At 31.8% G+C, this 72,089-nt stretch overlaps 5 protein-coding genes and 3 long non-coding RNA genes across 10 annotated transcripts in view; 3 read left to right on the top strand and 5 right to left on the bottom strand.

Annotated features, from left to right (window-relative positions):
- Window positions 1–334: 334 nt before the first annotated feature.
- Window positions 335–1,285, bottom strand: LOC108451711 (TIR-only protein-like). Its single transcript, XM_017749371.2, has 2 exons — window positions 686–1,285; window positions 335–576 (listed from the first exon to the last, which is right to left on the bottom strand). The coding sequence occupies exons 1-2, from the start codon at window positions 1,201–1,203 to the stop codon at window positions 462–464; spliced, it is 633 nt and encodes a 210-aa protein (XP_017604860.1). The 5' UTR covers window positions 1,204–1,285; the 3' UTR covers window positions 335–461.
- A 3,879-nt stretch (window positions 1,286–5,164) lies between these two features.
- On the bottom strand, window positions 5,165–12,015 carry LOC128292943 (uncharacterized). The gene is made up of 2 exons (XR_008282937.1): window positions 11,896–12,015; window positions 5,165–5,454 (listed from the first exon to the last, which is right to left on the bottom strand). It is a non-coding gene; the product is annotated as an uncharacterized LOC128292943 (long non-coding RNA).
- Window positions 12,016–20,748: 8,733 nt separating this feature from the next.
- Window positions 20,749–22,489, bottom strand: LOC128293298 (uncharacterized). The gene is made up of 2 exons (XR_008283467.1): window positions 22,189–22,489; window positions 20,749–20,970 (listed from the first exon to the last, which is right to left on the bottom strand). It is a non-coding gene; the product is annotated as an uncharacterized LOC128293298 (long non-coding RNA).
- A 2,139-nt stretch (window positions 22,490–24,628) lies between these two features.
- LOC108450021 (uncharacterized) lies at window positions 24,629–27,015 on the top strand. The gene is made up of 3 exons (XM_017747445.2): window positions 24,629–24,874; window positions 26,212–26,417; window positions 26,503–27,015. The coding sequence occupies exons 1-3, from the start codon at window positions 24,785–24,787 to the stop codon at window positions 26,768–26,770; spliced, it is 564 nt and encodes a 187-aa protein (XP_017602934.1). The 5' UTR covers window positions 24,629–24,784; the 3' UTR covers window positions 26,771–27,015.
- A 4,978-nt stretch (window positions 27,016–31,993) lies between these two features.
- On the top strand, window positions 31,994–33,781 carry LOC108450311 (protochlorophyllide reductase, chloroplastic). The gene is made up of 5 exons (XM_017747875.2): window positions 31,994–32,152; window positions 32,243–32,341; window positions 32,426–32,957; window positions 33,041–33,399; window positions 33,491–33,781. The coding sequence occupies exons 1-5, from the start codon at window positions 32,099–32,101 to the stop codon at window positions 33,644–33,646; spliced, it is 1,200 nt and encodes a 399-aa protein (XP_017603364.1). The 5' UTR covers window positions 31,994–32,098; the 3' UTR covers window positions 33,647–33,781.
- Window positions 33,782–34,391: 610 nt separating this feature from the next.
- LOC108451712 (norbelladine synthase-like) lies at window positions 34,392–35,123 on the bottom strand. Its single transcript, XM_017749372.2, has 2 exons — window positions 34,837–35,123; window positions 34,392–34,755 (listed from the first exon to the last, which is right to left on the bottom strand). Exons 1-2 carry the CDS (start codon window positions 35,087–35,089, stop codon window positions 34,481–34,483), a joined length of 528 nt encoding a protein of 175 aa, XP_017604861.2. The 5' UTR covers window positions 35,090–35,123; the 3' UTR covers window positions 34,392–34,480.
- Window positions 35,124–65,834: 30,711 nt separating this feature from the next.
- LOC108452598 (S-norcoclaurine synthase 2-like) lies at window positions 65,835–67,082 on the bottom strand. Its single transcript, XM_017750399.2, has 2 exons — window positions 66,715–67,082; window positions 65,835–66,332 (listed from the first exon to the last, which is right to left on the bottom strand). Exons 1-2 carry the CDS (start codon window positions 66,959–66,961, stop codon window positions 66,061–66,063), a joined length of 519 nt encoding a protein of 172 aa, XP_017605888.1. The 5' UTR covers window positions 66,962–67,082; the 3' UTR covers window positions 65,835–66,060.
- Window positions 67,083–68,315: 1,233 nt separating this feature from the next.
- LOC108452305 (uncharacterized) overlaps window positions 68,316–72,089 on the top strand; it is a 3,819-nt gene continuing 45 nt past the window's right edge. Inside the window, exons 1-5 of one of the 3 annotated variants that reach the window (XR_001866369.2) lie at window positions 68,316–68,644; window positions 68,829–69,254; window positions 69,349–69,713; window positions 69,823–69,934; window positions 70,985–72,089. The exon at window positions 70,985–72,089 is cut by the window's right edge and continues 45 nt beyond it. This is a non-coding gene — a long non-coding RNA (uncharacterized LOC108452305). Of the gene's footprint in view, window positions 68,645–68,828; window positions 69,714–69,822; window positions 69,935–70,912 lie in introns of all 3 variants that reach the window. The other 2 variants (XR_008283497.1, XR_008283498.1) reach the window with 2 other exon arrangements.

Genomic DNA, 72,089 nt, shown 5'->3' with positions numbered 1-72,089 from the left:
GTAAAATAGAACCATTAATGTATATTTATTACGAAATAAAACCAAAACAATTTGTATTCTGAAAGGAAGAGGTTTGAACTTTGAATATGATATTACTAAAAGGATAATCACGAACTCTAAATATGAAAAATAAAATGGACATGAAAGTACTAAAAAACCAAAATCAAATTGAAATTTTACCAAAAAAATGGATTCATTATGCATTGGAGTAATTGCTAAAACAAATGCCAATTTTCTAATCATCAAAATTATTAGGAAATTGAAAAAAAAAATCTTATTAACCTCAATCTTATTGCAATTAGGTTGATATATGATTCTACAAAAGAACCAAAATTTAACATCAATGCTTGTTATTTCAATTACAAAGTATACAAGTAAAATAAAAAAATTAACAAAAGAAAGAATCTTTAGGCTTATGCAAGGACTAATGCAGATGTAAATAATGAATAAAAAGATTAATATCAAAGAGCCATTGGAGTATTCCTTGAGCTCTTAACCAGCTTTTGCTCGCTTTCCATCTCAATCAAGCTTTCGATCACAATTTCGGAAGCATTTTTCACGACATCAGACAAATTCCTACATAAAATTGAGACCAAAAAAAAAAGTTAGTAATAAGATTTCAGAAGGTTTATGAAATTAATCAAGGAAAAAAGATTAAATTTGATTATAAATTGAAGAGTCTCACCCTTTTGAAGAGTCGAACGTGAGTCCTACGGTATATTTAGCTTCCTCAAGAGCCAAATTGAACCTTTCTAAATCTTTCGAAGGAACACTGCCATTGTTCACAATACGGAGTTCCGAAGGTTTAATGTCGCAAAAGATTGGAATAACCTTCTTCTTGGACTCCATGAATAGAGCCAATTCATGAAGACAAAAGTAGGATTTGCAATAATTAGGCGAGAAAACCGTGACCCCGATCTTACAATTCCGTATCGCGTTGTCGATGTTGTCGAACAACTTATCTCCGGGTTTCATGTTCTTGTTGTCCAAGAAAGGTTGTAGGTTTAGCCATGAAAGGTGGTCGTAGAGTAAGGTGGCTATAGTTCTCTTGGTGTCGATCCCTCTATGGTTAATGAAAACATCACAAGCATTTTTGCTTTCCATAAAGGGATTCACCATCTTGGTCTTCATCGGTGTTTGGCGAGCAAGAAAATTTCGGTGGAGATTCATTATGGCAGCGGAGGAATAACGTTGCATATGCATGGTTTTGGATGAAGAAGGAAAATGGAAAACCCTGAACTTTTTTTTTTTCTTTTGTATATCAACTTTCGTTTTCGGAGGCTTCTCTCTTAAGAATGTTGATCTCTATGATGCTCTATATATAAGGAGTCTCTAAGTGAATGATTTTGGCCCCACTATTTTAGAATATTGTTTTCAAGCTTTATTTTTAATCAAAACTAATTTTGAAAAAGAAAATGTTGATGTTGAAATTTAAAAGTTAAAGTTATTGAATTCTCTTTACAAGTATTTCTTTTATAGAATAAATATTTTTATCAATAATTTTTCTTAATTTTAAATTAAAAAAAAGTTTAAACTTACATCTTTCTAAATTTTAATTTAAAATATAAGATAAAAATCTAAATTCAAATTTATTTTCAAGTTTCTCTACAGTTGAATTGAAAGGAGAATATACAGGAGGAGGAAATGGGTATCAACCTTGACCAAATCTAAGCTGAAAGATCTTGGAAATTTTCATGTACCTTCAAACAAGTTACGTTGCACTTCTTTTTGGGCATATTTTATGCTTTACATACCAAAAAAAGGGCGACGATTTGACGACAAACAGTCTACTTTTTTTACCATATCTTGAAAAAGAAAGTCCAAAAAAACACATGTGAAATCAGTACTAGTCTGCTTTGACTATTTGGTCAAACAAAGGTATTTATCTAATATACTATAAAAATAAATATTTAATATTTGGTGTTTTAATTTGATTTTTTTCTAATGTAATCTTTTATGATATTTTTAATATTTGTATTAAACAAAAGTTATATGTTTTGGTGTCTAAAGATAATTGTGTTAATATTTTAGTGTTTAATTCGGGTTTTAAGGTTGATTTTGATGAAAATTAATTGATAATATTTTAGATTTGAATTTTCATGATTTTGTTAATTAAATTAGTGTTAATTGTGAATTTGTTTAATTTAATGTTTAATTTTCAAATACAATCTAGTGGATGGAATTTAATTCGAGTTTTAGAGTTAACTAGAAGAAAATTAATTACAAATATTATTAGCTAATTATAAATTTTCAAAAATCAACTCTAAAATCCGAATTAAACATTAAAAAGGTAACACTATTATCTTCAAGTACCAAAATGTATAACTTTTGTCAAATACAAGTACCACATTAGACAAAAAAAACTATGGGAGAAAAACCCAGATAATACATTAAAAAAAAGTGTCAAATTCAAGTACCAGCTTATGTATTAAGCCAACATGATATGATATAAATATTAAATAAATAGTGAATATTTCTTTTGGGAGGGACATTATGTCTAAAGAGAGACACATAAATAAAGGCTTACCATTCACTCCCCATAGATTTAAACCTGGGTAAATTCTATAACCACCAAATCACAGATCGAATATGAAAAGTTTATAAATATGTGAATATCAAAATTCATTTAATATAAATTATTTATATATAAATATAAAATACTTTAAATACAATTAAAAGTATATAAATATATAGAAGGAATTTCATAGTAGGAAAAGGGTAGCTTCACTCATATTTGAGGACTTGGGTTTTGACAAGCACCGATCAAAACTAAGAAGAAGAATCATTATTTAAATAGAAAGAAAATGGAAGGAAAAGGAATAAGGAGGACTTGTATTTTCTTTATTTCAGAAAAGAACAAATAGTATGGTCGACGAACATTAGGCCGCCCCGCCCTTAATTTGACTACATATATTTTTTGTTGTTAACTATCAAATTATATTTTTTGTTGTTAACTATCAAATTATAAATTAGGGGTGTTTAATCGGTTAATCGATCGGTTAATCGACCTTAACTAGCATTAATCGAATCAATCGAACTTTTTAAACATTTAACTATTAATCGAATCAAAATTTTTTCAAAAAAATTAACCGAACCGAATTTTTTTATTATTTCCGTCAATTAACCTAATTAATCAGATTTATATTTTTTGTTAAAATAAGTATAAAATATATAAAAATTAAACGAATAAACCGAATATAATATATGTAAAATGTATATAAAATATAAATTTTCGTTAATTAGGTTAATTAACTGATTTTAAACTGAATTAACCGTTAACCGAACTTCTAAAAAATTATTTCGATTAACCAACTAATTAACCGAATTAATTCAATCCGATTGGTTAAATCGGTTTTACCCGAAATTTGCACACCTATTATAAATCATAATTTAAATATATATTTTCTATTTTTATTTATTTGCTAACTATTTCTTTTTCAAAATAATTAATTACTTTATTTTCTTCATTTTTTTCCTCTTTTATTATTGCTGAGATTCTTTTTCTCTTATCAAAGCTAATTAAGTAACTTTCAATATTTTTAATCTTATAGTAATGTTTAAGATTTTTATGTATTGTTTTTTTTATGTTAATAATTTATGTTATATAGATTTTTACACATTTATATATTCCTTTTGTCTTTGTTCATTTTATATCACACACATATATATATATATATATATATTAAGATTTAATATTTTTGAGTCCAACACTATAGTTAAATTATCACTTTGATACCTATAAAATATTTTATCAATTTAGCCCTGTGTTATTATTTTGTCATACCCTTACCCCACTCCAATTCTAGTTAAAAATTTGTTAGAAGTTTTGTTTTTATCATTTTGTAACCAATGACATGCTGCCATGTGTCAAGAAAAATTAAAAATAATACTTACTTTTTTTATAAAAAATTTAGAAAAATTAAAAATCATTAAAAATAAAAAAGACCCCAAAATATCTCAAAGAAAATTATAAAAACTAAAAAAGGGTTAATAGCACACATCCCCTAAACTATGGATCTCATTCTAAATTGGTCCCTAAACTTCAAAACATTCTAATTACATCCTCAAACTATGATATTATATCAACCAGATCCTTCCATTATTGAAACAATTTAATTAACCTTTAAATGACATATAAAATCTTATGTGATATGATTTAATATGATTTTTTTAAAGTAAAATGTTGCCACATAACTTTTAAAATTAAAAACTAAAATAAAGTAAAATAAAAAGAAAGAAAGAGAGATTGAATGGTAGTTTCTATAAAAGCTTGAAAACCTCAAAACCAATATTCTTTACAACTCTATTTTTACAATATTCATTTTTCTTTAAATTTTCATTTTAAATTATGTCACATTAGACCAAATGTCTCATTTTATGTCAAATTAACAATTTTAGTAACGGAAGGACCTTATTGATATAACATCGATAATTTGAAGATGTAATTACAATGCTTTAAGTTTGAGGACCACTTTAGAATGAGAAATATATTTTGGGATGTTTCATGCAATTATCACTAAAAATCATAATTTATTTTTGAAAATTATAAAAATATTTTAAATTAACAGATAAATCAGAGAATAATTATTTTTAAATTCCTAAAAATTACTTCATCCAATCAAATGTTGCCACATGTAAAAACTCAAAATTCCTTAAATATATATAATTCATAAAAATTGCAAAAGCTTTCTTTTAAAAATTAAAATTTAAAACAAACAATTATTTTATAAAAGCTTTTCTTGATACGTGACAACCTTTCATTGGTTACAAAATGATAAAATGGACTTTAACAGTTTTTTAATGAAAAATCAAATTTGGGTAATAGAATGATAATACAGGACTAAACTAATTAAAATTTTGTACAAATGTCAAAGTGATAATTTAACTATAGTACAAAAGCCAAAAAAGTATTTAATCATTTTTCTAAGATGTTATTTCATCATTTCATATCCAAAATTATCAAATAAATAGAGCTAATAGTTAATCTCTAGGAGTATCTCATACAAAATCTTAATTGATTCATTCTACTTTTATTAAAGGCTTAATATAGCAAAAAGTTCTCTTCACCTCCACCTTTCTCACCCTTGACCCTAACACCCCATACCCGACCCGATCGTTGGGTGTGAGCTACAGGATGCTACATTCGTTGCCGAAGCAACTACAATTAAATACAATTCAATTTAACCATATATACACACTACTAATTATATTACTCATTTACAATATATTATACAATCATTTTTAAGCCTTATATAAGTTTACGAAAGCTTTTAAGATGATTCGAGGTCGAATAAGGACCAATTTGTAAAGTTTTCAAATTATCAGGACATCGCCACTTTGGGGTTCCTCGTCGAACGTAACTCACTGACTTGATCTTGTCGTGACGTTGAGAGTACGTCGTCACGACTTAACTCACTATTTCCAAAAGGGCCATATGGTACCAAGTTAAAACACCTGAAACAATTGTGTAAAAGCCTCAATTCAACCATTTCAAATGACATACCAATTCCATACATGCCAAAGTATACCAAAATCTTGATTCAAGTTAATGTTAATTGACCAAACTTACACTTTAACCATTTTTATACAAAATCGGCTAAAAACCTAGGTACATACTATTTCTCGAAACGAAAGGAACTATAACCAAAGTAAACATCTGAAGTATATAAATTGCGCCCAATGCTCATCGATATAACCAAAGTAAACGGTATGCCCAACACTCATGGGAACATCTAAAGAAATATAACGCTATCGACTTATAATCGAAATATAACCTGCACACAATCTATCCAACAACGTGCCAACTATATTTGACTCTGCCCAAACAGTTAATAAAGTATCAATGTTCCAACTGCATTATACAATGCAATTCATATATCATTTCACATTCAATAGCATAGTCTCATTTCAATTAATTATCAATTCATAAATATCTCATATCACATAGCATGTTTCATTCCATTTTCATATCACATATAATGTATTATTTATATCATAATATTTTCTATTTCATTCAATCTAGTCCAATCTCCCAATATTCAACATCATTCAATACAAATCAATTCATACGACAAGCATAAGTTTGCCTCGATAGTCAACCACGCATTCAATATGTATATGCATATAAATATAATGATCTCGAATCATAAAATTACAACTCAAATTCTCTTGTCACTTGTCAAAAACTCTCAATTTTTCTTTGCCTCTTGACAACCCGACATCTTCTTTAGCTACATTCAAAAATTCAATAAATAAAATAATATCATATTTCATTCAATTCACATTCAAATACAATATCATATTTCGAACTCTCTGGAGAAGAAGAGGATGTAGATGAAGAAAGCTCTGCATGTTGCAGTCGTTGAGCAAATTGAAGTCTGGAAATAGTGAAATTGGGAAATTTTTAAGCTTTTCAACCATTTTGTGCTAGAGATTTTGAGAAAATGAGAACTAGAACTCCTAATAAGTTTCTATAAATTTAGTTCTGGATTTAAGGTTGAATACCTTCAAATTAATTGATGAATGATTGTCATGTTTAACTGTCAGGACGAAAGAGGCTCTAGTAGCTGAACAAGCTAAGTTGACCAGTTTAAGGAAGTAAGATGAGTCTCTGCACTTGACTTTTGGGTGGTTGTTGGTGTTGTGTTGTTAGCTTAAACCACATTCTTGATTGCTTTAAGCTGTGTTTTAAAGCATGGTTGTGTATGAATATAGAGGTTAAGTAAGTTGTACATGCATAGGTTTGCAAGCATATTTGTTGAATGTAATATGATTGCGAATAGACAATTAGATACATGACGAATCATAGGTGATAGTCACTAGCTCATTGAATCGTATGTAATATGCGATTATATTATATGTGGAGCATGGAGGTAATTTATTTTGACGAGGTAGAGGAAGTTAGGAAGAATCAGCGGAGTTGGAGGAATTAGCAGATGGATGGGGGAAATGGAATTTTCGTTAAATTTCACAATCTGGTGTTGTTAGGTGCAAACTGTGATGTACGAAGATCCGGGACTTGTGAATGGACACCGCGGTGTTTGATCATCAAGGTTAAATGTGAGATGGAATGATGTTAACTGGCTTGCTAGAATAAAATCGTGACGACAGTTATTGAATGATCCTTCAAAGCCACTACAGTCAGTAGGCTCTATAGAGTGACACCACAATGGTGGTAAGGTCCTACAAGGCGACACCTCAAAAAAGGTTTAATGAGCAAGACCATAGCTTGACTATGACAACCAGTGTAGTCCGCTAAGACAGTAGACACGTGGTAATCTGTTAGGACAGTAAACATGTGGTAATTTGTCAGGACAGTAAACACGGAATAGTCCGTCGGGACAGTAAACACAGGGTAGCCCTCTACAACAGTAAACACGAGGTAATTTGTCAGGACAGTAAACTCGGAGTAGTCTTCCATAACAGTAAACTTAGGGTAGTCCACTAGGACATTAAACATGGGGTACACTGTGTGAGACCATAGCTGGGTTATGGCGTCAAATAAAGTAAGGTAGGAGGGTGAATCAGGAAACATACAAGGCAAAGAAAGAAGGGTCGTTCTAAGGCTAGTGTGGAAAACAACATAGTTGAATAGTTATAAAACATCTAAAATTGTGAGTAAACGGATTAGTAAGAGAATTTGCCATATTATAAAGAGGAGAATAGCTGGTAGAAATACCTGAAGATGCGGGTAAAGTTGCTAGGATATCCGCCAAATTGTGACGGAAAAAGTCGTAGCTCTCTAGTAGTTAAGCATGTAATATAACGTCAAGTATGATAGGTGAGACAATAAAGTAGGACCTAAGCTAATGGTTTTGGAGCAGTAAGTCCACTAGTGACTTATTGAGAAAGAAAGGGATAGGGTAAGACCTTATGGGTCTACCATTGGTGTGGACCGCCAGGAATACTTGGATGGAAAAGTCTATTAGAAGGACTAGAAATAAATGGGGCAATTACAAGAAGTCTGGACCCAAGAGAGTAAACACTCTAGGGGTTTCCTTTTTGGATATGAGTCCACCAGGAAAGGTGGGGGTTCTAACCCATTCAGTCAACTGACTTCTTGAGTCCACAACTAAGATGGGGTTCCGATCAAAAAGTTAAGAGGGTCACTCGACCCGTGTTAGCATCTACGAGAAATTTGTGATAAGGCATATTCTATTGAGCTCAATGGAGCTTGAGATGACGTCAGACAGAATTAAGACCTATAAGGAAGAAATGTTTGAAAATGGTTTAGCGAGCAGTAATGCCTCAAACAGTATGTTCGGAGGAAAACAAGTCAATGGCTATGATAAAGGAGATGTGGGATCCTTTTACGGATTTCAGGGAGTTTATCGTTTGTCTCTTAAATTTTATAACCCTAAATTTTCTAATAAAATATTCCATAAAAATAAAAGCGTAGGATCTCACTAAGTTCTCTTGAACTTATAAAGTTCACTGCTGGTATGCAGGGTAAATGATGACTCAGGGATCGAGTGCAGGGCCTAAGCTAGACACTGCTAGATTCCAGTAATGGCACACTAGTTGTTTCATGTATACAAAGGGGCACCCTTAGAGGTCACGCCTCGAGGATTAAGTCAAATAAGTCTGTGTTAGAATCTAAGCTTTAAATCTGTAAACATCTATTAAAAGTATTAAAGGAATAAAGTTGTAAGAATTTGTTACTCGCATGATATGAAGCTTAGTAGAAATAAAATTTTGAGATTTGTCTGAGTACGTATTTAAATCAGATTAGAAACATGTTTAGATATTTGGGTTGAATTGTGGCATTTGGTACCTAGACCTAGCGATCGGGTCGGGTATTGGGTGTTATAGCCATAGTCGTCGCTGTAACACCCCCTACTCGTATCCATTGTCGGAATAGGGTACAAGGCATTACCGGAGTTTACTGAACATTTTCAGATAATTCTGAGTCATTTATTATTCATATTTTAGAAATAATCATAACGTCTCTCTATTGGGCCTTCGAAGCCCCAAACATACATTAGAAAACAACCGGAATTAAATCGAGATTATAAAAAAAAAATTCGCAAAATCTTAAATTTTATTTTCATCTAAGTACTTACTATTTCAATGCTCCTTATAATTAAACATGTTACCGTTCAATCAATAGTTTGGCACTTGTCTAAGCGTCAAACAACATCATTGTTAGTATACTTGCACAGATTTCATCTAAATTCAACATTGATATACTTATTTTCTCTACATATCGCACTTGAGTTTAATAATAGTCTCAACTTACATAATTTCCTTGTATCAACATATCAAAGATAATCATATATGTACATGTCATGAAACATATCATGCTCTTCTTGTTTCTTCATAAGCATATATCATTCATTTCATTATATTAATATTTCATGCTCCATCATTTCCATATATTTTATGTATATTTATTAGGTAATAGTTTATATCAAACTTGACATAAATTATATTCCATGTACTTATACTTATTTCGTTTATTTATCTTCATAATTATTTCATACAACTATTTTGTACATATATTTCCATATGACCAGTTCTTGTAAACATTTCACACAACCATTTCATATAACCATTCGTCATCTGATAAGTATTACCTGAATATCAATTGTTCAATAGATGTCATAGCGTCTCCCATCCACGGTCTTATTTATCTTTGACATGATGCCATAGTGTCTTTCAACTATGGTCTTACTCATTCATTTTCTGTCACGTTGCCATAGTATCTTTCAACCATGGTCTTACACATTTCATATCATGTTGCCATAGTGTCTTTCAACTATGGTCTTACACATTTCATATCACGTTGCCATGGTATCTTTCAACCATGGTCTTACATATTTCATATCAGGTTGCCATGATATCTTTCAACCATGGTCTTACACATTTCATATCAGGTTGTCATGGTATCTTTCAACCATGGTCTTACACATTTCATATCAGAGAGCACACTCCCATGAACCTCATCCTTACAGATGGGATTACGGTCCAGGCTAAATCCCGCAATGACAATTACTCTAATGAGCTTGGATCGAATTACCGGTCAAAGCTAAATTGAACCTAATTTGGATTACCCGTCGGGCTAAATCCATTTTACACGTATTCTTCGGGAGGGTCAGATCGAATAGGATCACCCGTCAAGCTAGATCCTTTTACCGTCAATTCCTTTTTAGAGATCCATCGAATTTTCCTTTCATTCAACCGGCTTTATTTTCAATTTATATCGAGTATTAGCAATATTTCATCAATTATCATGAATTGAACATTCAAATCATATTTTCATCACATAACCACATATTTCAAGTATTTAAAATACAATTCAAGTTACACAAACTTACCTCATTGCTTGTTGTGTTTATAATTTCATTAATCCGATATCTTTTATTTTCCACGATCAAGTCTCATTTTTGAGTCGTCCGGATCTTTATAAATAAATTTGATCATCATTTTCATTCATTTCATATTCTAATGCATTTAATTAATGCTCTAGAAAAATTACCATTTTGCCCCTAAACTTTTAATTAATGACGATTTCATCCTTAGAATCAGGAAAATAAAATTCTTGCAATTTAATCCTTATTTCTAGATATTATTCTCATACATATTGATAACAATCCATGAATTCAATAAAATATCAGAATTTTTCATAATTTCAACACTTTTCAATTTAATCCCTAAAACATGTTTTCCCCCGATCTTGAACTAAATTAATAATTTCATTCAATTTTGTAATTTAAATAATAAAATAATCCATTTCATGCAATTTGGTCATTTCTGACATTTTACAAAATTACCCATAAAGTTTTACTTTTATTCAATTTAGTCCCGAGCCTAAAACATGCAAATTAGCCATGCTAGATGAATATTCATACATATTTTTCCTCCTCCTCCTCTCCATTCCACATCCTTAGTGTATATAACACACTTGTAAGTAACATTATCTATAATTTTTATTATTTACTTTTATGAATATTCAAGCTGTCCATCTGTGTCATAGTCACTAAATTATTTATAACTCGAGCTACGGAACTCCAAATTAAGATCCGTTAATTTTACATGAAACTATACTCATATATATTCTTACCATAAAATTTTCAGAATTTTTAGTTTATCCATTAGGTACAGTTTATTCTTTAAATTCACCCCTATTCTGCTGTCTGACAGTTCCGACCCTTCTTCACTAAAAATGAATTATCTCACAGTACAGAACTCGGATAATATTCCCATTGATTGCTTATGAAAATAGACTCATTATGAATTCTAAAAATATAACTTTAAGCCTCTAATTATTTTTATTCAATTTTTGGTGATTTTTCAAAGTCAGAACAGGGGAACCCGAATTCATTCTGACCTTGTCTCACAAAATTTATTATATCTCATAATTTACAATTCAATTGCTTACACCGTTTCTTTTATAAGAAACTAGACTCAATAAGCTTTAATTCCATATTTTATTAATTCTCTAATTCAATTTATACAATTTTTGATGATTTTTCAAACTTATACTACTGCTGCTATCCAAAATAGTCTTAGTGCAAAATGTTGATTTTCTACTTTTAATTTCAATTTAATCCTAACTAAATTCACTTACTTTTCTATCTTAATTCATACTTTATTTCTACTCAATTTTAACTAAACTCATACTTAACTATTAAATTTCCAGCATATTTTCCTAATTTCGAAATTTCATCAATTTAGTCCCTACAACATAAAACTTTTGAATTAATTTACAATTCAATCCTTATTTCATTTCTAACTTGAATTCCTATCAATCTAACCCCTAATTCATCTTTTATTTCAACATGAACAATATTTAAAAATCTAATAACTTTCAAAATATTCACTTAATTTCATCAAAACCTTGTCCCAAGGCTTCCAAAACATCAAAATTAAGTAAAAAGGGCTAAATTGACTTACCTATTTAACTTTCAAGCCTTGAAATCCCAATTTTTCCCTTTTTCCTTCTTTCCTTTTTTTTCCTTCTTTCTTTCCCCTACTCTCTGTTTCGTTTCATCCTTTCTTTCTTTTTCTATTCTTTTTTTATTTCTTTTACTATATATATATATATATATATTATAATAACTTAATAATAGCTATAATAAAATATCTATTTAATATCCAATATCTATTTTACATTTGTATACACATATATTATTACATTTGTCTTTCTTTAATCTATTTATTATATAAATATCTTTTACTTAATAATAATATATAATTTAATAATATACTTATATAATAAGTAAATATACATGTATTTTACAAATATATGTATATTAGTATCACACATGACACTATACATACCATACATTTGTCAACTTTTATTTATTTATCATATAATATTAATTTAATAATAATAAATACATTAATATTTACTTAAATAATAAGCAAATAAATATATGTATTACAAATGTGTGTATTATATTTATTATACTTGTATTTTATTTTTGCCATACACTTGGCACTCTTTTTGGTTTATTTCTTATTTAGTCCTTTTAATTTTCTTTATTCTATAATTAAACTTTCACACTTCATTCAATTTAATCCTTTTATCTAATTATCCTTTATTTAAGCTAATTTGCTTCATTAAACTTTAATTAATCACTCTCTTAACTTCGTAAATATTTTTAATAAATATTTATAAATTTATTTTTCCGAAACGGAGACCCGAAAATGCACTTTTTTGATAACTGTAAAAATTCGGGTCATTACAGTGGTCGTGGGGTTGTCGTTGTTGTCACTACTGGATTGTTGCCAGCCTCCACCGACCACCGCCATTGACCACCATTATCGATTAATCCTAGATGCATCTCGGTTCTTCGGGATTTGTCAAAAAATTTGGTTACATAATACTTATGTTCGCTTCCGGCTCACATGAATTACCAAAAATATATATATAATTCCTCTGGATATGATAGTCCATGATCTAATTACAAATCTTGAAAAAGTATTAAAATAATAATTACAACCACTTTAATTTCTAGGAATCACAACTTTGATAAAATTACTTTATCATATAAATAATAATAAAAAATAGATCCACTTACACCCAAAACAAGTTAATATTTATAAGAATGTCACATCTCATAAAAAAATAATCAAACATGAAGAAGAGAGAAAATTACAATACCGATTTGTATTATAAACATAATACAACCTGGCTTAGATACCAATTTTTGGAAAAGAAATTTGTTTAAAAATGGTTTTCTATCACAATGAAAAAAATGAAAACTTAAAAATTGAGTTAGTTTGTGATATTTATAACAATAATTTTTTTCTAAAAAGTACTTGTGTTTTGAGCGAGATGGATCCTAGAGTTCTCAGGTTTCAACCGAGTGACATTCTACATTATTCTCGTACCACGAATCGTTTTGAGTGTGGGCTCGAACAATTACGAATCAAATACAGAACCAAAAATAATTTTTTTACTTTTAGTAGGAAAGCAAATCTCTCTCTTATGGAAACCGGTAGAATTGTTATTCCGAGAAAATAAAATTTATATTTAGAAAATAAATTATCACTATTTTGGGATAGAATGACAATATCTTACAGTGTGTTTTTATCCCTACCAGTGCCATCTATTTATAGGGATAGATAGAAGAACCCTAGTTGAATTAGTAAAATACAAATAATACTTATCTAATAGAAAAACTAGTGCATTAGTTCAACTAGGAGAGAGAGGGTAATATTAGGCCTCTTATGTATTGGGTCCAATTATATATGTTTCGTGGGCTTTTAACTCAACACTTTATAATTTAATCCAACCCAATACAAGTTTTTCTATTTCCCAAAATAATAATTATTTTTAATTTAATTTAAACAAATTAATTTACCAATTAAATAATTTTTAACCGTTATAGTCATGATAACTTTACCATAAAAATTTATGAGAATTGAATTTTCATATTCAATGGATTCACAATGACCAATTAATTTAATTCTATTTTTAACTTCAATTATTTAATTAAATATTAATTGTAAAACTTAAATTAAATCTCAAGTCATTTCCATACTTAGTGAGAAATCATATTAATTTCTGAATGTAACTCATGACTCTAACTTTATCATTTCTATCCATTTTTGTTCATTTGATTCAACATACAATTCATTTTTGGTTCCAACAAGCTAGTGAAGGGACCGATTGTGTAATATCCTGATTTTGGGCCTAGTCGGAATAGCGGTTTCGTGACCACAAAATTCGAGACCTGGCTATGATACCAGCAAATGTAACGCCCCGTACCCGAGACCATCGCCGGAGTCGAACACGAGGTGTTAACAGACTTAATTCATTACTTAAACAGCTCAAACAATTTATTTTTAAAATTTTCAGTCAAGCTAGCAATCTGCATCACAGTCGCTTAAAAATTCATATCTCGAGTTCCAAAACTCTAAATCCAATTCCATAAATTTTCCCTGAAACTAGACTCATATATCTATTTACTAAATTTTTTCTAGAATTTTTGGTCAAGCAAATTAGTACAGTTTATTAGTTAAAGTCTCCCCTGTTTCAGGGTTCGACTGCTCTGACCTCTGTGTATTACAAATTAGATATCTCCCTGTACAGAGTTTCAATGACTATGCCGTTTGTTTCTAATAAAACTAGACTCAATAAGGAATCTGTACATATAAATAATGACTTATAATTATCTTTGAACAATTTATGGTGAATTTACAAAGTCAGAAAAGGGGATCCAGAAATCGCTCTGGATCTGTTTCACAAAAATTTAAACATCTCATAAAATATAACTCATATACCTATTTTGTTCCATCCATATGAAAATAGACTCATAATTCTTAAATTCCATATTTTATGCACCATCTAATTGTATCTATACTATTTTTAATGATTTTTCAAACTCACGTCACTGCTGCTGTCTGAATCTATTTTATGGTAAATTTTACCTATTTCATGGTTTCCATGAATTAGCTAGCAATTTAGCATACATAACACCAAATATGATCATGATTAGCCATTCCAATGGCTAATCATTACCAAGCATTTCCATACCACTCAATAACCATATCATAAGACCATATATACAAAATGATTATAATGCTATACATGCCATACTCAAAATATGCAAGCCATTATGCCAAGATGGTATACGGATATAGTGTGAGCATGCCTCCGACCGTTCCCGATTTCCGAGCTGGCTTGTCAACGCTACAAGGAATGAAAAGGAGGGAGTAAGCATAAATGCTTAGTAAGCTCACATGCAAATAGCAAGTAACACAACTATATACGCAAACATAAAACATCATTTGCATAATCATCACCGAGACATTCATATCACATTTTCATTTATCATCTTACCATATTGTTGTTATATCGAGTTTTCAACCCGAGGTTAAGTACATACCTGTTCAAAGTATTCATTTCACAAAACTTACCAATACGTCCCTTTCATCTCGAGTATTCCTCCATTTGAGTAGAATTTTACCCGTTGAACACATCGGAATATAATTCGGATACATGGAAAGTTTGCACATAAGTGCCACATATGTAGCCAAGCTACTATGTAACCCGCCCATAAGCGAACTCGGACTCAACTCAACGAGCCCGGGCGTTCGCATCCATGAGTGAACTCGGACTCAACTCAACGAGTTCGGATGCCTAGTTACATCTCACGAACTCGGACTCAACTCAACGAGTTCGGACATTTGCATCCATAAGTGAACTCGGACTCAACTCAACGAGTTCGGATGCTCAACCATCCTAGTGACATGTCACTTGTATCCTAATCTATTCCTAAGGTTCAAACGGGCGTATTCCTCCATCACACATCTTTGCCATCTTCCACGGAATATCGAAATTGATACTTCGGTGATAGTTCATACTCATCAAGTAATTCACATAATTACATATTATTCAACAATAACCACAAAGCATAATACTTCATGATAATAATCAGCATCATATCATATAAACAACATTAAATTGCTTAAAATGACAATTATGTTACTACATTTACACATGAACTTACCTCGTATGCTAAAATGGCTACTTTTACCATTTCGTCCACAACTTGGTATTTTCCCCATTTTAGCCCAATTTTAGTTTTCCTTGCTAATCGAGTTTGGAAGCTTGAAAACCCTAGCCATGGTTTCTCCTTGCTATATTCGCCATGGGGTTGAAGATGAGCAAAATTGGCTTTTAATTTTGTATTTTAATTCATTTTACCCTAAATGACCAAAATGCCCTTACTACTAAACTTTCCAAAATTCCATCCATGTCCAATTTTTGTCCATAGACTTAGAAATTGGTAAAATTGCTATTTAAGACCTCCTAATTAATATTTCAAAACAATTTCATACTAGAAACTTCTAGAATGCAAGTTTTACAAATTATTCGATTTAGTCCCTAATTTCAATTTAAGCACTTTATGCATAAAATTTCTTCACGAAATTTTCACACAATCATGCAATCATATCATAGACCTTAAAATAATCATAAAATAATTATTTCTGTCTCGGATTTTGTGGTCACGAAATCGCTATTCCGACTAGGCCCAAAATCAGGATATTACAGATTGGACATATGTAATTAGGGCTTAAACAGTGTATAATTAAGCTCCAACTTTTCACCTATCAATTATAAACTCATTTAGTCACAAAGTCATTCCACTATAGTATCACGACTGAGCTCTCCCCAACTACATACCATTACCAAAGCTACTCGATCAATGCTCGTCCAATGACCTTGTCATAATTGTATCACCCTCATAAGATATCCTTAATCTATTTGGGATAAATCCGTTCTCCCAATATGATCCTTTTTTATTTCATGGTAACTATTACATTTTCCTTCATGAAAAGTCAATTACTATCAAATAGCAATTAAGCCATTCATCACAAAGACAAATGACTCGTGACCACGTTTACTTTTCATCTATCATGTAATGCCAATAAGAGGATATCATTTACTCACTTCTTGGTCTATGGATTCCACTATTGTGAATGATGTTACATACTGCATAAGTCATATACCAATGCATTAGCTTTTGGTTCCTTATCTACTTGAACTCAGACTTTTACTTATGTCAAAGTATATGAGTCACACATACATAGTCAATCATGTACTCAGGATTAAGATATGCCACACTATGAACGTCACAAGTGAATAAATCTATAAATAGATTCAAGATTTATTTTACTTGGGTCTTGTCCAATGTACTGTCAGTCCAGTCAGTCACATCTATGTATCTATCTTCTAGGAGTCATTGCTCTAATGCCCAAGACAAAGCATTTCCCCAATTGGGCTTGATAGATGTCATATTAATGTTTCAATCGGTTTGCTCATTTCCAATTAGATTAAAGATGTGTTTTAATGTTTCAATCGGTTTGCTCATTTCCAATTAGATTAAAGATGTGTTTAGGTTCATCTACTAATACAAGATGTCTTTTCGTATTACGATTTGACCATGTAATACCGCTTAATATTAGTTAAATATGAGATAATTAGTGAGCTAATATTTGCTTCTATTTAACTTTGCGTGCAAAAACCATTGTGGACAATATACCAAGGGTATATTTTATTAACTTATGGCATATTTTAACTTTTTGAAAGTTTAGAATTTAGTCTTTATACTTTTATTTCTAGAAATTTAATCCATTTATTTTTGATTTCAAAATTAAAGTCTAACTGTTAAATTTATTTTATTAAATTGATTAATTACAACGTCATTTTTCTAATTACATGGCTACCAAGTGAGTATTTTTTAAATTTCAAAATGTCACACCAACAAATTTTAAAAAAATTAACAATGTTAACAATTGGACTTGAATTTTAAAAATTGAAAAGTAAAGGATTAAATTCATAGAAATAAAAGTATAGGAACTAAATTTTAAATTTTCAAAAGTACAATGACACATCATATATTTTAGACAAAAATAATGATATGTATGTATAGAGGGGCGTAGCCAGGGGGGCTGGCATGGGCCCCGGCCCCCCCTAAAATGTATTATTATATTTTAGGCCCTTAAAAGTTTTTAAAAATTTTAAATTAGTAAAGGTAAAATTGCACTTTGGCCCCCTTAAAATTATAAAAATTTGATTTAATCCTTTACAAATTATAAAGATATAAACTATAGAAAATTAAAATTTCATCTGGCCCCCCTAAAAAATTTTTCTGGCTTCGCCCTTGTATATATATGTATAATTGTATATATGCTTTTAGCTTTTGAAAATTTATAAAATTTTAAGTAAATAAATGGTAAAATTATAATTTAGTCTCACAAAAAAATATAATAGCATATTTTCCCCTAAACTTTGGCCAATTTTCTAACGTGATACTTATACTTTCAAAATGCCTGTATTTGTATCCGAACTTTTGCACCATTAACCAATCCAGTACCTCTGACGATGTTAATTCTAACATGGCAGGGCGTGTGGCCCTCAAAAATTGCAACATGTATCGCCTATTTCAGCCAGGGGCCGGATATGAAACATATACTAAAAATTAAAAATAAAAGAAATAATTGCTTTTTACTTCAAATAGTTATGATTTCTTTTGCAGACACATTGTTGACTTTCTTCTTCCTTCTTTACTTTTGGCATTATTTTATTGTATATATTTAAATCAGAAAATTTGTCATTGTCTTCTTCCCGTAGAATACTATTGTTGGTGGATTTGTGTGTTTCTGTAAAATAAATGGATGGAGAAAGATATAGGTGTAGGAAATCTAGTATCTCAACCTCAAATTCATTTACAACAAGTCAGTCAAGGAAAACCAAGTGTTATTGTAGTGTCCAAGCTCCGATTTGTGTTTCACAAATTCTATGCGTGAGGTAATGTCTTCTGCTTTAGTTTGTATTTACTTGATGAATTCAACGTTAATTGTTTGAAACAGGTAAATGTCTTTTTTTAGGGTTTAGGGTGTCAATTTTTTCAATTTGACCAAATTGAAAAGAACAACTAAACACCCATACTTTTGGCGGCAATTGTTTTAGCAGAGAAAATAAAAAGAATAATTATCTACCAACTTTTTTAGAATTGAATCGTAATTGAATTGGTTAAACTATCAGTTCATTGGTCTAATTAATTCAATCGATCCATTTAGTTCAATTAAACTAAATAATTACAAAAATGATTTAATCGGTTCATATTAATTCTCCAATTAATTAATCTCATGTCTTTCTCCGAATCGATAGTTTTGTTTGTTTCCGATCCAATCCAATTAGTTTGATCAGCCAACCCATTTCTATTTAAACAACAATGCTATTCACTTCTTCTTTTACTTAAAATATATAATCTATTGGTCGAGTGTTCACCTTCCTTAAAAATAACTTGAGTTTAAAACATCATTCTATATATATATATATATATGATTAAGCCCTAAAACTAATATCGACAATTAAGGAGGAAAAAAATTAATTTAATATTTAGGTTACGTTTTATTCGTTGAATATAAAAATTTAATTTAATTTGAACAATTTTAATACATTCCACTTTCATCACATGAGAAACAATCAATATATTAAAAATATTTCAAAAATAAAAATTCAATCACAATTTTTTTAGAAAATACAAATGTAATAAAATAAAGAATGAAAAATATTTAAAATTAAAAGTTTCATTTTTGAATTTTAAAAATAAAATAAAACATATATATTCTAAAATTCATGAAATTTCAAAAACTGCATAAATATTTAAAAAATATGTAAAAAACAGAATATGCAAATTGTTTAAAAAATTCAAAGAATTATACTTTTAACATTTTATATTTAAAATTCATAGAAACTAAAACTTTTGGTTTTTGAATTTTAAAAACTAAAAATCATAATTTTGGAAAAAATACTTCAAACAAAATAAAAATACGAAACTATTTCTAAAAATATGGGAAAAGTAAAAATTAAAAAATCAAATAATTATATTTTAAAAATAGGAAATTTTGAATATCAAATTAATTTTTTCTTTTAAATATCACATTTTAAGATGAAATATAATTCAAGGATAAAATAGTATATTTACCCAAGATAAAGATTATTATTATTATTATTATTATTATTATTATTATTATTATTTAGTGACAACAGTTTTGGGCCTTCAAGCAGTGATTGATTTCTATAAAAATAAGAGAATGTTCTCATATGATAACTTGTCCTAATCATAGCCCCATATATTTCGGCCTAATACTACATTTATAGAATGAATAAGTTGCTTAATTTCACTTTTATATATGTAAATTATATATATATTTTTTCCAAATATATTTTCCCCAAAAATGCTTAAGTGATAGTAGCGATTAATTATTTGTAATTGGGTTAATGGTATGGGTTAATGGTATGGATGGCCCTGTACTTTGGGGTTTGATCTAACGTGGTATCTAAAGTTTCAAAATGTTCAATTAAGTATTTGTACTTTATTTTCGTTAACCGATGTTGTAACACTTCATACTAGGCTCGATCGTTGAGTCCAAGTTATGGGATGTCACATTCATTATCGAAGCAACTATGATCACACTAACAAATCAAATAAACAATTTACGCATGTCATTAAGCTCAATTCATATTTACAATATGTTATATAATTAAAATTGGGATTTAGACGAGTTTACGAAAACTCCTTCAATAAACTAAGATCATATGAGGAATAAAATGTGAAATATTCAAAGCTATTGATTTGGCATCGCGACGTCAAGGGTCTGAAGTTGCAATGTCACCTACTATTTCCCAAGTAGCCAATTGGTACCAACTCATATTAGCCTAATAAATTAGCCTATAACATATTCAAACCATTTGAGCATAATACACATTCTAAACACTTCATATACCACCAATCTTATGACATTACTAACCAAATTAACAAATTCACCATTCACAAACTAAACCAAATCATCATGATTTCAAAATGACCATTACATTACACAACAGACTCAAACCTTAGGTACATTTCATATAACAAAATACAAGAAACTATACAAACGTTACTAAGTCAAAAGTTGCAGATCAGTTGCTAGATTATTCCTCTAGTTTTCGAGATCTACAAATATCTGCGCATGGAATAAATAAATTTTACGTTGAGCGATAAAGCTTAGTGGTACTTTCATGATTCAAGTCAATAAAAATAAAAATATTAACATAAAAAGTACATAATCATTATATGATCAAGTTTCAACCATTTCATTTACTATTCATGTATAATGCAAAAATTATGCACATTCTCATTTTACAAACCATATGCATATTTCATATATATGAATAAATACATACCAATTTCATCAACATTCCATAGCCCTTATTTTACTCTTGTCATCCTAGGTTGCTCGGCAACGATGACTTTTAGAATTCGAATGTTCTACCATCTTGGGTGGCTAGGTAATGATGGTTCTTACGATCTCGATTTTCTACCATCCTAGATGGCCCAACAACAATGGCTTCTACTATTTGTATATTCTACCATCTCGAATGTCTCAACAAAAATTCTAAAATTTTTATTTAAAAATATATAAATAATCTAAATAATATATAAAGAAAATTAAAATTTTAAAATTTTCTAAAACAATAATTTTGGGGTCTAAATAAGTTAATTAATGATTCAAGTTTATCATATTAAAGTTTTTATTTATTATTATTTTACTTTTAAAAAGTTTTCACATATATATGGTTTCAAATTTATATACTCTCTAACATTAAAATAGTTAAATTGTAACAAGAATTTAATTTAACATTTTATATTTTTTAATTTAACTCAAACAATTTCACTCGATTCTATTTAAATTGAATTTCATTTCACTCGACTCGATTTAAAAAATTTTCAAATCGAGTTAAGATGATAAAATAGGACTTATTAACTCAATTAACTTAAATTTTTTTCACTCGATTCGATGGAACACTCATCTCTAGTTTTGACCGCTCAACTTTTAAAACGTATGTAATAGTCATTACTAATTGTTACATTGGTGCCACTAATTTATTATCTCACATTAAAATAATGACGTGACACGTTAATTTAAAGGGTTAAAAACTAATTTTGTCCTTAAAATATAAATATATATGTTTTATATATTTAAATTTTTTAATAATTATTCTAAAAAATTTAAAATCTTAAAAATAAACTAAAATTATAAAAATATAAAATGTATTATAAAGATTAAATAAAAAAATTATATTAATATTAAATAAAATAAAAACCCTCTCAACCGTCAATAAGGTCAAGGTGTTGCAATCTCTGAAAATCAATGTTGTAAGGGATGTAAGGAAATGGATACCTTGAGGCAAATATTTCAGGTTCTGGCATCCAGTAATGGCTAAAAACCTCAAACGGATTAAGCGCCCCACTCCATTCTCGGGTAGAAACCTCTGTTTCGTGGTTATCGATTGCATAGTGAGATCGCTCAAGTTCTGTACATCTCTTGGCAACTCTTCAACAATCGTACACCCATCAAGTATCAAAGTCTGCAAATTTTTTAGCAAGTAAAATTTGGGATTTCCTTAACTCTTTCATTCTTGGCGGTGGGGGTGGGAAGGAGATGGAGGGAAGGGAGACAGTGGCGGAAAGGGAGAGGGACGACGGGGGGAAGACGGTGGGGAGGGTTTATTTCATTTTATATTAATATAATTATTTTTATTTAATATAAATATTAAAAAAATTATATTGCATTTTATATTTTTATTATTTTTTAAAATATCATAATAATATTTTAAAATTATATTACTTGACCTTTTTTTTCTTGACGAAAGTCAAGACATTACAATTTCTCAGCGGCCTAACCCATGTTAACGATCCAGCGTGGCAAAATCTTATTGGTTAGAAGGTATAGAATGATTACCTGTATCCAGACTGTATTCAGTGCCGACGAAAGAAATCCTTGTTTCCAATGACAAATTTAATTTCGTCGGCGAGGATACGCAATCTCCATTCGTCGTCGTTTTAATCACGTGGTAGATCTAAAACTTTAAAAGGGGAAATATTTTTGTTTTCACGTGTCCAACAAACGAAAGGTTGATTTATGAGTTGTCGCCTTTGCGTGGTGAAAGCAATTAGTTCTCTTCACCGACACTCTCTTCGCCATCAATTTTGTCATGTTATTACGATGAAGACAATATTAAATATACAATCAATACTGTCTATAATAATAAATAAATAATTTTATATATCAATTTAAATTTAATTTAATTTACACATAAAATATTTTAATTATATACATAAAACTTTAATATTTATTTAATTATATTTATTTAAAGAAATAAATATAATAATTTATTACTGATTGGATCTTAACTTAGTTAATATTGACATTATTGTCAAAATAAAAGAATATAATTTAGTAGCGTTAAAGTGTATTTATCTTTTATTTAAATCTTGTGGGAGGTGATTATCTTAAAGAATTACTTTTTGTTAAATCTATATTTTATAAAATAAAAAATAGGTAAATTATACTCAAAGGTCACTAAATTATTAGTAAATTTATATTTTAGTTATTCAATTTCAACAATTTTAACAAGTTTTCATTTAAGTTGTTAGGTTGTAAAATCGCTATATGACATTCTCTATTCACACCACTTACACAAATCAAAAGCTCTTTCATTCCCCTTTTCTTCTACAATTAACTTTTTTTTTTATTAAATAGTTTTAAACGTTACAAATTTGTGAGCTAAAATTCAAATAGTTTTCTTCTCTGATCTCTAATACTAACTATTAGGACTACTTAGATTTAGGATATACTATTCTACTCACCAATGGGTATTGATTCATTGTACTGATAGTCGAATTATCTATTGGAGCTTACTAGATAAATTTAAAAAAAAAAACTTAACAGCCTAGTGACTTAAATGAAATCTTTCGAATAGTTTAATAATTATTTTGTAATTTTTTAAAATTAAATAATTAAAACATAATAATCATCAAAATTCATTAAATTTTTGGAATGAGAAAAGATGTTTTCTAATTTAATTTAAATTGAAAAACAAAACATACTTCTATTTTAGTGGGTACCAATTCTTTGTCAAGAACAATGGAATCACCCTTTCCGTTTCGTGCAATACAAGCTGTAGATGTTGGTACCTCATGCTGCAAAATGTTGTACGTCCAGGGCTTCCAAAAAAGGCAGTTAATTATAGCGGGTATTTATTCCCTTTCTTGAACCCTCCTAAAATTCCCCTCCCAACTGCCTTTGCTTTCCCAATAAGCATCCCTTCAGTAATTTATAACCTATTTTTCTTCTCTTAATAATAAATTTAGCATTTTAATTTTTTTATTAATTTAGTTCTTATTTTTTAAATTAATTTTATATTTTATTTGGTTGAATTTTTTATAATTTTTAAATTATTTATTGATGTAATATATAAAAGAAAAATAATATTATATCAACATGAAATATCGTGAATTATCATATATCTTGTCATACCAAAGCATTGTTAAAAGAATTAAATTTTAATCAATATTTTTGTTAAAAAATAATTTGACATTTTAAAAAAATTAATAATCTAATTTAACTAAAAAATAAAAATTAAAATGACAAAATATATAAATATTATGAACTAAATTTATCATTATAATTTTTTAAATATTAATATATAAAATCGAAATAAATAAAATTTTTTCTTTTTCTTTTGACAAAGAGGGTGAAAACACATTTTCAAAGTTAAGGTGATGTGTCAGTTTCTTGTTGAAATTACATTTTTAAAAAAATACATATTTTTTCTTCAAATTTAATCATTTGCCTTGCTTGTTCAATAATATAGTGTTTTTTCTGTATATTTAGCTACAAGGGGAGTTTGAAGAAGAGAAAGAACAAAGCAAAAGGAAAAATAGAAGAAGCCTTTGTTTGGGGTTCTTCAACTTAGCTTTCCATATATTCATCCATGGCTTCTAAGCTTCTTTTGATTGCTGTATTTGTTCTTGATCTCATTGCTTTTGGTTTAGCTGTTGCAGCTGAGCAAAGAAGAAGCACTGTAAGTTTGCTAACTTTCCCCTTCACTTTCTTTTATGGATTTGGTTGTTTTGGTTCACAATTAGTTCATACGATTTCTGGGTATACTGAAAGTTTGCAACCTTTTTTTCCTGGAAATCGAAGGAAAATGAAAGAAAGTGAGTCCTTTTGTTTGAAAAAAAGCGGTAAATCTTGATTTTAGCTTTCTGGGTTTTTTGTTTCATGTAAGAATTTTCTGGGAAAGAAAAGAAACACTGTATTCAAGCTTGATCTTTTGTGTGTCTGTATATATACACATACACATACACATACATATATATGTATTCTCTTTCTGCTAATCAAATAGTAACGGAAATTGATTTCATCATTTTTATAATTCTCAATTGTGTATGAACTTCACCAGATCTCAGCTGAATTTCTATAAAAATAGTAGATCTGAGTTTATGGTTTTTATCCTCTGTCACTAACTTAAAAAAGGTGCCTGGTCCCCTTGGTTAAATTGTGCAACTTTAACTTTAGCCGCTCCAAAATGTTAATAATTCAATTTAATCCCTTTGTTAGATTGAAAATTTACATTTTTGCTCCTTTCAAAAAGTTAAAAAATCAATTAAGCCATTTTAATACAGAACTTTTATAAATTCTTTAGCTTTTTGAACCCCAAACTTTTATAAATTTACCCCATCACATTGGCTTTTCACCCCAGGGTCTAATGGAAGAACTAGTCTTTGCTAGATTTAGAAGCCAAACTGTTTCATCTTTTGAAACAATATTTTATGATCTAATCGGTGATGTTGACTAAATTATTGACAACCAAGCTTCAAGATCTTGCTTTTTATTTATTGTACCCTATATGATAGTTTAATATAAAGTATGATAGCTGATCTTCTAACACGTTCTAGTATTCTAATAAATAATCAAAGGGTAAAAGTCTCATGAAGGTTCTTGTACTATGAGTCAGATTGTATTTTGCTTCTTCTACTTAAAAAATGGGCAAGTTAGTACATGTACTTTAGATCAAAGTGTAAATTAGTTCTTCTGTTAAAGTTTTCATTCATTTCTACTGTTAAAAACTAGTCTTTGCACGTCAGCACGAGATACATGTGGCGTTTGCTATGTTAGTTGTTAACAATAAAAATGGATAAAAATTTCAACATGAAAGACCTGTTTGCTCTTTAATCTAACATATAGGAATTAGTATGCTTATTTTTTGAGTAGAGGAGACAAAATACAATCTGATTCATAATATAAGGGCCTCCATGATACTTTTATCGGGATCAAAGGTATATATCCAACATGAGAAGAATTTTTTATTCCGCTTCAACTCAAAGCAGCTAACATTGGGTGTATGTTTAATGGCAGGCCAAGATTGTGCAGGATAATGAAATTCAATACAACTATTGTGTGTATAACTCAGACATAGCAACTGGCTATGGTGTTGGTGCATTTTTGTTCCTCATGGCTAGCCAAGCCCTTATAATGGTTGCCAGCCGATGCTTTTGCTGTGGAAAGGCTTTGAACCCTAGTGGTTCAAGGGCTTGGGCAGTCATCCTTTTCATTGTTTGCTGGTATGTAACCAACTTTAGGTCAAATTTATGGTTTTTGCTTATTTGAATGGTTTCACTCATTCTTTGAATTGCATGTGTATGACAGGTTATTTTTCCTAATAGCCGAGATATGTTTGTTGGCCGGATCAGTACGGAATGCATACCACACAAAATACCGGACCATCTTCAGCGAGCAGCCACCGTCTTGTGAAACTTTGAGGAAGGGAGTGTTTGGTGCAGGGGCTGCCTTCATTTTCTTGACTGCTATTGTCAATAAGTTCTACTATATTTGCTATTCAAATGCTAGGGAAAACAGCTTCCGGCCATACGGTGGCGGCGGAGAGGCTGGTGTCGGCATGGGAGCCTACAAATAAGCTATGACCTCATGAACTCTATGCCATTGCCATCATTTTGCTTACTTCGTTGTCTGTTTTTTTTCTTTTCTTTTTTGACTTCCATTTCGTGTTCTTTAAGGTTTCGATATAGGAGATAGATCGTATTTCATATAATATTCATAAATTTTTTAATTTCATTTTCGTCCCCAGTCCAAGGTTCTGTAAAATTTTGTGAAGTTTCTTGTATACAATCAAATAACAAAAAGATTGGCATTTGTTTTCCAGCTCTTCATGCAATGCTGGTTATGTATTTTTGAATGAATGACATGATCTTTAATGGGGTTTGCTTGCTATTTGTTAAACAAATAAACCCAAGCCTGATTTAGAAGGCCCTTGTCTTCTCAATGGTCAAGTTTCAATTTTCGTCACAGTTTCAATTTTGGTCCCTATAGTAAGCTTCAATTTAAGATTTAATCTTTATACTTCAACTTCTTAGCATAATTTAGTACCTCAATTTTTACAATGTCATTGATTAGCATAAATGTTTTATTTTAATTAAAGTAATGATATAATTTTTAAGAGTTAATACCATTAAAATTATCTATTAAAATCACGTCTATTAAAATGCTTTTTTTTGTTACATGGTTACTATTTGAGTATTTAAAAAAATTAAAATATCATTCCAATGAGTTCAACAAAAAAATTTAATGGTGCCAACAATTGGAGTTAAATTTTAAATTAAAAAAGAGGATTAAATTCTTAAAAATTAAAGTAGGAAGACTAAATTCTAAATACTCAAAGAGTACAGAAACTTAAAATATATTTTAACTTTCAAATATTTTTCTATAATTTGATCAACAAACAATTAACTCAATTTGAAACGTGGTAGAGAACCATACTAGTTTAAACTAATTGTGACGTCTTTGTGTATTTTTCTTTTGTCACAAAGTATTTTAGATTTATATAACTTTTCACAAGTTTAATAATTTGTATTACATTAAGTTTGATATGTTCATATAATCGGTAAAAGTATCACTAAACTTCTTGTACTATATTTTAGATTGCATTATATCTCTTTTACTAAAAAAGAGAGTAAATTAATCACAAGATATATTAGATGAGTGAGCAAAACAGTTCTTCCGTTAAAATTTAGTGCTTATATATAATGTATAATAACAAATTTAGCTCTTAATCTTTACACATTTATTCAATTTGACTCCTACTATTTTCTTGGAAATAAATTGGAAAATTTTGAATCTAAAGAGGATGAAGGGTAAAAAATAGTAACAAATTAAGAAAAATAATTAAGCCTTTTAAAATTTAAAATTATTAAACAAATCATGAAAATTATAAAAAAATTATAAAATTCTTAAATTTATAAATTCTTTATTAAAAAATAACAATACCAACCGCTAAAATCTAATGGTTATAAGATTTTTTTAAAAATAGACCTCTATTTTTTATTGAGTCAACATTGTTATTTTTAATGAAACTTTTATAATTTTAAATTTTTTGAATTTTTATAATTTTTATGTTTTTAATAATTTTAAATTTTAAAAGGGTTTATTTTTTTTAAATTTGTTATTAAGGTCTTTTTAGTCCTTTAGCGTTATTAGTTTTAAAATATTCTAATTTACTTCGATAAAAGAGTGGGGTCAAATTGAATAAGTGTAAAGGTTGAAGGCTAAATTTATTATTATACCTTATATATAAATACCAAAATTAGCATTTATAGTGCAACTTTAACAGAGAGACTATTTTGTTCACTCATCTAATATAGAAATTAATTTACTCATTTTTCCGATAAAAAACTAAAATATAATCTATAATACAATACAGAAGGTTTTGTACTGCTTTTTACCTTATATATTTATATCATATTTATTTTTCTTTTCATTTTATATTATGTAATATTTCTACTATATTTTTCCCCATATTATACCAACATTACTAGATATCTAATCATGCAAGTCACACATTACTCATTTCCAGACATGGCGGTAGCATGTTGTATCTATTTCATTCATTGTCGAACACCCCAGCTCACCTATCTACACTTTTACTTCAAAATATAAATCAATTTATTATTACCATTATATCAGAATAATATTATAAATTTAATTTTTGTATTTGTTATAAATTACATAATATATAAAAATAACATAATATAATATATTACACTTAGAAACAAACTCGACTAAATCTTTAAACATGAAACGACCTATATTTTAATCAGCTTAATTAATTATCCAAATCCATTTTACAGTATAATATTTTTTACTTAAACTCTCTCAAATTTTAAATGAACCTTGAACTTGGACGAGTAGTACTAATTAATTAAAATATCTAGTTACATATAGTAACTAGAAAATCCAAATCAAATATCATCTGAATGTACACAAAACTAATTTTACCCTTATTTTTAATGACATTGGTTCATTTTACTTTAACCAAAATTGAAACAATAATAACTAATGAATAAAATTATCTGATTCTTTGATATATTCTTCCAATAACATTTTAACTATATTTTTTGGGTATTTTCATGTCCGTTTTACGATTCAAGTTTGAAGTTCACGAAACATTTCAACTATAATTTACCTATTATATTTTATTTATTTATTTTAAAAAAGTTATATTTATAATAATTTTACTATACTTTTCTTTTATAATTTTGGTGAGATTTACCTAACCCATAAAAAATAGTAAGATGCTTTAATAAAAAAATATATTTCTTTCTTTTTTTTTCTGTCACTTCGATCAAAAAGAAAACCTATCCACTTATTGTTGTTTACCAATTTCAATTTATTTATTCGAAAATAAATAAAAAATTAATTTACAAGAAAATGCATTAATTTATTATTAAATAAAATAGTATAAGGTTAAATAGTTGCATAATAAAAACAAAAACAAAAGTAAATTTTATGAGGACAATTTAGTGCTTCTATAAATAGGTTTACATGTAACTAACAAGTCTAAAATATCTAAAAAAAAAAAAAAAACTCACTAAGCTGATTATTAGCAACAAAGTTTGACAAAAACATTCTGTCAAGGATCCAGCTAACTCTAATATAATAGGTTAGCTTTGAATCAAGGTGAATCAACGTTCAACACTCCCCCTTGTTCAAAGCTACAACCAGCAAATTGTTCTCTGAAAAGGTCGTGTTTTGCTTGCGGATTCAATTTTGTAAAAATGTTGGCAACTTGCTCATTTGTATCGCAAGCCTTTTAAATAATTTTTCTGTAAAAATAAGGCTTCAAATAAAATGATAATAAATATTGATGTACTTGACTCTGCCATTAAAAGCTAGTTTTTTTTTTTTTTTGCCATATCAATCTTTTGTCATAAAATATCTCCTTTACACGTTTCCGTTTTTGATTAAAATATGCAAGAATTCTCCTTAGCGAAACTACTCGATGTTGCAGCTACAGTATATATATATATTTTAATTTGTTGAAAAATATTTATTTTAATATTTTTAATATTTTTGATGTATTATATTTAAAAAAAATTAATATCGGTGGGCTGGGCTCGATTTTAGCATTTTATCTAGATCGGGTTTAGACAAAATTTTAGACTCATTTTTCAGGCTGTACCCAGGCTTAGCAAACGGACCTAAAATTTTGGTTGGGTCCGACCTAAACTCAGCCTGACCCATGGACACCTCTAATTCCACATGTATTAATTGATTTATTTATGGTTGAAATTATCTAATTCGATCTTGAACTCTTTTTGTTTATATTTTTAAGAAGTTAGTTGCATTAAAGTAATAGAAAATAAAAAGTTTAAACATATAATATGTAATAAAAATATATAAATAATTTTCACTCTAACTATCATAATTTTAGTTTTTAATTAATTTGGTACATGAATTGACACAAAATTAAATTATTAGTGATATATATTGCTTATTATCGATTTAAAAACTCAAAACAAATAATTAAAAATAAATAGAACACATAATAATCTCTTAATTAGTTTATAAAATAAAAAATTATTATTAATATAACAAAAGGAAATTCAAATAACTCTCACATTTTTTTGTTATGAAAAATAAAGTTTCATAATTTTTCTTATATAGTTATTGATTGAACAATTAGATTTTTGAAACCATATTTTTTAACTCTGGATTTAATTTTTAATTTCAAGGACCAACTTCGAGGACTATTTTTATGTACCTTGAAGGAAATATCATATTGGCAACAACAAAAGTAAATCTAAAGTGTTTTTTTTTTAGGTTTTCCCATTTTCTTTAGCCAAAATTTTATTAATCAAAGAATTATAAAACATTATATTCAGAATAAAACTAATGAAAAAAAAAAAGAGAAAGAAATAAAGTTTCAAGACAAACTCATTGGTATCAAGATTGGCTCGGAAAACGACTCATTAGCTGAAAGAGTTTTTTTTTTTTGTATTTATTGAATTATATAGAATTAGGATTAAATTTATAGAGTATGTAAGTATTGAGGACTAAATGTGTTATTATACTAATTAAAAAAAGGCTTTTTGTTATCAATTAACAGAGGGTGACCAAAATAGGAATGCGGGCATAATTGGTTCACCATTTGTATAATTTACCTTTTTTTAAATATTCTAGGGATGGAATTTTTAAATTTTATAAGGAAAGTTAAAAATTATTATATTTCTTATTTATTTAGTTTTTTTTAAATTTTAACCAATTAAAGACATTTAGTGGTTTCTTAAATTTACTTGTAGATTTTAAAAGTTCATCCTAACTAAAATATGTAAGAAAAATATAAATCAACGAATAGCTACTTCTTGGATAAAATTTCAGCTACATGGACACAGGAAAGAATTGTGTACATTGGACACAATCCATGAATTGATATAGATTTTCTCAGTTGATATAATAATTTGAATCAAATTACATATATTTCAATTTTTTAATAAATTTTTAATAAATTATTGATTTGTACTAGTTGGACCAAACTTGCCACTCTCATTCCAGAAACATCGGCTCCCTCCTCCAAATTCAAACCCCTCCCTAATCCATTCCACTGTACCTGACCATAGACCACTCCCTATCCCTTTCAGTCTTCCGATAAACCAGCCCATAACTAAAGGGAGTGGAACATCCTTGGTGGGTGGGGACAACTCCAAAATATCCCCATACTCAGGGACTAAAACATTATTAAAATGTTTCAGGAAATCCCAAACTCAATGCTCATTGGCTACATTGAATTGATGTGGCAGATAAGTTTACCCTCCTTAATTATCTTATCTTTTCATACCTGTCACTATTTAATATCTTTGCTCGTTTCCCACAATGAACGAACACTCACTTCTACTACTGAGCTCACCCTTCACTTTGGTCCACTACACAGCCATTTCAAAGTGGTACATACATGGCTCTACAAGCTGCTGCTTTGGTTCCAGCTACTTTCTCTGTACCAAAAGAGGTTTGTTTTCAGCTTTGTACTGAAGAACTGGTTCTTGTTTTTTTCTGATTCAATTTGGGGTTTTTGACATTTTGGGTTTCTAATTTGTAGGGAAAGTCTGGTGCTTCTTTCAAGGATTCATCTCTCTTTGGAGTGTCACTTTCTGATCACATCAAAGCTGACTTCACCTCTTCTGCTTTAAGATGCAAGGTTGGGATTCTGTGTTCTTTAAGTTGGACAACTATGGTGTTTATGCTGTTTTTGTGCCTGTAATTGAGCCTTTTTCCTTTGTAGAGGGAATTCAACCATAGAACTGGGGCTGTTAGAGCCCAAACAACAGCCACTGCAACACCAGCAATCACCAGATCTACAGTGGATGGAAAGAAAACACTAAGAAAGGGTAGTGTGATCATCACTGGTGCCTCCTCTGGATTGGGTTTAGCCACTGCAAAGGCCTTGGCTGAAACTGGGAAATGGCATGTTATAATGGCTTGCAGGGACTTTCTCAAGGCTGAGAGAGCTGCTAAGTCTGCCGGAATGTCAAAAGAAAACTACACCATTATGCATTTAGACCTTGCCTCCCTCGACAGTGTCCGACAATTCGTCGATAGCTACAAGCGATCAGGCCGACCTCTTGATGTACTTGTTTGCAATGCTGCTGTTTATCAACCAACTGCCAAGGAACCCACTTTCACTGCTGAAGGATTTGAACTTAGTGTGGGGACTAATCACCTCGGTCACTTCCTTCTTTCGCGGTTATTGCTCGATGATTTGAAACAATCCGATTATCCATCGAAACGCCTCATCATCGTCGGTTCCATAACAGGTAATTTGCTATACAAATGTCATTCAAAATGAGCATTTTTGTATGAAATTGTGGTATTGGTGTACTAATATGGAATGAATCAGGAAACACAAATACATTGGCCGGTAATGTACCTCCGAAGGCAAACCTTGGGGATCTAAGAGGACTTGCAGGTGGACTAAATGGACTGAACAGCTCTGCCATGATTGATGGTGGAGATTTTGATGGTGCCAAAGCATACAAGGACAGCAAAGTCTGCAATATGCTCACTATGCAAGAATTCCATAGGCGTTTCCATGAGGAAACTGGCATTACATTCGCTTCATTGTACCCTGGTTGCATAGCTACCACCGGCTTGTTCAGGGAGCACATTCCTTTGTTCAGGCTCCTCTTCCCTCCATTCCAGAAGTACATCACCAAGGGGTTCGTTTCCGAAGAGGAAGCCGGTAAAAGACTCGCTCAGGTATAAACAAAGACTAAGATAGCGAATGCGAATGCTCATGCTCGGTTATGATCTTTTGTGCATTAACACAATTTCATTGCTTCTAATGCAGGTCGTGAGCGATCCTAGCTTGACGAAATCCGGTGTTTACTGGAGCTGGAACAAGGATTCGGCTTCATTCGAGAACCAGTTATCTCAAGAAGCTAGTGATCAAGATAAAGCACGCAAAATATGGGAGCTTAGTGAGAAACTCGTTGGCTTGGCCTAAATTTAGAGCCTTGAATGCTTTGCGGCAGAGCTTTGATAATGGCTTAAGGGTCTTATCTGATCCCATTGATGAGTGTAGATGACTTTGTGAGTTGCAGTTTGACAATAAAAAATTACTTAACCCGATTTGCAAGAATCTCAAATTTCTCTTCCATTATCAAATATGAAAATGAGCAAAAATAACCAAAATATCGATTAATATATGATGTTATAGGGCTAGAAATATGTTAAAAGTACATCATAATTAATTCGCCTAATGTTAAATTTAACCCTTAATATTTATATCTTTTGTCAATTTAGTCTTTATTATTATTTAGCTAGTTTTCACCGTCAACCTTTTAAAATTAATTAAATTTGACCATCAACTTTTTGAAAAGAGTTGGGAATGATATTTTCAAATGAAAATATTGACTAAAATGTTAAATTTATAAACATAACAGATTCACATGACAATCCACGTGTATTTCATACTACTTTTTTTTTTAAATTTGTATGAACTTTGCTTTCCTTTTTTTATTATGAATTTTTATAGTTTTTTTCAGATTTTGATTTTTAATTTATTTGATGAAAGTGATATATAATACAAATAGTAATATGTCAGCATGAAGTATATGTAAGCAGTTAAATGTGTTGTCATATTAATTTCATTAATAAATTGATATTTTTGTGAGTATTTTCGTTAAAGAAAAATGATTTGATATTTTAAAAATTTAATGACTAAATTTAGCTAAAAAATAATAATTAAGTTAACAGAAAATGTAAACGTTATTATTATGCCTACTCAATTTTAAAAAATTCAACCCAAAAACACCAATTTAATGAGGGTATTTTAAGCCTAATTTGCTCTCTCAAGATAATACTTTGCAACTTGTGCAACAGCTGCTAAGCATTGAATATTAGGCTTTGGATCCTTAGCTTGAAATTCTTTCTTGACAGCATATGCAATATCAGATTTTATGATGCTTTTGCTCGGGGATTTTTCTATTATATCGAACCGAACCAGTTGAATCGAGCAACCAATCTCAAGGCATCCACCTTCTAAAGTTTGTGCTACTTTCACCCTCTTTTGATCATCAATCACATTGAATATCTCAGTATAACTTGAATTCCCTGATTCATATTGAAACAATCCATCATCAAGTTCATTAAAATGCATGAATTTTGATAAAAAGAAAAACCTGGTTTAAGTACCTGGAACAAAAGTGAGTTTAAGAACAGTTCCAACCCCACCATCACCTTTCAAAACTTGAATCCTTTGAATAACATGTTTAAGCTGTTGAGCAGCAAGTTTTGAGATCCCAAGGTGACTATAAAGTTCCCAAGTCAGATTTGCAGGCACATTCACTTCAACCTCATTGGTAAGATGCTTTAATTCCTCACAATTAACTCTAATGTAGCAACCAATGAGAAGAACAAAGAAAACAAAAGAAATTTGCTTCAACATTTTTCTTTTTGTTTTTAAACTTTAGGAATGATTCTATGATTTCTGTATTGCTACAATTTACAGTGTTTAAATATAGAGGTATGAAATGAGTTATGTATATTCTAATAAATGATCGAGATAACGTTAAAATTCATGAATGCTAGATTAGTTTGCCATTTATTGCTACATTTTCCATTTAAATACATGAAAAAGTTTAAGGAGGGATTAATGTGCAAATTTGTTGGAATATTTTATTTTAATTGATATTTATCATTTTACTTTTGAGTTAAACATAAATTTATCATCGTATTTTAACTTCATCTTGAATTTTGTCACTAAAATTTTATTCTAGATTGAATTTTATTATTTAAATTTAATTTTAAAATATTTTGAAGATAAATTTAATAAAAAAGTAATACTATAATTTAATACTTAAAAACAATAAATTAACATAGTATAAAAATTAATAAAATAATTATTTATAAAAATAAACTTAATCTTTTCTTTTAATTTTTATTAAATAAAATTCTATGTTAATTTATTATCTTTTGATATTTTATAAATTAATTTATTATTAAATATTTAAATTTATATTTTTTAAAATTTTATTTTCAAATCATCGAAATCATTATTAATTCGCAAATTTTAATTAAAAATCCAGATTAGTGACAAAATTCAATAAAATATAAAGTTTAGTGATAGAACTCATTCGTACAAAAGTTAGGTTGCAAATTTCATCATATCCTCAAAATATAATGATAAATATTAATTAAAATAAAATCCACCGGTAAATTTCGATGTTCATCAACAGTATGACGGCAAATTTACATTTAACCCTTTAAGAAATTATAATTAAATTAAATATTTTCTTTTATAATCTTTTATGTTAAGACAAAAAGGTTGCCTTAATAAGCAGAGTTTCTAGTTCATTTTGATAACTTTTGAGTAAAAAATTCATAAATGCTGGACTAGTTTCAAAATTTATCCATTTTGTTGCCATATCTATATATTCTTCTTGATACTTCTCTATTAAGATTTTATATTGTTGAGTTACGGAGTTACGGTAAATGTGTCTAAGTTGCAAAGTACTACTTTAATTTTGTTTAGAAATTGGATTCAACTGAACACTGATAGTACAGTAATAGAAATTTCTCGCATAGTCATTATTGGAGGTGTAAACGAGACAGTGATGTGGTTGAATTCTTGGCTTTAATCAATTTTTGGGAATATGTATTATTTTGGATACTGAATTATGGAGTATTCTACAAGGTGTGGAGATTACACTTGATAGAGGATTTGATATTATAATTATTCTTTCAGACAGTCTAGAGGTGATACAAGCTATATAGGTTAGTTTGCAAAGGTCTCGCATTCTACATTGGTTAGGAGAATCCAACACTCACAGGTTAAAGTTGCACATTGGTCGATTATCACATTTCTAGAGAAGATAATAAAGAGGCTTATACTCTAACTAAAATGACTGTTGATAACGAAAGAGGCCTTCATTTATTTAAAACGTCCCATGAGGGCTTGGGCATATCTTTAAGTAATAATTTTTTTCACAAAAGAAAGAACTCTCGAAAAATATTAACTATGCAATTAGACCTTCAGTTCTTTTATGTAAAACATTGATTTAAATGCCGTAAATTATTTGTTAAAAATAAATTAAAAATTCAGTGAAAAATATTTTTAACAATATAATATTGTTACAATAATTTTATCATTATATGTTTTGGTTAAAAGAATTGGTTAAAAAATAATTTCTAGTAAAAATATAAAATTAAATTAAAAATGTTTAAAATAACATGTAGGGATGAATTTGAATAAAATTATAATTCAAGGGACTTAAGGGACAAATTAAAAACCGTGTGCAGAGATTTATAATTTTATTTAATTTAATAAAGGAAATTTTAATAATTGTTTTAAGCATTGTTTTTAAGAAAATTTTAACAATTTACTTTATGAATTTTAAAGCAGCTGTTATTAATAAATTTTAATATAAATAATATTTTATAAGTTTGATAAAAAATATTTTCTAGGATTTAGCAATAAAAATAATTGGTTTTATTTTGTTTTATTAAAATGTTATTAAAAGTAAAATATTTTTTTCCAAGTCAAAAAGGTTAAGCCAAAATACCAAATGAAAGTGGATCGATTTTTTTTCATTCTCGAGGAAGTGCATATTTTATCCGAATCTTCTTCCATGATGGTACGGAACAATAGTATCATTGGAGTAGATACCCAAATCACTTTAAATACAAGAAGCCAAGTGGGCGGATTGGTCCGAGTGGAAAGAAAAAAAAAAAAGATTGAACTGAAAATTTTTTCGGGTAATATCTGTTTTCCCGGAGAAAGAGATAAGATATCTCGACACAGTGGCATCTTGATACCACCAGGAACAGGCAAAACAAACTCTAAGGAATCAAAAAAATTGAAAAATTGGATCTATGTCCAACGGATCACACCTACCAAGAAAAAGTATTTTGTTTTGGTTCGACCTGTAACCCCATATGAAATACCGGACGGTCTAAATTTAGCAACACTCTTCCTCCAGGATCCATTTAAGGAAAAAGATAATATGCAACTTCGAGCTGTCAATTATATCCTTTATGGAAATGGCAAACCGACTCGAGAATTTCGACACAAGTATTCAACTAGTTCGGACTTGTTTAGTGTTGAGTTGGGACCAAGACAACAAAAGTTCTTTCGCCGAAGAGGTCTGTGCTTCCTTTGTTGAAGTAAGGACAAATGGTGCGATTCGAGATTTCCTAAGAATCGACTTAGTGAAATCTCATATTTTTATATCGAAAAAGAAATGATCCGTCAGGTTCAGAATTGATTTCTGATAATAGGTCATATGTTTTAAAAATTGCTCGTTAACATATATTATTCGGGTGAGTATTTCGTACATTGATAATATACATTTTTATTTCACAAGTGTTTATAAAAAATTGATGTGTTTCTTTTTTTTTTTAAATATTTTACAATACCTCTATATAATGCTTGTTAACCCTTTGAACCTGATTGTAAAGTCTAAAAATTCCATCGACAAGATATTAAATAATTTTTCATATTATTTTATTTTTAAAAATAAACCATATTTTATAATAAAATAATTTAAAAACTATTTATAAAAAGTGAAAATATTTAGTACACTGCTAGTGGAATTTAGGGTTGGATTGATGACAAGTGTATATAGGATATAGTAAAAAAAATGGTAAACTACAAAAATAGTCACTTTTGTTTGCCTCAGGTTACATTTTAGTCACTTATGTTATTATTTTGTTACGAAGTAATCACTCTTCTGTTAAGTTCCATTATCTCACTAACGGTAATCCTACATGGCAGTCCAACTAGATTTTATAGTCAATGAAAGTTGGTAATATTGTAAAGTTGTTTTTAGTACTCGGTTTTATAACAAGCAAACACCCGGAACAAGAAAGTCCAAAATTCACCCTCAACGTTTGCACATTTTTGCATGTAAGTCCTTATACAATTTACATTCGCAACCCGGAGGACGTATGAGTATATCTGTTAATACATACTTCATTCGGCTAAATTATATGTTAATAGTAAATCAAATGCATAATTTAGCCGGATGAAGTATGTATTAACAGATGAACTTAAAATCTAGTTGGACTGCCACGTAGGATTACCGTTAGGGAGATAACGGAATTTAACGGAAGAGTGATCACTCCATAACAAAATAATAACATAAGTGACTAAAATGTGACATTTCAAACATAAGTGACTAAAATGTAACTTTGAGGCAAACAAAAGTGACTATTTTGTAGTTTACCTAAAAAATTAAAAAGAAATATATAATAGAATGGAAAACTTGCTAAATTTATAACTATACTTATGAAGTTAAAAAGTGCACTATCAATATACTAAATAATCACACTTATAAAAATACCAATAGAAAAATATTATATGAGAAATCAATTTTTTAATAAGCTAAATAAGAAATTAATTTAAAGGATTATTTTCATCAATAACTTGAGAAAATAATCTAACCCAACTACTTTTGGAGTCAAGTAAATAGGGTAGTATTGAGATTTTAAAAGAATTCCAAGATGAAAATAGGTTTTTCATAATATATTAAATTAAACTAAAGGTTAAGATGGTTAGATATATTTGGAGTCACTTAAGAATAAATAAAGGTAAAAGTGATATTTTATATAAATTAAAAAATAAAATAGCTATGTTAAATTTTAATTTATTTGAAATAATTAATCAATTTCTTAAAAAAAAAACTCTTCACTATCTTTGCTAATGACTTGGAATAGGGTATTTTGGAAAATTCTAATTTTTAAAAATAATTAAAAAAATCCCTATTAGAATAGTTTTATTAAGACAATATCATTGTCTATATTTTCAACTCATTTTTAGGTTAAATATGATTAAAATAGTATTTTAAATTTAATTTCAAATAAAATAAAATAAGATAAAATATATATTTTTCGAAATTTATAATTTTTTGATGGAACAAGCTGGAATTATTATTCATTGTGTGAAAAATAAACAGGTCAAAATCTAAAACAAACTAGAAACTTAAAAACAAAATGCCTAAAAAACTGAACTACTCTTACCTAAAAAACAAATATTATCCCAACCTAATAAATAAGTTCTTTCAGCACTGAAAAGACAAAACAATGAATGTGCAAGAGCCTCTTCCCAAAGTCATCTCCTTTCCAAAGAAACCAATGCACTTCCTTTAGGAACTGAATTGATTATCAATGAACCAGAAGCCCTATATCCAAAACTATCATTTCACTCTCTTTTGATCCCTTTACAACCCTCTATCTTCCTTAAAGAAACGACATCTAGACAATAGCAAGCCCGTGTTAGCCTATCACTGTAATACCTCGAAAATTTTTACAGTAAAATATTATCCGTGATATAGTAAAATAAGAAAATAAAGTGACAAAAAGGGAATTTTTGAGTGATGTCAATATTGAGAAGTATATTATGATATATTAATTCAAGAAAGGACTAAATTGTAAAGATGAGAAAAGTCTTGTTGCACAAGAGTAAATACTCAAAATTTAAGGGGTTGAAGTGTAAATATAAAAAAGTTGAAGGACTAATGGTGCAAATATTTTAAGGGTGGAATGATCTAGAAACCAAGAAAAATTGATGAATTAGGACCAAATTGAATAGGTAAAAAAATTATGAGGGACTAAATCGTAATTTTACCAAATTAAGTGATGACTCAAGGATGGAATTCTAAAAGATCATGAAGGGCAAAATGTTCAATTAGTAAGAGAGAGAATTCTAGAATGTAATGATTATGTTGATGATATTTTAAATTAATTAATTAGATAAATATTATTTTATTAATATTTTATGAGATGTTTATTATTATTATATTATTATTTATTTAGTATAAAAGGAAGGAAAGATGAAGAATTATCAACACATTTCCTTTCCCATGCAAACTAACGTAAGATAAGAAGAAGAAAAGAAGTTTGCTTTCTTTACAATTTAGTCCTTCCACCAAAAATTCATTATTTTCACCTAAAAATTGAAAGAATTTCCATAGCCATCAAGAGAGAAAGATAGCAAGGAGATGATGGGGAGCAAGAATATCAAGTTGGATTCAAGAAATCGAAGCTGGAGGAGAGAGAAAAATCAAGTTAAAGATTGAAGTCAATAAGAAAAGGTAAGTACATCAAGATTTCAATATGTTTTTAAGTTTGTTATTATTGATAAAGCATGGAAATAATGTTATAGTAGATTTTTCTTACATAAGGTCCTATGTTCTTGATATGTTAGTGAAGAAAAAAATAAGAGAAAGTGATGAGAAATGGTGTAGAAAAAGAAAATAAGAGTGTTATAACATGGTAATTAATAGCTTGCACAAAAACAGTTTGGACAGCAGCAGTAGACTAACTTTGAAAAATCACCATAAATTTTAGAAATCGAATTAGAAGATGAAAAAAATATGGAATTAAATATTATTAAGTCTCGTTTCTTATAGAATAAATGATGTAAGCAATGGAATTGTAAATCATGAGATATGATGAATTTTGTGAGACAAGGTCAGAATGATTTCGGGTTCCCCTGTTCTGACTTTATAAAATCATAAAAAATTGGATAGAAATAATTATGGGATTAAATTTATATTTTTAGAATCCTGAATGAGTCTATTTTCAATAGAAACAAACTGGAACATTGTTCGAATTCTGTACGAGGAGATAATTAATTTTTAGTGAAGAAGGGCCAGAACTGTTAGACAGCCGAACATGGGTAAATTTAAAGAATAAACTGTACTTATTGGATAAACCAAAAATTCTGAAAATTTTATGGTAATAAGATATATGAGTCTAGTTTCAGGTAAAATTATCGAATCTTAATTTGGAGTTCTATAGCTCTAGATATAAATAATTTAGTGACTATGATGCAGATAGACAGCTTGAATATTCATAAAAGTAAATAATAAAAATTATGGATAATGTTACTTACAAGTGTGTTATCTACATTAAGGATGTGGAATGGAGAGGAGGAGGAGGAAAAATATGTATGAATATTCATCTAGCATGGCTAATTTGCATATTTTAGGCTCGGGGACTAAATTGAATAAAAGTAAAACTTTATGGGCAATTTTGTAAACATGTCAAAAATGACCAAATTGCATGAAATGGATTATTTTATTATTTAAATTACAAAATTGAATGAAATTATTAATTTAGTTCAAGATCGGGGAAAAACATGTTTTAGGGATTAAATTGAAAAGTGTTGAAATTATGGAAAATTTTGATATTTTATAGAATTCATGGACTGTTATCAATATATATAAGAATAATAGCTGGAAATAAGGATTAAATTGCAAGAATTTTATTTTCCTGACCCTAAGGATGAAATCGTCATTAATTAAAAGTTTAGGGGCAAAATGGTAATTTTTCCTAGAAGCATTAATTAAATGCATTAGAAGATGAAATGAATGAAAATGATGATCAAATTTATTTATAAAGATCCGGACGACTCAAATATGAGACTTGATCATGGAAAAGAAAAGATATCGGATTAATGAAATTATAAACACAAACAAGCAATGAGGTAAGTTTGTGTAACTTGAATTGTATTTTAAATACTTGAAATATGCGGTTATGTGATGAAAATATGATTTGAATGTTCAAATCATGATATTTGATGAAATATTGATAATACTCGATATAAATTGAAAATAAATCCCAGTTGAATGAAAGGAACATTCGATGGATCTCTGAAAAGGAATTGACGGTAAAAAGGATCTAGCAGGACGGGTGATCCTATTCGATATAGCCCTCTCGAAGAATACGTGTAAAATGGATTTAGCCAGACGGGTAATCCGAATTAGGGTCTGAATTTAGCTCGACTGGTAATTGGATCCAAGCTCATTAGAGTAATTGTCGTTGCGAGGATTTAGCTGGTGGTAATCCCGACAATACTCTATGAGTTTATATTCTGAGGATTTAGCTTTGATTGTTAATCCTTTGTAAGGATGAGGTTCATGGAGTGTGCTCTCGATATGAAATGTGTAAGACCATGGTTGAAAGATACCATGGCAACCTGTGTGTAAGACCATGGTTGAAAGATACCATGGTAACCTGATATGAAATGTGTAAGACCATGGTTGAAAGATACCATGGCAACCTGATATGAGATGTGTAAGACCATGGTTGAAAGATACCATGGCAACCTGATATGAGATGTGGAAGACCATGGTTGAAAGATACCATGGCAACGTGACATGAAAAGAATAAGACCATAGTTGAAAGATACCATGGCAACATGACAAAAAATGAGTAAGACCATAGTTGAAAGACACTATGGCATCACGTCAAAGATAAATAAGACTGTGGATGGGAGACGCTATAACGTCTGTTGAACAATTGATATTCAGGTAAAATGTATCAGATGACGAATGGTTATATGAAATGGTTGTGTGAAATGTTTACAAGAACTGGTCATATGGAAATATATGTACAAAAGCGTTGTATGAAATAATTATGAAAATGGATAAACGAAATAAGTATAAGTACATGGAATATAATTTATGTTAAGTTTGATATAAGCTATTACCAGAATAAATATACATAAAATATATGGAAATGATGGAGCATGAAATATTGATATAATGAAATGAATGATATATGCTTATGAAGAAACGGTAAGAGCATGATATGTTTCATGACATGTATATATATTGTAGAAGCCCAAATTGCTCGGGCCCGATTATATCAAAACCCAACCAAACCTCTAAACCCACTAAAACCCTTAACCCATGACCCATTTACATCTACCCAAACCCATTACAAAACCCAAATATTAAACCCAATTCAAAAGCCCATTAAGCCCCCCCAAAAAAACCTAACCCCAAAAAAAAAAAAAAGAAAAACCTAACCCCCCCCCAAAAAAACCAAGAAACCCTAGCCACCTAGCCACTTTCCCACTTGCCCCATTTTTCCTCCCATTTTTGATATCCATTGTCTACCACCACCACCTACAAAATAGAAAAAGAAATAATAGAAAATCATGTAAAAGATGGCTATAAAAAGCCATTCAAAATCATATAAGGAGGGGTTTTACAAAGATTGAAAAAAAAAACACAAAAATCCCTTCAAATTTTGAACACAAAAGAAACATAAATAAAAAGGTTTCATCTTTTCTTTTTCCTCTTCTTTCAATTTTTTTTCTTTTTTTTGTGTTGTTTTTTTCTTTCTTTATATATACATATATTGTTAAAAAATTTTACCTTTTCCGCCACCACTTACGTGTGGCATGATCAACGATTGACGGGCATGACCGACGATCGACCGATGACCGACCCCCTTGGCGGATTTCCTTTCCCCCTCCTTTCTCTCTTCTTTCCCCTTCTTTTTTAGGTATTTTATATATATTATGTATATATTTTTAATGCCATTAGTTATATATTTCTTATGTATATATTCTTAAATACTATTATATACATATATATATATATATTTTAAATACCATATTGTGTATATATTATTATTACAAATTATTACTATTGCTAGTATTATTATAACTATTATTATATTAGTGTATATTTTATGTACATATGTATATATATATATTTTGCACATATCATTATTTTATATTATTGTTGTAAATTTTTATGTATATATATTTTTATGTACGTTTCCTAATATTTTCTTTTATTGTAGATATTATTATTATTATTACATACTTTTATTATATGCATATATATATATGTATTTTTATGTACATATTATTATTTTATATTATTATTACCAAATATATCATTTTTCCTATTTTATTATTAGTACATGATTTGTTTTTATTTTGTAAATATCATTATTATTGTTATTCTAATATTCTAGTATTCCATGTTAATATTTTTCATTAATGATATCATTTTTTGCATCCTTTATCTATTTTAATTTCTCACTTTAGGAATATTTTTCTCATGTTTTAATTAATTTCAAAAATAAGGCAATGTACCGATTTAATATTAAGCCATCGATTTCATCGCTATGTTGGGTGAAATTAAATTACTTGTGTTAAAAAGCAGGACACCCTTTCTAAAGAAAAATCGAAAACTAAAATTCTCATTTTTCAATCGGATCACGATTAAATATTATATTGAACTCGTATTTTTGAAAATCAAGTCAACACATGTTTATGAGATACCAATTTTGGGCGTCGCGAGGTGCTAATACCTTCCTCGCGAATCGACTCGAACCCTAATTTTTCTCTCGGACTTTCACGTAGACCTAAATTTGGCCTTCTTTTTGTTTTAAAATAATTTTATTAGGTGTCCGATCACACCTATAAAAAAGGATCGGTGGCGACTCCTTTGTTAATAAAATCGAAAGTTGGTTTTCAAATGTTTAATAAATCATACAATTAGCGACCAGCGAAACTAATTTTTTTACGTCGCTACATTTGGTGACTCCATTGGGACGCTTTTTGAGAGTCGAGTCGAATTAAACTCGCATTGTCAAAATTTTCAAAGTTCCTTGTTCAAATTAACATTTAGTCGTAATCCTCAAATTTTTTGTTTTCAAAAAAATCATGCATTTGCATCGTGTTGTATATATTCTAACTTGTTTTATCCGGTTGTTTTTCACTTTAAATTTTTGTGATTTTAGTTTTGGTTTAGTTTTTTAAATAAAACGTAAAGGTTTGCAAGTTTCTCCCCACACCGTGCACGTGCATTTTGTTGCATAACATGAGCTCTATACAGGGCTCCGTCCCTGTTAAGTGAAAGTAAACGCTACGCCTTCGTGAGTTAACTCATTTCTCCGCATGAGCTAGTGAATACTTTGGGTTACATATGACTTATGCTTTCGTGAGTTAACTTGTCCCTCCGCATAGGCATAAGTAAATGTAATCCTCGAATTGATCTCGTAAGCCTATGATGGGCCATGACCGAGGCTCTGTACTAATTTTAGTAGATGACGGTCTGAGGCGATTCGAGTACCCATCTAGAACCAAAACCGCATATAGTGAACCATACGAGCCACCCAACTAGAGCCATGCGGAACCTCCGCTCGTTTAGTAGTCACCGAAATAAGTACACGGGAAAAGCACATCTTACCTTCTATTTCTTTTACATTTGTGCTTTCTAAGCAAGGGAATCGAGTCCACTGGACCAAGTAGCTTAATTTGTTAGATTTTCCACAGTTTTTCTCTGTTTATATGTGTTGCGCTAACCAAGGTTGTTTGTCTGTATTTCTATTTTTCATCATGCATCGAAGGCATCTTGTTAGGAAGGTGTTGATTAGAGATTAGTTGCCAAAAATGGGTTTCTAATGGAGGAGTCAATTATACGAGTGACCGAAACGTTGTGTAATAGACTCCTTTGATTAAGGAAATGCCTAAATAGGGGCTATCTTGAAATTAACACCAAATTTTTGCATATTCATTCATGACTAACATTCATTTGACATTCATGCATTCATTCATGCATCCATTCATTCATTGCATATCCCATACTCGTTCGCTGAGGTTAAAACATACAATTCACAGTTGCAATACCACAAGACTGGAACCACATCATTCGTATAAAACGCGCTGAAAAACTAGAGTAATGGAAGCCGAATTCAATGGAAGGATTGAAAGGATGGAGAGAATTCAAAAGGAATTACAAGAGCAACGGCCGGTGCCACATACTCATTTAGGGCAAGGAATATTCATAACCAAATTCTGAGGCTAATCCTGCCAATCCAATTATTCCAGATTCGGACGATCCAATGAAGTAGCGAGTTGAGAACAGACGATCGTGAGGCTCAAGAGAAGTATAGGAGCTTAGAGGAAAGACTCAAAGCAATAGAGTCTGAAGCCTTCTCGCATTAAGTGCCAAAGAGCTCGGTTTGGTGCCCGATCTAGTTCGCCTCCAAGTTCAAGGTGCACGATTTGAAAAATACGATGGCACGAGATGTCCAAAGCGCATCTTGTCATGTTTTGCCGAAAAATGACTGGTTACGTGAATGAAGACCAGCTACTCATACATTGTTTTTAGGATAGTCTAGTAGGATCGGCTCTTCGGTGGTACAACCAGCTTAGTAGGGAAAGAATCCGATCTTGGAAGGACTTGGCGTCAACATTCTGTGAGCAATACAAGCATGTATCGGATATGGCGCCAGACCGGATGACTTTGCAAATGATGGAGAAAAAGCCGTCAGAAACTTTTAGACAGTATGCGCAGAGATGGAGGGATGTCTCAGCCCAAGTGGAACCCCCACTAACAAAAACGGAGATAACCGTTCTTTTCATCAACACTTTGAAAGCACCATTTTACGACAAACTAGTGGGAAGTGCCACGAAAGACTTTGCGGATATTGTAATATCCGTGAGCTTATAGAGAATGCCATCAAGAGCGGTAGAATGGAAGGTCAAGAAAGTTCAAGAAGGGCAGCGCCCACGAGGAAGAAAGAACCAGAAGCCCACATGGTGAGAATGGGAAGCCGTTATGCCCCTAACCCATATCCAAACCAACCCCGACCTCGAAATTATCCACCTCCGAATTTCTATTACCCTCCTCAAACCCCTTACTACCAAACACCGCCTCCTTACTCTTCTTACCCCGTTTACGCCACAAGTAACTCGAGACCAACCGCCACATTCCCATAAAATACAATACCCGTCCAAGGTCAACCCAAAAACGAGCAGAGGCCAGCAAAACCCAATTCCGAGAGACCACAATTTACCCCTATTCCTGTGTCATATGGGGAACTGTACCCAAAATTTTTGGAGAAGCAATTGATATCCCCGCATTATATGGTACCATTGAGGCCCCCATACCCGAAATGGTACGACCCAAACGCTAGTTGTGCATACCATACGAGAAACCAGGCACATTCCACGGAAAATTACCTAGCCTTTAAAAGGAGAGTTCAAGGACTAATTGATACGGGTATCCTACGATTCGATAGTGCCAGTAATGCAACTAGGAACCCGTTCCCTAACCATACTGAAGGGAATGTGAGTACAGTGGGGAAAGAAGATGAATGGCAAGTCAGAAGAGATGTTTCAGAAATAAGGACGTCTCTGCAGAAAATCTGGGAGGTACTGGTTAAGAATGGATTGCTCTGTCGCCCCGACGGTAATCTTAGAAAAAAATGTCAGGTTTTTTGTGGTTTCCATGGAATCACAGGGCACAACATTCAGTCATGTGAGGAATTTAAAAGGGTACTTCAAAACATGATGGATAATAAAGAGATTGAGATCTTTTATAAAGGCGAAGAGGCCGATGGAGGAGAAATATGCGCCTCTGACCATCAATCGTCAGGTTTTCCGTATAGCGCCGATCGACCGTTAATAATTTATTACGACGCGAAGAAGGAGCCGATGAAACCAAAATTGATAATTGAGGTACCATCTCTTTTCCCCTACAAGGACAATAAAGCAGTACCATGGAAATATGACGTTAATATCGTCACACCTGAAGATGAAAAACCCAAAGCCATGACTGGAAGCGTCGGGGAAGTAGGTCATTTCACTCGTAGTGGAAGATGTTATTCGAAGGAGGTGAAGAAGAACAGTGACTTGAAACAAAAAGGAAAAGCACCGATGCACGTGACTGAAGAGGAGCATGAAACTGTACCTGAACAAGAAGTTAAAAAGCCTGTGGACGAGGAAGAAGCACAGGAATTCTTAAAATTTATCAAGCACAGTGAGTACAATGTAGTAGAACAATTGAGCAAGCAGTCAGCGCGAATCTCGGTATTATCTCTGCGGTTGAATTCAGAACCACACCGGAACGCTCTGCTGAAAGTGTTAAATCAAGCTTATGTGGCAAACAATATATCCGTTGAAAAACTGGATAGATGGATGAACAACTTGAATGCGGATAATTTTATTTCTTTTAGTGATGATGAAATACCGCCCAATGGTAGAGGCTCAGTGAAAGCATTGCATATCACAACCCGTTGTAAGGGCTATATAATACCGAACATGCTTATCGACAATGGATCGGCACTCAATGTTATCCTATTAAGGCCCTGTCATTCTACAGTAAGGGCATTCGATGGAACAAGACGAGAAGTTATGGGAAAAATCGAGATCCCTCTAGAAGTGGGTCCCTACATATACAATGTTGAGTTTCAAGTCATGGACATTACACCATCATACAATTGTCTCTTAGGAAGACCTTGGATACATTCTGCTGGAGCAGTCCCATCATCCCTCCGTCAAAAGGTGAAATTTATCATGGATGGCTGTTTGGTCACTGTCGAGGGAGAAGAAGACATTGTAGCATCTATTTCTGCCGACGCACCATGTATTGAAGTGAGTAAAGACGCTCTGGAATATTCCTTCCGATCTCTTGAATTTGTCAATGCCACATTCGTCGCTGAGGGAAACAGAATTCCCGAGCCAAAATTGTCGAGAAATACCAAGATGGGTGTCAAGTTGACTGTAGGAAAGAGAGCCCGAGCAAGGAAAGGTTTGGGAAGGTACCTGCAAGGAATAGTCAGGGCTCTAAAGCCAGTACATCACAAGGCCCGATATGGTTTAGGGTTCCAGCCAGACATGCGTCAAAGAAGAAAGTAGTGGAAGAAAGATCAGGAAAGAAGGATCGTGAGAACACTAGGCCGAGAACCAGAATGGGAGCCCATGGAATTCCCTCCTTTATCAAGAATATTTATGTCTGCGGGAATGATATACCCAGGGCAATATAGTGCACAAAGCACAATGTTAATGATCGAAGAGGGTTTTCAGAATATCAGTATAAATGTCATTGACAAAGGAGCTGACACAAGTAAAGATGTCTCAAAGATACGCCTTCGTCCCCCGGGTTTTATGTTGAACAATTGGACTACCGAGGACCTTCTTGTAGTTTATAAGTCTTCAGAGTAATGCTCAAACATTAACATTCTATTGTGTCCTTAGATATAATAGAATTCTTTTGTAAGAGCTTGCATTCGCTCTTTATCATGAATGTTAATGAAGATACATTTTGTCATGATCTTTCGCATTACCACTAATTTCATAATCATTTTCTCATTTCATAGCCTGTCCTTACATTTGCCTCATGCCATGCCATAACATTTTGTTTGGATGCCCCTCTATAGTTTCCTTTTCCATTCAACTTTCAGGTGCTCAGATGTCAACAGCATGAACAAACCCGTTACGAGTCCTGAAATCGATTTTGAGAAGGTTGTTTGTTTAGGAGAATTCGAAGTCGAAGAAAATGCTGAAGACTATGTCTCGTCTCCTGACTTGCTAAGAATGGTGGAACAAGAGGATAAACAGATTTTGCCTCATCAAGAATCTATTGAAACAATAAATCTGGGAACTGAAGAAAGGAAGCAAGAAGTGAAGATTGGGACTTCTATTTCAGGGGGCACCAGGCATAATTTGATTGTTTTGCTCCGTGAGTACAAAGATGTATTTGCATGGTCATATCAGGACATGCCAGGATTGGATGAAGATGTAGCGGTCCATAAGCTCCCATTAAAGCCAGAATGCAAGCCCATTCAACAAAAGTTAAGACGGATGAGGCCTGAGATGTTGTTGAAGATAAAAGAGGAAGTCAAGAAGCAATTTGATGCTGGCTTCCTACAAGCCTCCAAATATCCAGAATGGGTGGCTAACATAGTCCCGGTACCAAATAAAGATGGCAAAGTATGAATGTGCGTGGATTATCGTAACCTGAATCGAGCAAGTCCTAAAGATAATTTTCCCTTACCACACATTGATACGTTGGTGGATAACACAGCAAAACATTCATTATTTTCTTTCATGGATGGATTCTCAGGGTATAATCAGATCAAGATGGCCCCTGAGGATATGGAGAAAACTACCTTCATAACAATGTGGGAAACGTTCTGCTACAAGGTGATGCCATTCGGGTTAAAGAATGTTGGGGCAACATATCGAGAGGCTATGGTGACGTTATTCCATGACATGATGCATAAAGAAATAGAGGTTTACGTCGACGATATGATTGCTAAATCCCGAGAGGAAGAAGAGCATGTAGTGATTCTCAAGAAGTTGTTCGACAGGCTGAGAAAGTTCCAGTTAAAGCTCAATCCAGCCAAATGTACGTTTGGGGCTACCTCGGGGAAGTTGCTAGGCTTCATTGTCAGTGAAAGAGGTATCGAGGTTGATCCAGATAAAATAAAAGCCATTCAAGAGTTACCATCTCCGCGCACGCAAAAGGAAGTTAGAGGATTTTTAGGGAGATTAAATTACATCGCCCGATTTATCACTCAGCTTACCAACTAATGCGACCCAATCTTTCGGCTTCTTCGAAAACATAACCCTAGAGAATGGAATGAGGAATGCCAGGTGGCCTTTGATAAAATAAAGCAATATTTGTCTAGTCCTCCAGTGCTAGTACCACCAACTCCGGGAAGACCATTGATATTGTATTTAACTGTGTTTGAAAATTCAATGGGTTGCGTACTAGGGCAACACGACGAGTCAGGAAAGAAAGAAAAGGCGATCTACTACCTCAGTAAAAATTTCACTGAATATGAGGCAAAGTATTCGTCCATTGAAAAATACTGTTGCGCTCTGATTTGGGTAGCTCGGAGACTCAGACAATATATGTTGTATCATACGACATGGCTAATTTCAAAGCTAGACCCAATAAAATACATGATGGAATCACCGGCACTCTCAGGAAGAATGGCACGATGGCAGATCCTCCTATCAGAATATGACATTGCCTAAGTAAGTCAGAAGTCGATAAAAGGGAGCGCAATAGCTGATTTCTTAGCGACTCGAACGATGGAGGAATATGAGCCCTTGAAATTTGATTTCCCAGACGAAGACTTGATGTGCATCACAGAAATGGAATCCGAGTTATCAAAAGAGAAGTCATGGAAGATGTGCTTTGATGGTGCGTCAAATGCTTTAGGGCATGGAATTGGAGCAATTCTAGTATCACCAGATGGGAATCATTATCCGTTCACTGCAAGACTGAATTTCTTCTGTACCAATAACATAGCAGAATATGAGGCCTGTATCATGGGACTTCGTGCAACTATTGAACGAAACATCGAAATCTTAGAGGTGTACGGGGACTCAGCCCTAGTGGTTTACCAAATCCGTGGAGAGTGGGAAGTGAGGGACCCAAAATTGATTAAGTACAGTGATTTGTAGCTGAATTGATCAAAGAATTCAAAGAAATAACTTTTCATTACTTCCCACTAGAAGAAAACCAATTGGCTGATGCCCTGGCCACCTTGGCTTCAATGTTCAAAGAAAGTAAAGAAGCAAAAATAATGCCCTTCAAAATGAGCATATACGAGGTCCCTGCACACTGTTGTAGCATTGAGAAAGAGGCAGACGGACGACCATGGTTCCATGATATCTTAGAATATATCAAGAATCAAAGCTATCCCGAACAAGCGAATGAGAACGACAAAAGAACAATCAAAAGAATGGCAGCGGGATTTGTTCTTGATGGGGATATCCTGTATAAAAGAGGAAAGGATCAAGTACTTTTGAGATGCGTGGATGATGTTGAAGCCAGAAAAATACTTGAAGATGTCCATGAAGGAATCTGTGGGACACATGCCAATGGTTTCAGTATGGCCAGAAAGATTATGAGACTCGGTTACTACTAGTTGACGATGGAAAGCGACTGCATTAGTTTTGCCAGAAAATGCCACAAATGTCAAATCTACGGCGATAAAATTCATGTAGCCCATTCGCCCCTTCACGTCATGACTTCTCCGTGGCCTTTTTCTATGTGGGGCATGGATGTCATAGGGCCTATTTTCCCGAAAGCTTCTAATGGACATCGATTTATTTTTGTGGTCATTGATTACTTCACAAAATGGATAGAAGCCGCTTCGTTTGCCAATGTGACCAAGACTGCAGTTTGCAGGTTTTTGAAGAAGGAAATCATTTGTCGATATGGTTTGCCTGAAAGAATCATATCAGATAACGCCATGAATCTGAATAACAAGATGATGAAGGAAGTATGCGAGCAATTCCAAATAAAGCATCATAACTCCTCGCCTTATCGCCCAAAGATGAACGGGGCTGTTGAAGCAGCCAATAAAAATATTAAGAGGATCATTGGGAAAATGACTGAGACATATAAAGACTGGCACGAGAAGCTACCATTTGCTTTGTATGCATATCGCACATCTGTATGGACATCACGGGGGCAACTCCTTTCTCTCTGGTCTATGGAATGGAAGCTGTGCTACCTATTGAAGTTGAGATCCCCTCTCTATGAGTCTTAATGGAGTCGAAATTAGAGGAAGCAGAATGGGTTCGAGCTCGATATGACCAGTTAAACCTCATCAAAGAAAAACACCTAAAGGCAATTTGTCATGGACAGATGTACCAGAAAAGAATGATCGCGGCCCATGACAAGAAAGTACGGCCAAGAGAATTCCACGAAGGAGAACTCGTGCTAAGAAAGATTCTCCCAATACAAAAAGACTTTTGAGGAAAATGGGCGCCAAATTGGGAAGGTCCATACGTCGTAAAGAAGGCATTCTCGGGCGAAGCTTTGATTCTCATCGAGATAGATGGGAAGGAGTTACCTAATCCAGTGAATTCAGATGCTGTGAAGAAATATTATACCTAAAAAAAAAAAAAGGGGGATCAAGGTGAAAACCCAAAAAGGGCATCTTGATTAACACAAAAGATTAGGATGAAAACCCGAAAGGGCATTCTAATGAAGTAAACCCGGGCTTAAAGAGCAAGGCGGTTGAACGGTGGGTTAAACAGCGAAACTATAGCATTTGAAGCATTTTTCAGTAGCTCGAAATCTTCTACGCAAGAAGCCATGCTAGAAAAGATTCTTGATAAGAAACGTGGAAGAGTTCGTGTGTTGAATATCTAGAGCATCTGTATCCATTGAATGTGATCCGTTTTCTCTTTATGACACTTTCTCATTATCATTGGTTAATTTTATTTGTTTGCCACGTTTGAAATAAATAAATGTGAGGTATCCCTTTGTCCCTACCTGACCATTTTCATGCATCTCATTATGTCGTTTATTTTCATGATAAATAGTGAAATGACATACTCTAAACAAAAGAAATGTTAAGCATTACCTGGATGAAAATTTGATAAGCACAAGAGTCTCAAAGTAAGAACAAAGTTCAATCGAGGCGAAGAGTGATATCGAGAAGCGTCGATTACTCGTGAAGCTTGAAGGCGGTATAAGGCACAAGAGAAAGTTGAGAATCAAAGCAATGAACACGGATCCTCAACAATCGTGGCTAAATGGACATCGACAAACATGCTTAAGGAGCCTTTGCATAATCATGTAGGCATAAAAGCATTTAAGACAAACATGTGCATATCATGATAACATCATGCATGACATATCTGGTACTCCAAGAGAGCAAGAAGATGTGATGATAGTGAAAAGACACATGAGTTCCACCGGATGACATGTTCGGTATTCGATGTTTTATTTCAAAATTCAATTCATATTGCGAGAGGTGAGTTGAGCCTCGGGACACTGTTGAGGTATTGTCAATTTTGTGTTTCAATCTATTTTTCAAAAATCAACTCATATTACGAGAAATGAGTTGAGCCTCGTGACACTGTTGAGGTAATTTCAATTCTGTTTGTCAAAATCAACTCATATTGCGAGAGGTGAGTTGAGCCTCAAGGCACGTTGAGGTAATTTCAATTTCGCTTTTCAATTTATATTTTTCAAAAAATTCAACTCATATTGCGAGAGGTGAGTTGAGCCTCGAGTCACGTTGAGGTATTTTCGATTTGTTTTCAATTTACGTTGTTCAAGAATCAACTCATATTGCGAGAGGTGGGTTGAACCTTTTAATTTCTACTTTTTCAAAATCAGCTCATATTGCGAGAGGTGAGTTGAGCCTCAGGTCACGCTAAGGTATTTTCAATTTCTATTTTCAATTTACGTTGTTCAAGAATCAACTCATATTGCGAGAGGTGGGTTGAACCTTTTAATTTCTACTTTTTCAAAATCAGCTCATATTGCGAGAGGTGAGTTGAGCCTCAGGTCACGCTAAGGTATTTTCAATTTACATTTTCAATTTACGTTGTTCAAGAATCAACTCATATTGCGAGAAGTGGGTTGAACCTTTTAATTTCTACTTTTTCAAAATCAGCTCATATTGCGAGAGGTGAGTTGAGCCTCGAGTCATCTTGAGGTATTTTCAATTTCTATTTTCAATTTATGTTGTTCAAGAATCAACTCATATTGCGAGAGGTGGGTTGAACCTTTTAATTTCTACTTTTTCAAAATCAGCTCATATTGCGAGAGGTGAGTTGAGCTTGGTTCACATCTTGAGGTATTTTCAATTTCGTCTTTCAAAAAAATTCAACTCATATCGCAAGAAATGAGTTGAGCCTCAAGACACGTTGAGGTAATTTCAATTTCTTTTCAAAATTCAACTCATATTAGAAATGAGTTGAGCCTCAAGACACTGTTGAGGTAATTTCAATTTCATTTTCAAAATTCAACTCATATTGCGAGAAATTAGTTGAGCCTCAAGACATCTTGAGGTATTTTCAATTTCGTTTTTCAAAAAAAATCAACTCATATTGTGAGAAATGAGTTGAGCCTCAAGACATCTTGAGGTATTTTCAATTTCTTTTTCAAAAAATCAACTCATATTGCGAGAGGTGAGTTGAGCCTTAGGACACGCTGAGGTAATTTCAATTTCTGTTGTCAAAAAAATCAACTCGTATTGTGAGAGGCGAGTTGAGCCTCAGGTCACACGCCGAGGTATTTTCAATTTCTGCCTTTCAAAAAAAAAAAAATCAATTCATATTGCGAGAGGTGAGTTGAGCCTTGGCTCACGCGCTGAGCTATTTTCAATTTCTGTCTTTCAAAAAAATCAACTCATATTGCGAGAGGTGAGTTGAGCTTGAGATCACACACTGAGGTATTTTTTCAATTTATATTTTCAAAAAATCAACTCACATTGTGAGATGTGAGTTGAGCCTCGAGTCACATGTCGAGGTATTTTCAAAATCTGTTTTTAGATTCATTTTCAAAAATCAACTCATATTATGAGAAGTGAGTTGAGCCTTGGCTCACGTCTTTGAGCTATTTTCAATTCTGTTTTTTTTCAAAAAAATTCAACTCATATTGCGAGAGGTGAGTTGAGCTTTTTAATTTCTGCGAGAGTTGAGTTAAGTCTTTTAATTTTTGTTTTTTAAAAATCAACTCATATTGCGAGAGGTGAGTTGAACCTTCAGTCACATATCGAGAGAGTCAATTCATATTGCGAAAAATGAGTTGAGCTCAGGATCACATGCCGAGTAGAGAATAAAGATTGAAGCTGATTGAAGACGTCAGATTCTATCTCCTTAAAGTTGCAGTGGAGTTGATCGAGGGTATCAGATCTTGCCTTTCTGGAGTCGCAGAAGAAAAGACCACAAACCTTATCTCACTGAAGCGATAGAAGAGTAGATTGAAGTTGTAGATCTCACCTTTCTGAAGTAACAGCAAAGTAGATCGAAGCCATAAATTTCATATCCTTGAAGTTACATTGGAATAGATTGAAGCTACAAGGCGTATATCATAAGATGCAGTGGAGTGAACCAAAGCTACAAGATGCGGTGGACTGAAAAGGGACTAACTAAACAAGAAGAGTTCCAAAGCAAGTCAAGACCTAGCAAGACCGGGCAAATTTGGTCTTCCTTGAAAGTCTTTGCTCTATTATCGTTGCACGACAATGAGCAAAGAGGGGCAGCTGTAGAAGCCCAAATTGCCCGGGCCCGATTATATCAAAACCCAACCAAACCTCTAAACCCACTAAAACCCTTAACCCATGACCCATTTACATCTACCCAAACCCATTACAAAACCCAAATATTAAACCCAATTCAAAAGCCCATTAAGCTCCCCCAAAAAAAAACCTAACCCAAAAAAAAAAAAAGAAAAACCTAACCCCCAAAAAACCAAGAAACCCTAGCCACCTAGCCACTTTCCCACTTGCCCCATTTTCCTCCCATTTTGATATCCATTGTCTACCACCACCACCTACAAAATAGAAAAAGAAATAATAGAAAATCATGTAAAAGATGGCTATAAAAGCCATTCAAAATCATATAAGGAGGGTTTTACAAAGATTGAAAAAAAACACAAAAATCCTTCAAATTTTGAACACAAAAGAAACATCAATAAAAGGTTGCATCTTTTCTTTTTCCTCTTCTTCGAATCTTTTTTTTTTTTTTGTGTTGTTTTTTTTCTTTATATATACATATATTGTTAAAAATTTTACCTTTTCCGCCACTGTAGGCGGTGGCGACGATGGTCGACGACGACGGTGGCGACCAAGCGATCACCCTTGGCCGGATTTCCTTTCCCCTCCTTTCTCTCTTCTTTCCCCTTCTTTTTTTAGGTATTTTATATATATTATGTATATATTTTTAATGCCATTAGTTATATATTTCTTATGTATATATTCTTAAATACTATTATATACATATATATATATATTTTAAATACCATATTGTGTATATATTATTATTACAAATTATTACTATTGCTAGTATTATTATAACTATTATTATATTAGTGTATATTTTATGTACATATGTATATATATATTTTGCACATATCATTATTTTATATTATTGTTGTAAATTTTTATGTATATATTTTTTTATATACGTTTCCTAATATTTTCTTTTATTGTAGATATTATTATTATTATTACATACTTTTATTATATGCATATATATATATATATATGCATTTTTATGTACATATTATTATTTTATATTATTATTACCAAATATATCATTTTTCCTATTTTATTATTAGTACATGATTTGTTTTATTTTGTAAATATCATTATTATTGTTATTCTAATATTATAGTATTCCATGTTAATATTTTTCATTAATGATATCATTTTTTGCATCCTTTATCTATTTTAATTTCTCACTTTAGGAATATTTTTCTCATGTTTTAATTAATTTCAAAAATAAGGCAATGTACCGATTTAATATTAAGCCATCGATTTCATCGCTATGTTGGGTGAAATTAATTTGGCTTGTGTTAAAAAGCAGGACACCCTTTCTAAAGAAAAATCGAAAACTAAAATTCTCATTTTTCAATCGGATCACGATTAAATATTATATTGAACTCGTATTTTGAAAATCAAGTCAACACATGTATATGAGATACCAATTTTGGGCGTCGCGAGGGTTCTAATACCTTCCTCAGCAGAATCGACTCCGAACCCCAATTTTTCTCTGGACTTTCACGTAGACCTAAATTTGGCCTTCTTTTTGTTTTAAAATAATTTTATTAGGTGTCCGATCACACCTATAAAAAAGGATCGATGGCGACTCCCTTTGTTAATAAAATCGAAAGTTGGTTTTCAAATGTTTAATAAATCGCCACAATTAGCGACCAAGCGAAACTAATTTTTTTTACGTCGCTACATATATGATTATCTTTGATATGTTGATACAAGGAAATTATGTAAGTTGAGACTATTATTAAACTCAAGTGTGATATGTCGAGAAAATAGATATATCAATGTTGAATTTATATGAGATATGTGCAAGTATACTAACAATGTTGCTGTTTGATGCTTATACAAGTGTCAAACTGTTGATTGAATGGTAAATTATTTATTTATATGATGCATTGAATCGATAAGTATTTAAATTCTTTTTTTAGTGATCTGTAAATGGTAGTAATGCTCCGAAACCCTGTTCTGGCAACGGATACGGGTTAGGGGTGTTACAACCACACCTAAGAAACCTAGGGTTCATCTATCGGATCTACCTCCCAGAGATCCTTTTACACCTCATCTGCTGCAAAATTCGGCATTCCCCTAAGCAAATAAGTATTCAACTCCCACAAGGATTTTGAATCTTTAATATATGCACTAATAATCGATCCGTCTCTTCTATTTGCTTGAAGCTTCTTTACCATTGTGAGGGTATCGCCGTCAATCACAACCTCTTGGTGTAACACCCCTAACCCGTATTTGTAATCGAATTAGGGTTATGAAGCATTATCGTACAATCAAAAACCTTTAAACATAATATCATTCAAAAATTTTAACATATCCATTCGTACACATGTATACTATCCCTAAGTTGAGCCCTCGAAGCCTTAAAAATAGCTTAAAAACAATTCAAGACCAATTTGAATCAATTTAAAAAGATTTTGGAAAAACTGGCAAAAATTGAAACAGAGGATACACCAGTGTGCCTTACACGGTTGAGAGACATGCCTGTGTCTCAGGCAGTGTAACCTTCGAACTAGGAACACATGACCGTGTCTCAGCCCGTGTCCTCACCCGTGTAACTCTCTGAGTAGGGTCACACGGCCGTGTCACACGCCTGTGTGCCAAGCCATGTAACTCTCGAAGTTGCCCCATGCCCCTGTGTGTTGGACCGTGTGTTAGGCTGTGTAACTCACTAACTTGCATGCAAAAGACCATCAGGTGACACACGGTCATGTCGCAAGGCCGTGTGCCTCACACGACTCACACGCTTGTGTCTCAGGCCGTGTGAGCCCAAATTTACCCATTTCTTGCTTAATTTCACTCCCTTTTTGCATAGGTACCTACACACTTTCAAATACACATATGGGAAGTGCAAATCAACTTCAAACATTGTCAAACATATTCATGTATTCATTCTCAACTTGTAACCACAAATACATCTGTCTCTTTAAACATACATTCCTTTCATTATAAGCATTAAGTTAACTTATAGCATAACATTTCATACTATAACATTTCAAACATATTTAAGTAACAAGTAAGAAATCACAAGTTGATCAAGTGCACAACATGTCACAACATTTTACTCAAAAGCTAGACATTTGACATAACAATACATAAGGTTCTAGTACATGCCATATACCAAAATCGAGAAATTAAGTCTACCAAGATTCCCAGGTAGTGTGGTTCCTAACGTTGACCCGATCTTCTTAGCTTTCAAAATGGGATCAACAAAATGAACAAATTTATAGGTAAGCTTAAATGAAACTTAGTAAGTTCATTTAGAAGTTCATAACCTTTCCCATCAAACATAGATTTAATCAACTTTAAGCATAGAGATTTCCATTATACGCAGTTTATAACAGTAATTACAACCAACTCATATACTCAGTAAGCATTGCTTGATTGAACTTTTCATCAGTATATCCGTAGGTTTCTATCATTTGAGCTTCACTCAGTATAATAGTAGAATTTGATCAATTAAACATCAGTTAGTATAACGTAAGATTTTCTCAGTTAAGCTCCATTCAGTATAACAGTACGGTTTGCTTGATTAAGCATACTTGCTCAGTCTTAGGAAATTGGCTTCATACTTGGCTACATATCTCTCACCTTATTTCAGCCCAATAAACTCCAACCTACGGGCTTCAATATACCTCGCCCCCACATACTTTTTTTGGAAGGTGCTCTAAAAGAAAGCCTAAGTCACAAGCTTAGGTTAAGTACCCCACTCAACAGACTACCACCATTGATATGCTTCACGAAGAAAATATACCGCAACCTTTAGTTTCTGCTCAGGGGTGCAATCCAAATCATTCATAATTATCTTGGTGGCCTCCAACCAGTATTCAACCACAATAGGGGTAACACCAGTGACATCCCTAAATAATTCTGCCCCATTAGATCGAAGTCGTTTAGTTACCGACCCTCGGCTCCCAGATCTAGTTTGTGCCCCAACAACTTTTTGCAGTACCTTTAGCATAGCTTGGGATAGTGCGTCTTCCCTCACATTCTAAGTTTGAGAGTCAGTCTCAGTAGTAGGTGTCCCAATAGTCTCGCTGGTCTCTAAATTGGGCATTCTGCCCAAAGAAGATGGCTCAACTCGAGCTCTTCGACGGCGTCTGCCACGCCCTCAAGTACCACTTCCATGAGTTCCTCATATACTCATTATGCTTAATTATCTGCAATTCGTCATTTTATTCATTAGCTTAGGTTTATTATTAACAACCCTAAGTCTAAAGTTTTATCAGAGGTTTTTATAGAGTTGTCCCAATCTTTAACTAAAGTAGAGTAATCCTAGCATTACAGTGTTAATAATTTATCAAGTATAGCAAAAGTAGAAGTACTTACTTGGATCAGAGTCGGAGACTCGGATTCACCTTTTATAAACCTATTTATTAGAATCAAAGATAAAAATTATTTAAAACAAATTCCATAACAATTTTGAGCCCAAAAAATCACAACCCAAGTTTTGAACCTAGGCTTTGATACCACCAAATGTAACACCCCAAACCTGGCCTAGATGTTATGACCGAATCTTGCAGAGTTACTTTAACTCGCTTGAAAACCTAGAAATTTTATTTCAAAATCATGTGTTTTGACAGTATTAATTTTAAGAAATCGTTTTCTAGTTTTTAGGAAAATACTTACTGGAAACTCTTTATTTTACTTCAGAAGAACACTTAAGTGAATACTATATTTTCCAGCGGAAGCTTCTGTGTTAATAAGTTTGAAAACCATGTTTTAGTTGTAAAAACTAATGATTTTGTAGTTTTAAAATAAACTATTACTAAATCCAACCAGAAACATATCAAAACATAAATAAAGTCTAAAAACAATTACAATTCCAGAAAGTCTGAAAAGTCTATTAAAACACAGTTTTTTAATGAGAATCATTTACGAGTTCTCGCATGCCATTCGGTCCTATATTTTCTGATTACTTGAAAGGATAAATACAAAAAGGTGAGCTAGTAAGCTCAGTGTGTAACTCAGCCCAACCAACAGATAACAAACAGATACAGAATCAAATTCAATTACAGATACAGTTTTAGATGCATATGCAGATTCATAAACATATATATATCCTACCCCCATTTGTTGCACACCATCTCTGTCCATTTCTACACACCAATTAGGGTAACGAATACCCATTCAATCCCATACATCTATAAGTGAGCGTATGTCACTTTTCAGAATAGTGCAGACAAGCTACCAAATGTAATGTGGGAAACTGCCAAATTCAAATATATGTGGTCAAACAACCAGAATAGATATATGTGGTTTTTACTACCAGATGAGGCAGATTATTAAACTGCCAACATTTCCTATCAATCATATTCCCACCCCAATACTCATGCACATACTAACAGATATTGAATGCATATAAGCCATACATGCTTTCCACATCAAAACATGCTAACAATTGATACATATACATTATCCATATCACATACAGTAGAAAAATATTAGATTTCTTGTTTTAAAGTCTTATTTATGTAGTACAGACCTTACAGAGTGGCAAAATATGAATCGCACATCAATACCCCCTAAGTAAAATTTTTAAAAAATGGGCTCACATACCCGTGTGGCCTACACGGCCTAATTGGCCCAGCCCGTGTGATCCACACGACCTAACACACACTCATGTGGCCCACACGATCTGGCATACAATCATTTGGCACACAGAGCCTAGCACAGAGCCGTTTGACATCAACAATCCACTTTTTGGCTTTGCACCATTTGCTTTTGGGTTTTTTGTTACACACCTGATTTTTTTTTATACCCGACACTACAACACACTTCTAGAACCTAAAACGACATTCCACACAAATTAGATAACAAGAATTACCAACTCCCAAATCACCAATTCAGCCCCAAACAACCATAATCAAACCTAACACAATAAAAATTCAGCCCCTAACGCGGCGTAAAGTCATTTACCCTCAAAGAAACCACAACATAAGACACCCAATTTGTTGGAAGAACACTGAACGCTTCACGATCTTCTCCTAATAGCGCATCAAAACAATTAATTTCACAACTCACAGATTATTCCGACAACCTTCTTACCAATCGAGAAATATACATCAAAACGGAATCTTAAAACGAAATTAACCATACTTACTAGCAAAGCAACGCCAATAACAAGGAAAGAACAAGAAATCATAAAATTGAGATTCAATGGTCAAGAAAGCCGAACGTAAAAGAGGAAAGAAAGAAAAGAACAGAAGAGAAGAGAAAAGAAAAAAAAATGAACGTGAGGGGAAAAAGTGAGAGACGTGAGGAAGGAGTGGAAGAATTTTGGAGAAACAAATATTTTAATAAATCCTATTATTATTTAAAAAAAAATCCTAACCAAACTAATTTTCTGATCATTTAGCAAATTATTTAGAGTTCAAATTTAACCCTATCTCCAACACATAGGCGGCACAATGTAAAGGAAATTTTTGCACAAAGACTCGAACACAAAACCTCTAGGTAAGCTAAAGCCTTACCACTAAACCAAAAATCTCATTCTACCATTATTTAATTGAAAAAAAAATATAAACCTAATATCCAAAGTTAGGATTTGGGAAAAAATGAACAAAATTTAAAGGAAAAATGATTCAAACCCAGAACCTCTCACACACTACTTACAACACTTAACCATTGAATCAAATTAATCATTTTGACAATTTTTAACAATTCAAAAACTATAATTTTAAGGGTTACATATTCTCCCATAAAAAAATTCTTTTTAAGTACTTTTAAGTGCCCACCGATACAAAGAGTTGGTAAAAAAAAATCCATTAGACACCAAAATGATAATTGAATATGACTTTTCAGAAAACTGTCCATTTAAAAAACAGAGTGCAAATGTATACTTAGACCTGATCATGGGCCGAGCCGGAAGGCCTGCCTGAAATGTGGGAGGCTTTGGACAAAAATATAAGGCCTGAAAAATGAGATTAGATAAAAAAAATAAGGCCCATTTAAAATATGGGCTAGGCCTCGGGTAAGGCATTTTTGGCTTGAGCCTGGCCTGGCCAGACCCGTATCCACTAAAGGACAAAAAATATGCTTTTTTTAATATTATTTTCTTGTTGTTTGCTCCCCCTATTTTGCTACCATTTTTTTATTATGTTGCTACTATTTTGTTGTTATTGTTTGGATATTGTATAAAACTTATTTTATTGTTAATTTGGTTATTATTTTAATGACATTTATTAATTTTGTTATTATTTTAGATACATTTGCTTGTTAAGTTGCATCTATCTTAGTGCTATTTAAGTAATGATATTTTTTAAAATTTATTTTCAATTTGTTGGGAAATATTTATTTTGATGTTTTTAGTACTTTTGATGTATTATATATTTTTTAAAATTATATTAAAAATAATATAAAAATTAATATGGGCGGGCCGAGTCGGGCCCGGGTTTTAGTATTTTTATCCGGATCGACTTGGACAAAATTTTAAGCCCATTTTTCGAGCCGAGCCAGGCCTAACAAACGGGTCTAAATTTTTAGTTGAGCCCGACCCGACCCGACCCATGCTCACCTCTAAATATACTAAACCTATGCCATCAAAAGTTAGCGTTTGGTGTTATGATGGAAATGGGAAGGTTCCTTTGTCTACCTCATCCGTATAGCCCTTCCACGTAAGTGATAGGAAAGTTGATTGTGATCCTTTGGTTGAACCAAAAAGAGTATGTCACAAAGCAATTCAACAGCCCTAGAAAACTAGAGCAATTAATTGCAACATAATATTTTCTTCCACCATCTTCACTTCCCGACAATGGTGTGTAAGCTATCTAGTCTACGGCTCTACGCAATGAAAACAACATGCCAGAAAATCACATAATGAAATTTATGAGCCACAAATTAAACTCATAAAACCACTCAAAACAAAATTTATCGCCTCTCACTAATTGGCTACCTGACATATATAGTTGTTTCTTCTCCCAAGATCTCTCATCGCACCACATATAACTCCCCTTTCGTTTAATTTGGCTGACCTTTAAGTTGTTTTACTCAGTTACTCAATTGCATGCTTGCTTATCGGTGGGTTCAATAAAAAAGCTTGAAGTGGAATTGGTTGGTGTTGATACATTGGGAAGGACAATGAAGATGGAAGATTTACAGCATTTTCTTTCCCCTTTCAATTGTATATGATTTCACTGGTCATGCATCAATGTAATTATCCATCCAAAAGCCACGTCTCAACATATTAATTTCAAGACAGCAAAAGTTGGCCATACATCAACACATCAATGTAATTATCCATCCAAAAGCCACGTCTCAATATATTAATTTCAAGACAGCAAAAGTTGGCCATGCATCAACACAGTTGTCATTTCGGCTTCAACTATTGTTCAACTAAGACCACATTTGGGGATTTTTTAAAGTATAGGAACACAGTACTATTTCTTATTTTAGTTTCTTCGTTTGGTTTTATGTGCAATCTATTTGTCTTAATTCCATACACATATATAGAGAGAGGAGCATCCTCTTCTATAGGTGGTTTTAGATATTTTATATTTTTTTACCATTAATATTTTATTTTAATAATATAATCGTCATATTTTATGTTTCATTTATGTGTCAAATTTGAAAAAAAATATTTTTTACTATTTATAGAAATATAGACAGCATTTTAAATCGATAGTCAAAATATTTGGTGAATTCAAAATTTTACATACATTATAGTACCGATAAATTTTAACCATTCTGTAAACTTCTAAATCTTAAATCCTAAATATTAAAATTATATACCCATAAATCTAAGATTATTTTTTAGATTTAAGATTAGAATATTATTATTAATATAATTCTAAAAGTTAATTTAATAGTCATAGTAACCGATTCCATAGATCTATATAGTTTGAAAAACAATTTATTTATTTTATTATTAATCAAGGATTTTGTATATAGCTAGAATGATGCTCACAAATTTCGACTACTAATTTAGTAAGAATTAATCGAATTGAAGCTATATCTTTATTTACTGAAATCGAAATATTTGCAAGATTGAGATCTCAATTTGTATCAATTAAACAAATTGTTAGAATTCCCAAAATAATACATTCTTCTTATTGACTATTAGGTAACATTTTTCTAATTTTTATTATACAATATAGTTTCAGACTCGCACGCACACACAACACTACCACACAAGTAAACTTATGAATTAAATCTTGGTCATGAGTACAAATGAACTCCTTCTCGTCCAATGGCTTGCTTCTCGAGTTTTTTTTTTTATTAGTTGTGCTGGCATGAGAGATAGAAAAATGGAAAGAAAATTTTCTTTTCATACATTTCTTGGTATAGTTGAAAAATAAAATGAAATGTATAATTTTGAACTAACATACATCTCTCTTATTTTTTTTCTTCTCATCTTTCTAATTTAAAAATATTGATTTTTATGCATTAGGATGAAAAATAGTTATTTCTCCTTTTTTTTTTCCTTTCACTTTTCTTCTCAATCAAACACGCTCAAAATTTATTTGTCATCTACTTTTTCACTTTTCTCCCACCTCTTTATTTTTTCACCCAACTAAGCACACCTTAAACTCTCTTGAAAGTGTAAATATCTGCATATGTTGGTAAATTTTTTTTTTACTCCAATAAGAAGTGTTTATAAATTAAAGAGGTGCTTTCTTAATTTTCAAATTGTGACATTTATTTAATTATTTCATTAGTAATCAAGTGATTCATTATATGAATTTATTATAAAAGGATAAATAACTATGATAAGTACAAAGGTTATAATCGATTTTATCAAATTTGTGCCCCAAAAGGGCAGTTTATTGACGGTAGCTTCTAGCTTTTTTCTTTGTGAATGCAGCTTCTAGCTACTTAAACACACTTATTTAAGAATCATTAATTGTTTCTCTCGAGATACTCCTTGGAAGCTTGTGTAATAGCTTCTATTTGGACGGTAGGCTTTGGATCTTTAGCTTCAAATTCTTTCTTGATAGCATATGAAACGATAGATTTTATGATGCATGAGTTTTGGGATTTCTCTATTATATCAAATTCAACGATTAGAACTGAGCAACCAAATGCTAGACAATCACCTTCCAAGCCTTTTGCCGCTTTCACCCTTTTTTGGTCATCAATCACAGTGAATTCCTCAGTATAACTTGAATTCCCTGCTTCATCTTCAACATTAGCCCAAACCATTCGAAAACAAAGAGTATTGATCAAAGGCAAAATTGAATTTCAAAGGGTATTTATGATCTCAAAGTAATAAAAATGAGAGTGTTGATCAAAGAAAAACTTGATTTTATAGAGTATTTAAAATCAGCTCAAGCACAAGAAAAAACAAGAAGAATATTGATAAAAGAAAAGCTTGGTTTTAAACAGTATCCTTGTGGTCAAGATTTGTTTAGAACAATTGTTAAAGTTTTTGTCCGGCATTTAAATATCACAAATTCAAATCTCATCATTCTCTTTCCTCTGATAAAAAATTCCATGACCTCAAACTATTAAAAACCATGATGTTAAAAGGGTATTTTATAGGGGTTTAAGTACCTGGAACGAAAGTGGTTTTGACAACAGTTCCGACCCCACCATCACCCTTCAAAACCTGAGTGTTTTGGACATTTGGAAGCTTACGAACAATAAGATTTATGAGGCCAAGGTTCCTATAAAGTTCCCAAGCTTCACATGCAGGCGCATTCACTTCAAGCTCCTTCGTAATATGCTTCAATTCCCGAGAATTAACCCCAACGTAGCAAGCAAACAAAACAAAGAAAACCAATGAGAATTGCTTCAGCATTTTTTTTTCTTTGGAATTTTGCTAGCTTTAAACCTTGGAATGATTCTCTGGTTTCTCTATTTCTGCAATTTTCAGGGTCTATATAGAGCATAGAAATAGGTTAATACGTTCACTGAATGATATATTTAAAAATATCTAATCTATAAATCTATAATATATGGCTACCAATAAATCAAGGATTGAATAACGTTTCTTGTCTTTTAAAACTATCTAATCTATAAACCTTGTATTGCGTATTGCAGTCTTACTGAAATTCTTCATACTGGTTTTGGCTTTACTAGGGTGACAGGGTGGGGCCCCGATGCGTTTGTTATGGAATGTTTGGATAGAGCTTTCGTTAATACTGGCCAGTTAAATCTTTTCCTTTTCGTTAATACTTGCTGATTTTTCTTTCCCGGTTCGTTGAGTCAAGCACTTTAGGATCGAGAACTCGTGGTTGTTTGAGGAGGATTTTTCAAAGGTGATTACGGATGATCAGTCGATGTGTCCATCTAGCAGCATCATTGATAAAAATGCTACATGTATTGACAAACTCAACTATCGAATAATCTAGAATTCAATTAACTAATCTAATATTCAATGTTTGCATTAGAGGTGTTCATGGGATGGGCCGGGCCGGGTCAGGCTCAACTAAAAAACCATGCTTATTTATTGAGTTCGGGCCGGGTTGGATCCAAAAAATGGGTCTAAAATTTTGCCCAAGCCCGACCGGGATAAAAATACTAAACTCGGGCCCGGCCTGGCCCGCCCGTATTAATTTTTATATTATTTTTAAATATATATAATACATTAAAAATACTAAAAACATCAAAATAAATATTTTTCAACAAATTAAAAATAAATTTTAAAAAATATGTAGACTTAAATAATACTAAGATAGATGTAACTTAACAAGCAAATGCCTCTAAAATAATAAAAAAATTAACAAATGCGTTTAAAATAATAACAAAATTAACAATAAAATAAGTTTTATACAATATCCAAACAATAACAACAAAATAATAGTAAATAGTGAGAAAACAACAAGAAAATAACATTCAAAAATAAAAAAAATGCAAATTTTTTTGTCCTTTAGTGAATTCGGGCTGGGCCGGGCTCGGGCTAAAATATCTTACCCGAGGCCCGGCCCATTTTTTAAACAGGCCTTATTTTTTGTCCAAGCCCATTTTTCGGGCCTATATTTTTGTCCAAACCCTCCCACATTTTGGGCTGAAGTTTAGGTCGGGCCAGGTAGCCCAGCCCATGAACACCTCTAGTTTGCATACTCGTGCAATATATTAGATAGTTTTTTTTTTTTTTTGAAAATACTCTAGGACTTTCATTATAATTGGGGCTTAACTATCTGTTCAAACACATGCTTGAAAAACAAATTAAAGCAACCAAACCATCCTAAAAAAAATAACAAACCCAAAAAGAAAACAACATCTATAAAGACCAAAACAAACAACAACAAAAATAAATGCCAGCTAAGCCCCTCTTTAGATATCCCCAATGCTTAGCTTAATCCGAAACGAATCTCTTCCTCTCCCTTAGGTAATCAAGCAAACAATCAGAATCCCAAGACTCCTCATTGCACACATTTCATCTTCTAAAAAAATTCTTGAACCTTCAACAATTCTATGGCAGATCCTTCCTTCTATCATCCTCCGCCGCTACTTCTGATTTCGATACTCTTCCTTCCAGGTAGGCTGTCTCCTTTCAGTTCAAACCCTCCCTAGCCACCACATGTGCAACTCCATTTCCATTTCTTGATATTTTCTTAAAGCATTTAATAAACCTTTTTCTTAAAGATTTTATATTTGTAATATACGGGCTTATTTCTGATCTGTCTTCTTTTACGCTTTGGATCTTTCTGATGACACTGAAGGCATCGCCCTCGATCACTACCTGCCAATATCCAAGATCCAGCCCTTTCTGAACTGCCTGCAGACAAGCCAACGCCTCAACTGCAAACAAGGTTAGAGCGAGCATATTGACCATTGTCTTTGACCCCAAAATAACCCCCTTTAAATCCCGACTGACAATACCTATACCAAATATGTTTGACTATTTCTGAAAAGTGGTGTCAAAGTTTATTTTAACCTCAAATAAGTCCAACAGTCTCGATCGCTCCTTTATCTTTCGCCTAGGTATTTTATTGTTTACCCTATCTTAGTTGTTAAGATATGCCTTAGTAAACTGTATAGTTTCTAATGTTATTTGATGAAATCCCTTATGCGAGGCCTTATTCTGTCCCGTCCATATGGCCCAAATGTTATAGAAGATAAGCTTTCTTTGATGGAACGAGCTTCTGGTAAGTACTTCCCCTATCCACTGCTGAAAACTTTCTCCCATTACCCCCTGACTTCTTAGAACTTCTAGCTCACCCCAAACTACTTTAATTACAGGGAAATCTCTAAACGCATGTTCCAACATCTCTACTACACTTTTAAACCTTTGAAACACATCTGAGTTGCACACCCATCTAAATTTCAAGTTGCTAAAAGTCGGAATATAATTTTTGTAAACCCTCAAATTTGTAATTTTGATTTTCGTTGACAAGTTTGTTTGCCATAGGCTTTTTAGGACAGCTTTGTTTATAATGTCAATAGTATCGACATCTAGGCCAAATGTATCTTTCAATAGCCTTATGTCGCTCTTCATCGTATACTTTCCCGTTGGCTCCCCACTCCATACTCTACGATCATTTCTCAAATCTCTTGCTAGAGGAATTTGTAAGATAGCTTCTGTCTTTTCCCTTGTAAATAAAAAGGTAACAAGGTCTTCCTTCCACTGTCTTAGATTAGATTCAATCAATTCAACCACCTTAACTATATTGTGATATCTAATTGACTCCTGGATTTTTTGATCTTTAAACCCAGGGATACAAACATCCTGCTAGATGGATATACAATTACTCCTACCCACTCTTCAAGGCATTCCATCATTCAATAGTTTCTTCATCGCCTATACACTTCTCCAAGTATAAGAAGGGTAATTACCTAACTTTGAATTCATGAACTCAGCATTAGGGAAATATTTCTATTTCAAAGTTCTAGCTAATAACGAATTTAGGTAATTTATTAAACGCTAGCTTTTGTTTTGCAAGAAAGGCCAAATTAAACTTAGATAAACTCCTAAACCCCATTCCTCTATCCTCTTTAGTTCGCACAGTTTATTCTAATAGCATCAATGAATCCCCATCCCACTAGAAACCTAGTCTATTCCTAATTAAATTCTAAAAGATAAATACAAATAAATAAAGATAATTAAAGATAAATGCTAAAAGTAAATCTAAATAATAATTTTTAATAATTATTCTAATATAATTAAAAATTAAATAGAGTCTTGTTTTTATAAAATCACTTCTTTGCACTTTCACCTTCTAAGTCTTCCATACTTTGCATTTCTGGCACCACTTCTTTCCTATTTCACATGTTGGCCTATTTTATTTTTAAATTCACGCTTTTTGCCTCAAAATTTTCTTTTTGCCTTCAATTTAGTCTCTACAAGATAAAAACCATAAATAGCTCAAATTAGTAGGATCATACTCAAAATAAATATGTAATTAATACATGAAAATATATCGTTCTAGAGTATTATCAAATCCCTCCTACTTTGCCCATGCTTGCCCTCAAGTATGGTTCCTATCTACTGTGAAAATTAGAACTTTTGCCATGATTGAAATACCACTCTAAAGTTTTATAAAATGTAGGTATAATGCAAATGAAAAAAAAAAGAGAACCTTTAGCTTGCTTTAAGTAAAACTGAAAAAATATTTCAATTAATACACACAAAAATTAAAACCGACTTGGATTATTTCATGAAAATTAGGTAATTTACTAAACTTACCAAGACACTTTATTTGTTTCCACTTTTAGTCTCCAAATGTAATTTTATTATTTCTTTTTTTTTCATTTTCTAATATTATTTATTATTGCTTAAAAATACATCGAACTTTTTGATGCGAAGAGAGATGACAGCCAAGCATCACTCCCCGGTTACTCAGCCCAACATACTCCTAATTCATTATTTTTTTTGAAGAACATATCGAACCTTTTGACGTGAAGAGGGATGACAGCGAAGCACCCTACCTCGGTTAAGCGAAGCACCCTACCTCGGTTACTTAGTCCAACATGTTCTTAAAAAAATTTATTTAATTCTGATTAGCGGAGTTACCTAACACGTCACACAACCTTTTGACGCGAAATAGGATGACAACCCAAGCACCCTACCCTGGTTACTTAGTCAGTCACGTTTTAAGCTGTATTCATAACCACGGAAGCATCACAATTTATTATAATGAAACAAAATTTTAATTTGGAGGACTAGGAAAAACAATCAAGTGTAAAAAATAAGTTTCGGCAACTACTTAATAGTCATGAACAAAAATTCAGCATGCAATTTTCACTAACTGTCCTCTTTACATTTAGACTTGATCGATTTTACTATAAGCAAGATAGGGTTAACTCTATTAATCATAATTATTTAGCCTAAAAGAAATAAAACAGTGGAGATAAAATCAAATAAGTAAAATCATAACTAACTCAGTAGACAAGAATCATGCATGTAGCTCAAATAGTGGGCGAGTAATGGTCAAATTATTGAGTATGAAAAGAGGCAGAATATTGTAAAAAAATAAATATGGGCAACAATAACAAAAACAACATATAAAATGACAGAAATAATGAGGAATGCCTCCTTCTACTTAAAACACATTGTCCTCAATGTGGAATAAAATAAATAAATATGTGGAAGAAGAAAAGTTCAGAAGAACTCCCCATGTAGTTACTGTAATAAATAAATATGTGGAAGAAGAAAAGTTCAGAAGAACTCCTCATGTAGTTACTGTCATTCACGCAAAGCAGCAATAAGATCTGCCATCTGTTGGCCAAGGGTGTCGAGTAGTGCCTCGATGCGCTCTAAACATTGCTCGATAGTCATGGGAGGTCGTTCTTGATTGGGTACGTCGTGTTGATTTTGTTGTCGAAAGATTCGTTCAGCCTGCGAAGAGCGGACACCTGGAGGGACAAAATGAAAGGAAGAAGGGGTGCTAAGAAGCAATCCAATCGAGTCGAGGCAGTGAGCATCTAATGGATCGGCTTGGCAAGCAACATGTAAGTCTGAAATATGAGCATTAGATCCATGT

Source organism: Gossypium arboreum, chromosome 5, assembly GCF_025698485.1.
Source record: "Gossypium arboreum isolate Shixiya-1 chromosome 5, ASM2569848v2, whole genome shotgun sequence".
In the NCBI taxonomy this organism is placed as follows: Eukaryota; Viridiplantae; Streptophyta; class Magnoliopsida; order Malvales; family Malvaceae; genus Gossypium; species Gossypium arboreum.
This window is presented reverse-complemented; position numbering and strand designations above follow the sequence as displayed.

Bases quoted from the DNA above. Each gene is read 5' to 3' on its own strand.
- LOC108451711 (XM_017749371.2), bottom strand. From the start codon at position 1,203: ATGCATATGCAACGTTATTCCTCCGCTGCCATAATGAATCTCCACCGA. The intron at 577-685 runs GTGAGACTCTTC...AATTTTATGTAG, and splicing joins ACGTTCGACTCTTCAAAAGG to GAATTTGTCTGATGTCGTGA.
- LOC108450021 (XM_017747445.2), top strand. From the start codon at position 24,785: ATGGCTTCTAAGCTTCTTTTGATTGCTGTATTTGTTCTTGATCTCATT. The intron at 24,875-26,211 runs GTAAGTTTGCTA...GTTTAATGGCAG, and splicing joins CTGAGCAAAGAAGAAGCACT to GCCAAGATTGTGCAGGATAA. The intron at 26,418-26,502 runs GTATGTAACCAA...TGTGTATGACAG, and splicing joins ATCCTTTTCATTGTTTGCTG to GTTATTTTTCCTAATAGCCG.
- LOC108450311 (XM_017747875.2), top strand. From the start codon at position 32,099: ATGGCTCTACAAGCTGCTGCTTTGGTTCCAGCTACTTTCTCTGTACCA. The intron at 32,342-32,425 runs GTTGGGATTCTG...TTTCCTTTGTAG, and splicing joins CTTCTGCTTTAAGATGCAAG to AGGGAATTCAACCATAGAAC. The intron at 32,958-33,040 runs GTAATTTGCTAT...GGAATGAATCAG, and splicing joins CATCGTCGGTTCCATAACAG to GAAACACAAATACATTGGCC.
- LOC108451712 (XM_017749372.2), bottom strand. From the start codon at position 35,089: ATGTTGAAGCAAATTTCTTTTGTTTTCTTTGTTCTTCTCATTGGTTGC. The intron at 34,756-34,836 runs GTACTTAAACCA...AATATGAATCAG, and splicing joins TAAACTCACTTTTGTTCCAG to GGAATTCAAGTTATACTGAG.
- LOC108452598 (XM_017750399.2), bottom strand. From the start codon at position 66,961: ATGCTGAAGCAATTCTCATTGGTTTTCTTTGTTTTGTTTGCTTGCTAC. The intron at 66,333-66,714 runs GTACTTAAACCC...AAGATGAAGCAG, and splicing joins CAAAACCACTTTCGTTCCAG to GGAATTCAAGTTATACTGAG.